Genomic DNA, 71,831 nt, shown 5'->3' on the forward strand with positions numbered 1-71,831 from the left:
CCCTCGCCCCGAAAGGTTGTGAGTTCAATTCCCAGTCAAGGCACATACCTGGGTTGCAGGTTTGATCCCGGGCCCCCCAGTCAGGGCCTGTATGGGAGGCAACCAATCGAGGTGTCTCTCTCACATTAATGTCTCTCTCTCTCTCTCTCTCTCTCTCTCTCTCTCTCTCTCTCTTTCTCCCCCGCCACCCTTTCTCCCTTCCTCCCTTCCTTCCTTCCACTTTCTCTAAAAAAATCAATGGGAAAAATATCCTTGGGTGAGGATTAAAAAAAAGAGAAAGAAATGAATAAAAATTTTCTCTAAAAGTTTTCCCCCAAAAAAGTAGCATGCTCTTTGAAGAGATCAGTCATTCTGCTACACTGACCTGCAGAAACCATTGAAGACAAATGAGCGGAAGGTATGGAGGCACCTGCCCGTGGAAGGGGAGGAGCCTGAGAAGCCTGCAGGGACTTCGTTACCAAGGGGAACACAGAACAGCCAAACGCTTCCACACAATTTTAACTTCGGTGACCGCAGACAAGAGGAAATGGAAGGCCGCTCCCTCTGTCCATTTACCATTTCACACCTGGGCCGGCCCCCTGGCTCCCATGTGCGGGTGATAATTTACACTTCTGTACTTAAACACCTGTTGTACTTGTTACGTGTTTCTTCCCCAACAAGTACAACAGGTGGCTAAGTTGTACGGAAGTATCAATAGTCGTTTCTCCCAGTGCAAGGCTATTTATGTGTGATTTTGTTTGTCTCACTCTCCCATCAGTACAGTCTGATTTGATTAGCTGGTTTCTCTACAGTCCATGTAGGAGGGAAATTACACCGATGTTTGTTCGTTTTTTAAAAATATATGTATATTTTTATTGATTCAGAGAGGAAGGGAGAGGGAGAGAGAGATAGAAACATCAATGATGGGAGAGAATCATTGACCGGCTGCCTCCTGCACGCCCCCTACTAGGGATCAAGCCTGCAACCAGAGTACATGCCCTTGACTGGAATCAAACCCATGACCCTTCAGTGTGCAGTCCGACGCTCTCTCCACTGAGCCAAACCAGCCAGGGCTACCCCGTGTTTTAAGAGCTCTGTGGGTACCATGCTTCCCCAGCGGCTCTGGAGAACGGCAGCTGAGAGGCCCTGAAAGTAAGGGGAGGGAAGTTAGCCGCCGGGGTCATCGGCACAGGCAGGCAGCCGTCCTGCTGTCACTCGCTCAGGTAATGGAGCCGGTTCCCTGGCGCCTTCTAATTCCCGTGCAGCACTTGTTTGGTTTTCTCAAACGCAAACGTCTGAGGCTGAAGACAGTGATGAAAGGCAAATGGCCACTTGGCCGGCGGCGGGGCCTCCAGCGTGGAGCTGCTCTGTGATGAGAACACGCTGGTGAGGAACGTATCAGGATGGGCTCCGGCTGTGGACGCAGCGGAGGGGGGGGGGGAGGAGACGTGAGCCCCCCTCACATCTGGGGACACCCGCTCCTTAGGAAGGTGGGACTGGGGAGGGCGGGGAGGCCAAGCACTGTTTATCTTACCTTCAGATTACGTACAAGAACGTCCACTTGCCTTGGCTCCAGGGTTAGGAGAAGTCATAAAAAACTCCAAAATTGCTGTGAAATGTGGTGAAACGAAACCTGAAGCAAAGAATCCGTTTTCTGGATCAGGAAATTCTTATTGTGCTTTTTTCCCACTGAAACAGGAAGCGGTGGGGAGGCAGCCCCTGTGGGGCCTGGGTGTCCTTTCTCGTGGCTGCCTCGTCCTGGCAGATTGGCGATGGGGTGGCCCTATAGGAGAGGGCTATGCACCCCGAAAGTAAGCATTGATTGGGGGCCTCACCTGCCCATTTCCCAGACTCCTGGGCAGAGTTCGGCCCCTCTGGCCTACGGACATAAGTAAATACTAACCTGATCAACACGGAAGCAGAGCGTGGTCAGAACACGTTATCCTCTGCAAGTTCGTGCAAAAGCAACCTCTGAAAACATTGAGATGAGCAGCTGCAGCTTTTGCATCAAATTCACGCCAAGATCACTTAGTCCTGGGGGTAAGCACTGCAGGGGCGCCCACTCCCGGCCCCGCGCACACATTCCGGCTGCTCAGTCTCCCACGCGGCTCCCAGGCCGCGCCCATAGCACAGCGCTGCTCAGACTAAGCCCACCGACGGCTCTGAGCCGGTGCTGTGAGTGTGACACTGAAATGGAATGACCCAGTGACTTCACTGAGTCGTTCAGTATCAAAGAACGTTGTAGGGCTGCCTGGGGTCACAGTGAAGCAGGCACTGTGGTCCATGGGGTGGAGACAGACAGACTGTCCTCGAGAGGCGGCAAGTGACAACTGAGCCAGGCGCCCAGATGTCTGTGCGGGTCTGGATGAGAGGAGGGGCAGCAGAGCGAGCGGCTGAGGACAGGAGAGCAGCCCTGCGAGCTGACGTGCGGAGGAGGAGAGGGGCAAGGAGGCCAGATGCAGAGCGGAGGTCGGGGAGCGCCTGGCCGGCTGCGGCTCCAGCTCAGGCTCCGGCTCAGGCTCCGGCTCAGGCTCCGGCTCCGGCTCAGGCTCAGGCTCCAGCTCAGGCTCAGGCTCCGGCTCCAGCTCAGGCTCAGGCTCCGGCTCCGGCTCAGGCTCAGGCTCAGGCTCAGGCTCCGGCTCAGGCTCAGGCTCAGGCTCAGGCACCGGCTCCAGCTCAGGCTCAGGCTCAGGCTCCGGCTCCGGCTCAGGCTCAGGTTCAGGCTCAGGCTCCGGCTCCGGCTCAGGCTCAGGTTCAGGCTCCGGCTCCGGCTCAGGCTCAGGCTCCGGCTCAGGCTCAGGCTCCGGCTCAGGCTCTGGCTCCAGCTCAGGCTCAGGCTCAGGCTCAGGCTCAGGCTCAGGCTCAGGCTCAGGCTGGGGACGTGGACCCCGAAGAGCAGGCATGTGCTGAGCTGCCCTGGGCACCGTCCATGCAGGAGGCACCCGGGTGCCAGGGCGGGCTGGTCGCAGCCTGTGCTCCCGGGGCTCTAGGCTGCCCGATCGCTCAGGAGGCTGGTGTGTGCTGTCCGCAGCTGTGTCTCTTTAGGAAGAAGGAGCAGTGAAATCAAATGTGTGCTTGGAGGTTCTGTTCCGTACGTTGGAGGAACACGCAGGCATTGCCGTAACACTGGCATGAGAGGGCCCCTTGGTAAACATGATCTTAACCGCTTGGTTAGTGGATAGCTGTTGTGTGAATGGTTTTACAGCCTAAACCAAAGGAATATTCCCGCTGTACTTCTGACAGGGGAAACGCATGGCTATTGCTGTGATTTGTGGAAATGGCTTCGGCTGTGGAACTCTTTGTGAGGTCGTGTTCTGAGTTTTTCCTGGCACGTCCTGCTTCCGGCAGCTGTGATCACAAATGCTCCATTTGACATCTCGGCCTCCGCAGCCTGATTCAGCTCTGCGGGTTGCGGGTACTGAAAGTAACGTTTTCATTCCGGAGGACTAAAATTGTCTAATGTTAGACCTGAAAAGATCTTCATCCCATGAACATAACAAAGTCAGTTTGTTGAACGTAACTTTTTAAAATTAAATATTTATTGTTCAAAGTATTACGAATGTCCCCCTTTTCCCTCCATTAACTCCTAGCCTGCCCCACCCCCTCTGGCCTCCCCTTGCCCCAGGCCTTCAGCACCCTATTGTCTGTGTCCATGGGGTATGCATATATGTAGACAAGATCTTTGGTTGATCTCGCCCCACCCACCCACCCTCCCCCGCATTCCCTCTGAGATTCCACAGTCTATTCCATGCTTCTAGGTCTCTGGACCTATTTTGTTTATCAGCTTATTTTGGACATAACTTCACACAGTCCCTGCTTACTGACTGATACCTCCAATTAAGCTCCTATGTTGTCCAGAAATGCACACAGTCACATTGCACTGAACTGGATATAACCTTTGCAAGTGCTCCCCTTGAAAAGGCCATTCCTCCCAATAAAGCCACAGTTTCCCTTTCACTTGGCTTTCTAATAGCTGAGAACAGAAAGCCCGGGTAACCTGAGAAAACAGGTTTGACCAGATTTCCAAAGGGATCTCGGAGCTTCAATACTGTGCCCAGGATTGCAGATGGTCAGCCTATCGAATTACTGGCTCTGCCTCGGACAGATGGCCGACAGGCTCGCTTTCAAGCTGGGTGTGTGTGTGCATGTGTGTGTGTATGTGTGTGTGTGTGTGTCTGTGACTGCAGAAGGACAAAGGCCTTTTACTCTGAGAGGCAGAAACAATTGTGTGTGTTCCCACGGCCATAGTTTTAGGAACAACCCTGAGGACTGACACTGGAGTTGGGAGCTATGCATGAAAGGTATGCTCACCTCACCAAAACAGAGCAAAACAGTGCAGGCTCCTGTTTCACCTAAACTGTCACCAAACATTCCTGTGAAAAGCAAAAATAACAGTAGCGAGCACCTGGAATAGCGGAAGGGATTCAGTTGGTAAGAAAATTTGGAATTTTATAATTATTTTTACTCTTGTTAATGTAAAAAACCATTGAAACCTGTAAAGAATTTTTGTGAGTTTATTTGAGCCAAACTGTCGACATATGCCGGGAAGCAGAACCTCAATGAATTGAGATAGTGCTCCAGAGAATGGCAGGGTTACATTCGTATTTATACATGAAATTCATTGGTGACAGATTTAAGGAGATGGGATTAAGCGAAGCAGGGAAACCTCTGTGATAGGATAAAAAGTAAAATGATGGACACATACTTAGGTGGGTGCAGGATCAATCAACATGATAATGAAGGAATTTGTAGTATCTGCCCTGGCGCCCAGAACATTGGTTGTGCCCCAGGGGCTCCAGAAAAAGGGAAGTTACAAGTTACCCAGACATTCAAAGGAATGTTATCTTAGAGGCAAAAAGGCAAATGGGCTCAGTCAGGATCAAAGTTGATCTTGTCAGTGAAGATACCGGCCTAGGATGTAACTGCCCACCATAACTGCTTTTAGTCAAAGTTTAATTTCAGACCATCCTTTGTGGTTATTTTAGGTCTCTGAGTCTGCTAGGCTGCCACGCAGGCCTTCCCTGAGCTTGTCAGGTCAGCGTGTGGCCCCTTTTGTCCACACTCTGAAAATTGGAAAACTGTATTCTTCATTAGTGAAAGATAGTTTAGAACAGGAGTGGGCAATCCCTGGCATGCGTTCCAAACATGGCACGCCAGTAACTTTTGCTGGCACGCGAAACCCTCTTATAATCTTCCATTTACAATTTTTTTCTTAATATCGACTTTTTTTTTCAGATAAAGTCAGTGTAGGTGCATCTTAGATAAATAAATAATTTTACATAACAACTTATCTTAAAGACCATAGGCATGGATTGATGAGAGAGGGGAAGAGCAATTTCTATGCTTCTGCCTTAACTCTCCCTGCCTTCCTAGATCCGACCAGTGTTTTGGTTTCATCCACATACGCTTGTGGATCTTTGTTCTCAGTGATGAATTTTGTTAAGTCTCATAATAGGAGTAGCCTGACGGATGAAAGTAGTAGCTCGTGCATATCTCTGAAGGTCACAAAATAGAAACCTTATGTAAAATCTCTGTCATCAGTGATGCAGCAGCAAAAGTCCCACTGATAATATCAAACGGAGTCATAAAGTTTTCTGTCGGACTATCAGTGTACATGTATACATTAAAAAATAAATGTATTTTTCATCATCATATATTGTGTTTTTGTTGCTCGAATGAATTTTATTATTTCTTCAAGGTTCTTCAAATATGTACACCTTAAGAGCTATCAAGTAGGCGTAACATGTTCTCAAAAAATTAGGGTTGGCACGCAGAAGAATTTTGAGTCAGAGATTTTGCTGGTTTTGGCACGCACTCACAAAAAGGTTGTCCACCCCTGGTTTAGAATTTAAAATGATAATGAAATATATCTTCCTATTTACATGAATCTGAAAAGCTCCTTTTTATAAGCTTTTGTTCTCTGTCTATAAAAAACCACACTTCTTGCCTGGAAACTAAGATGGCGGCATAGATAAACACCGGGAAATAGTCGCCTCCCACAGCAATTGAAAATTATCCCAAAGGACGGAGCAAACATCGTCCAGAAAAACAGGAAGGCTGGCTGAGTGTAATTTCTACAACTAGAAGAAAAGAAAACCACGCTGAGAGCTAGAGGAGCCTCGGAGACTGAGTGCAGAGGTATGGCAGCGGCTCGCACGCACGGAAAGGGGGTGGCACCTGAGGACGCGGCTGTCTTTTTGAATCACAAGCTCCCGACTGCTCTGATCTCTGGTTCTGGGAAGTCTCTGGGGACCCAGGACTCATACGGGGAGAGGCTGGTCTGTCAGGCGGCAGCGGGCGAACTTGAGGGCGGATTTCCCTCAGAGGTGCTTGCAGCCATTACCGGGACACTGAGACGCGCGACTCCGGGCGCGGAGAATCAGCCATTGTTTCTTTCTCCGCCCTTTGACTCCCTGAGACCCCGCCCCACCCAGGCTGCAGCAGAGGCTTTTGCATGTGAATGTACCTAACTATAGCCCAGCCAAGCAGACCCGGAACTTCCAAGAGAAGGCCCAAGGCCCCGCAGCGGCTTGCATTGCTTCACAGCTGAGCCTCCTCGTGGCCCCGGCTGTGAGGCCTCAGGCAGGGGCTGAATTAGCACCTCCTTAGATCCAGGAGCCACTGTACCCAGTGGTCAGAGGGGGACCATTCTCCCACTTCAGACACAGCTGATTCCCACAGCCAACTGGCCTGGAGGTCAATTCCTCCCAGTGATCCTACATCAACCAAGGCACCAAGAGTGCACCAAGAGTGTCCACCCCAGGTAACTGGGGAGGCTGAGCCACTGGGCCCTACAGGACACCTGGCGCGCAGGGCCACTCTATCAACACAGGGAAGCAGCCAAAATGCGGAGACAAAGAAACAGGTCACAATTGGCAGAAACGGAGGAGGACAGACGACTGGATATAGAGTTCAAGGCCACGTTTATAAGGTTTGTCAAGAATTTTATGGAAACCGCCGATAAATTTAATGAATCCCTCAAGGAGTATAGTGAGACCATGGAGGACATGAAAAAGGACCAACTAGAAATTAAGCATACACTGACTGAAATAAAGAATAATTTACAGAGATCCAACAGCAGACAAGAAGATCCCAAGAATCAAGTCAAAGATTTGAAATACAAAGAAACAAAAAATACCCAACCGAAAAAGAAAAAAGAAAAGAGATTCAAAAAATATGAAGATAGTGTAAGGAACCTCTGGGACAACTTCAAGCGTACCAACATCAGAATTATAGGGGTACCAGAAGGAGAGAGAGGGCAAGATATTGAAAACCTTTTTGAAGAAATAATGACAGAAAACTTCCCCCACCTGGTGAAAGAAATGGACCTACAAGTCCAGGAAGCGCAGAGAACCCCAAACAAAAGGAATCCAAAGAGGACCACACCAAGACACATCATAATTAAAATGGCAAGAGCAAAAGACAAAGAGAGAATCTTAAAAGCATCAAGAGAAAGACAGTCAGTTACCTACAAGTGAGTACCCATCCGACTGTCAGCTGATTTCTCAACAGAAACCATGCAGGCCAGAAGAGAGTGGCAAGAAATATTCAAAGAGATGAATAGCAAGAACCTGCAACCAAGATTACTTTATCCAGCAAAGCTATCATTCAGAATGGAAGGTCAGATAAAGAGCTTCACAGATAAGGAAAAGCTAAAGGAGTTCATCACCACCAAACCAGCATTATATGAAATGCTGAAAGGTATTCTTTAAGAAGAGGAAGAAGAAAAAGGAACTCTTACCATTTGCCACAGCATCGATGGAACTGGAGAGCGGATAAATACCACAAGATCTCACTTATTTGTGGAATATAATGAACAACATAAACTGATGAACAAGGACTGATCCAGAGACGGAGAGGCTTTGATTGGACTATCGGGCCTTGGAGGGAAGGTAGGGGAGGGTGGGGGCAAGGGGGAAGGATCAACCAAAGGACTTATATGCAACCATATAGGCCTAACCAATGGACACGGACAACGGGGGGGGGTGAGGGGATGAGCGGGAGGGGGGGGGGGGTTGAGGGTACACATATGTAATATCTTAATCAATAAAAAAACAAAACAAAAAAAAAAAAAAACACACTTCTTGCCTGGCCAGTGTGGTGCAGGGGTTGAGGGTTGACCTATGAACCAGGAGGTCACAGTTCGATTCCCGGTCAGGGCACATGCCCGGGTTGTAGGCTTGATCCCCAGTGTGGGGCGTGCAGGAGGCAGCCGATTGATGATTCTTTCTCATCATTGATGTTTCTATCTCTCTCTCCCTCTCCCTTCCTCTCTGAAATACACACACACACACACACACACACACACACACACACACACATATATACTAATAAAAGTGTACCATGCAAATTGGTTGGGATGCACTCACTCAACGACTGAACAGCAGGCTGCGTGTGGCAACCAGGCCAGTGGGGGTGGGGCAGTGAGGGGTGACCAGGCCAGCACGGGGAGGGGGGGACAGTTAGGGGCGATCAGGCCAGCAGGGGGGGGGGGCAGTTGGGGGCAACCAAGCTGGCAGGGAGGGCAGTTAGGAGCAATCAGGCTGGCAGGCAGAGGCTGTTGGGGCAATCAGGCAGGTGAGTGGTTAGGAGCCAGTAGTCCCAGATTGTGAGAGGGATCCCGGATTGGAGAGGATACAGGCCAGGCAGAGGGGATCCCCCCCCCCCCGTGCACGAATTTTATGCACCAGGCCTCTATTATATAATATATGCCACATTTCTTCATTGAACTTGAGCTCCCCTCTGCCTGGAGAGAATGGAAGAGAAAGGGCTGGTGCAGAGCCGCACTGACCGCTGGCTGCTTGCTGTGTCCGCACAGGACACCCCATGCCTTCTGCTCCTGGAGCAGGTGGCCTGCCAGAAAGAAGTTTTCTTCTTAGCATCATCCTGTCACCTGCCATCGCAGTCACCCCTCACGAGAGCAGTCAGAGGGAAGGGACTTCTTCTTCTGATGTTCGATGTGGGGAGTCAGCAGTACATTTCAAGTCTACCGCCTGGAGCAGCGCCCAGGGACCAGGGTGTTTTGGGGAGAGAGCGAGGAGCCCTCGCCTGGAGGCCGGTGTGCTGACCCGCGCCTCCTCCGCGGTGGGAGGTGGCGCACACGGCAGGGGTGCTGTGGGCTGAGGGGAAGTGCATCTGGCATGTTCTTAAATATCAGGGTGACAGACAGCGGTCTCATTCAGCTTGTGCTTAACAGCCCTTTGCCGCGCCTAACAGTAGCGAGGACTTTACAAAAGCGCCCTCCTGCTTTTTCCTCATCGTCCGCACAACGAAATGTACCGATGTCAGTCATCGCCAGGAACACTGAATCTCCTTCCCGTAGTTAAAACCTTCCCTCTAGTCTTCACGTTCAGTTCTTTATGCTTCCATCTTTAAAAATGACTTCAGTCACTCTTTGGAGACAATCACTATATAAGTCCTCCAATACAAATGAATAAATCAACCCAACTACAGATTGTAAAGCATTTACGTCATCTGTGCATGTGTATTCACAAAGAGCAAGACCATTTTTAGAGAGAGTTCATATACGTACTGTGCTTTGGTGGATAGAAGCACTAACATGACTGGCGCAATAGAAATGACATTTCGTGGTATTCTGTGAAATCTGTAGCATATCTTCAAATATCTTTGCATGAAGATTGAGTTATTTCTGTTAGCAGCACAAGAAGGGAAAGGATAATATGAGCACATAATTAGAAAGAATGTTTTACAAAACGAATGTGTCCTAATTTATAATAAAAAAGGGAGGGTAAGATTTGAGTCAAGGTTAAATAATGAGGAATTACCAAAATTAATTATTAATTTAAAAAAAAGTAATGAGGAATTACAATTTCACATTCAAGGGAAATAAAACATGTGAGTTTAATTAAACAAGAAACCAACACACATAGAAATATTGTAGCTGACTCCAGCCAGCGTACTCAGTGGTTGAGCGTCAACCTATGAACTAGGAGGTCATAGTTCGAATACCAGTCAGGGCATGTGCCGGGGTTGTGGGCTCGATCCCCAGTAGGGGGCGTGCAGGAGGCAGCAGATCCATGATTCTCTCTCATCATTGATATTTCTGTCTCTCTCTCTCCCTCTTCCTTCCTCTCTTAAATCAAAAAAAGTATATTCAAAAAAATATCGTAGCTGATTTTAATATGTTAATTAGTCCCTGGCCAAAGGAACAATAAAAAAACTGTCTGTGAGTGTCGCTGTATGTCACTTGGACGAGATTTTGGTCTGTGTGCACCAGGCAAGACAGGACGTTGGGCAGCAGGTGCATCGGGGTTGCGGACCTCACAGGCCTCAGCACCCAGCCGGCAAACAGACCCACAGGTGCTAGCGCTGTTATTCTTGCTACGGCTGTGGTTGCCATCATGTAGCTGAAACTCGGGTGTGACTGCTCCGTCCGCAGTAAGGTAGCTTTTGCCCTGGAACCGTGCCACTGAGTGAGGTGTGTGATGGAGAAGCTGGGGTAGAATCTCCCCGGACACTCCTAGTCCCGTGCAGGGAGGCCCAGTGCCGGGAGGAGCACGTGTGTGCCTCGCTGAGGTCCGTCTCCCGCCAGGTTCCCGGAGAGCGCTAGGAGGAAGGCATTGCCTGGACATGGACGGGGGAGTAGTGGCCATCATCTCCACTTCTCACTTCTCTGCTGCCTTTCATGTTAACACTAGCGGCCCAGCGTGGCTCAGTGGTTAAGCGTTGGTCTATGAACCAGGAGGTCAGGGTTCGATTCCGTCGGGACACATGCCCAGGTTGATCCCCAGTGTGGGGCATGCAGGAGGCAGCTGATCCATGATTCTCTCTCATCATTGATGTCTCTCTCTCCCTCTCCCTTCCTCTCTGAAATCATTAGAAATATGTATTTTTAAACAGGAGTTTGGGCCCTAGCCAGTTTGGCTCAGTGGATGGCATGTCTGCCTGTGGACTGACGGGTCCCAGGTTTGATTCCAGTCAAGGCCACATACCTCCGTTGCAGGCTCTGGCCCTGGCTGAGGCACGTGCAGGAGGCAACCAATCAGTGTGTCTCTCTCACATCAGTGCTTCTCTCTGTCTGTCCCCTCCCTTCCACTCTCTCTAAAAATCCATGGGAAAATATCCTCTGGTGAGGATTAATAAAGAAAAAAGGGCGGGGGGAGCTTGCTGTAAAGCAGCGTGCTGGGTTCGCCGGCAGCAGCCTCACACAGCTCCTGTGGACGGGGTCTCCCAGGGGCATCATTTTCTCTGGTGCTTGACTCAGCCTCGTGCTGCTTTGCACAGTAACATGCTGTCCAGGCGTGTGGCCTGGGAGCCATGCCGCCTGGGTGCGGGGCTGTGCTGCCAAGGTTTCCGTGGTGCCCCCTATGACCTTCACACAAAACCTTTCCCAACAACACGCTTCTCTGAACACACCTCGTCCTTAAGCACGCGGGACCCCCGAAGGCACCTTTCAGTAAAAGACAAAGACCCTCAAAGGCTATTCTGGATTTTAAGGATCTGGTTATAGTCTGTTTATAAGAGAGATACCTAAATCATAAAACAGAACGACACCAAAAAGTCTAAAGAAAAGAGAAAATAGTGATACCAACGAAAAGGGAGCTTATGTGGTTATATTAATCATGGGAAATATATATCTTAAGGTAGAATTTTTTAAAAAATAAAGAAGTGTAAGATTATATTATATACAGTATAACTAATATATAAACATAATATATTAATTATATAAAATAATATATACTGTATATATTATATTATATGTTTAATTATATATAAATATATAAATATATAGTCTAATATATAATCTAATACATAATATATATCTACTATCATTAGATCTTAAACTTCAGTATTCAGAAAAAATTCCAATAAAGTCTATATATTAAATTATAGATATATATAATCTAATGTATAATAGAACATACACATATTATACATATTTTATATCATTTAATTAATATACTATATATTTTACATACTAAAATATATACATATATCATATGTAATATTTGTGTATGTTGGATATATGATTAGACCATAAACTTCTTTATTCAGAAAAAATTCTACCTTAGGTTTATTTTGCCTGATATTAATATAGCAAATATTAATATTCATTATATTATATATTAATATATTGTATATTAGGTATATATATAATATAGTGAAAAATAAACTGAATGAGAGAATATATTAAATAAAATATGACAATATTAATACTATCAATAATATAATATTAAGGTATTAATATATTACATATCAGATATATAGCTAATAATGTATATGTATATATACAGATAAAGTATACATATATAGAGAGTATTAAACCTCTATGAACCTAAGTATCTAATATAAGAAACTAAAAAAAAGTAACAGAGTGTACATAAAGAAAGGAGAATGAATGAAATTATAGAATCAAGAACAGCAATTAATTAATATAGGCCAATGTCCCTTATAAGCATTAGAAGCAAAAATGCTAAATAAAATGTCAAACCGAGTCAAGCAATGTGTGTGTGTGCATAGAACTAAGTAAATCTGAGGTGAGAATATCAGCGCTGTGAGGAATGGGGCAACTGGAACTCTCACACACCACGCTTGGAATAGAAACTGGCAAAACTTCTTGGAAAACTCTTAGCAAACTCATAAAATCATAACTTAAAAATATAGCTCCACCGTAAAAGACTACAATACTCTAAGAATATTCTAAAATGTTCAAACTCATCATTCGAAGACCATCCCCAATTTTCCTCCCATTTTTCTGACCTGAAATTTTAGTTTCCAAAAACAAATATGTACTGAATGTCAATTCTCAACGGGAAACTGTCTGATGTGCTGGAGAATGCGCCCACGGTTATAAACAAGACGTAGCCCTTGACATGGAGGACGTCCTGGGATGACTCCTAGGACAGGCGTGGCGGCTCGAGGTGTGTGCGGAGGGCGGAGGCGAGAACTGACGTGGAAGGAGAGGCTGGCTCTGCTCAGGGAGTGTGGGCAGAGGCGCAGGGGACACTGCAGAGAGGAGAGGCCTCGGCAAGGCCTGCGGTGGGCGCGGACGTTCCCTGCAGGTTCGCTTTAGGGGAGGGTGGAGAGAGACTTTTTTAAAAAAATTCTCACCCAAGGATATTTTTCCATTAATTTTTTTAGAGAGAGTAGAGAGGAGGGAGGAGAAGAGAGGGGGGAGAGAGATAGAGATAGATAGATAGATAGAGAGAGAGAGAGAGAGAGAGAGAGAGAGAGAGAGAAAAACATATCAATTGGTTGGCTCCCACACGCACCCTGACCGGCGCCAGGAATCGAGCCTGCAACTGAGATACTTGCCCTTGACTGAGAATCAAACCCAAGACCCTTCAGTCCACCGGCCAGTGCTCTAACCACTGAGCGGCCGGCCAGGGCTAAACTTTTAAATAGCATCAACAATTAAAAAAAAAAGGTGCAGGGGTAAGGAAGTGCACGGTATGTTGGAAAGGTATGTGTAAGAGTCAAAGAGACAGTGTCATGGAGACAGTGTAAATGTCACAACACAGATGCTGCAAAAAGAAGTAAGACGGCTGCTGTGATTCCCCAGCATATCGCACGGCTTCCCGTCTGTTGCTAAAGGAAATGGTACCCATCTGTAAAAGCACATCGTAGCACCGCTAACCGCCTGACTATCACAAGAAGCTCCTATCATTTCTATGCAAAAGATGCCGGGCATTGTGATAAGGTCACGTTGGCGAAGGTAAAATGAAGGAATCTGAAAGGCCGTGCGTGTGCTCAATCGGCCGCGTCACTTTGAGAAACTCGCTGTGCAAGTGTTTCTCTCTCCTGATTCCTGAGGGAGGTCGTCAGTCCTACCTGCTGGCCGTGGAAGCAGGCAACTTCATAGTGAAAAGTCACTGTCCTCCTAATCCTGGATTTAATGTGGTTAAAGCCATAAGAGGCCTGACATATGGCTGACAAATTTTGTGTCCTTAATATCTTGACATTTAAGTCATAAATTAGGGTTCTTTCGGTTGCATGCAACAGAGACCCCCGTGCTTGCTCCGGCCGGCGGCGGGAACTGGCGCTAAGGGCCCTCGGGTACGCGGCGTGTCCAGGAGATTTGAACACGCAGCCTGGGGAGGACCAAATCGGGGCCTCCCGGCACCGGGGGCAGACCTGGTCTCCGTCCCGCGGCCCTCGGGGCTCCGCCTGCGTGTCCCGGGGTCTGTCCGCTCTGGGCAGCCTGGAGGGCGTAGAACAGAGGGTCTGTGAATGATCCCATGTCCCGCGTGGTTCAGGGCTCGGGATCTGGAGAAGGGGCCGCAAGCAAATGACAGAGAGGAAACAAGAAATAATAATTTGGAAATTGGGGGGCCGGTGGAAGCCCATCTCAGGAGGAAGGACTCCGCTTGTGCTCAGGCCTCGCCATCCTTCATTCAGTTTGGGACCCACCCATGGCCCTTAGGCAGGAAAGTTCCAGTAACAGGCAGACTATCTTATCAGTGAGGATTTACATGACTATCTATCTGGTGGGGAAGTTGCTTCTGCTACCATTGTCTCTACTAAACACTGGTGCATGGCCCTGACCTTTGCCAGGGCTCAGGGGTCACCAGCCTCCCGGGCTCCTCATCCACACCTCTCTGCTGGAGAAGACAACAGGCGGCTTCCCACAAGGGACAGACAGCGGCCCCCTCCACACCCGGCCAGTGTCCACCGGCAAACGTGGAAGATTCGTGAACATTCTCCCTCCACGTAGATGTTCCAGAGAAGTAAAACCCGCTGCTGTACGCCCAGGTGCCGAGGGTCTCACACTCTGGTTGATGGCACTGAGCTTGCTCCCCCTCCTCCTCCCGGTGCGGGCTGAGGGGAGAAGGGATGCCAAGCTACCTCGGGCTGAGCCGGGCACCTTCCTTACGTTCCGTGTAGACAGGGAAACGTCTAACATGACGAGTGTCAGGGGCACAGGGGAACGTTTGCAGGGGCTGTGCACAGCCAGTGGCTCTAAAAGGGGGAGCCGCGCAGAGTACTAAGTCCGCTGGCCACAGGTCTTGCTACAGAGAAGGGGCAGGAGAGGGGTGCCAGCCTCACTCTGCCCAGAAGAGGACGGGGGAGCCCCCCCCCCCCCGCCCCATTTGGAGGAACTGAAAGTCCCTGTTGAGCTGGAAGGCAGCCTTTCTCTTTGGCTGTAGGCGCAGAGGGAAAGGGACGGTTGGAGGGAGGTGTGAGCTCCAGGCTGGCTAGGCGGGGAGGGAGGGCGAGGGGACCGAGCAGGAGCTGGGGACGCAGAGGACGCGGTGCAGAGTCCATCACGGAGCACAGGGGAAGCAGGAGAGGGTCAAGGCGGAAGCCCCTGTTCCTGTGGGGTCTGGAGCAGCCCGGAGAGAACGCTGGGCTGGGGGACGGGCTGAGAGCAGCTGATGAGAATGGGGTGGGGTGTGCTGCCGCCCTGGGCATCCTCTGGCTTCAGCTCACTTCACCCTCAAGGCGACCCGCTGACACAGCGTTATCTTTCCTCGGGTCACGGTCACGGTTGAAGACACTGAGATGGAGAGAAAGGAAGCAACTTGCTCAGATGAGTGAGAGTCGGGACCTGAAGGGAGAGATGGAGCGGGGCCCCTGTTTCCCTGTTTCCATGACGAGGCCAGAGGCCCTCCACTGCCTGGCCCTCCCTCCGTGGCCTGGCCCTCCCTCTGTGGCCTGGCCCTCCCTCCGTGGCCTGGCCCTCCCTCCGTGGCCTGGCCCTCCCTCCGTGGCCTGGCCCTCCCTCTGTGGCCTGGCCCTCCCTCCGTGGCCTGGCCTGGGACAGGGCGGTGAGCGTGGCCTGCGGACCTCGAGGCTTTACTCTGATCCTCCCCACAAACATGTCAGCAAAGAGCGGAGAGGAAAGCAGCCCCCTCCCCGTGGGCGGGACTCTACCCTCAGGCCCCCTAAGGGGGACACCACAGGCTCGGGGCCCTCCAAGGCTGCGGACTTTAGCATTTGTATAGCTGGCTCTCTGGCAGCCACGGCTGCTAAGCCCTCGGGCTTCTCTTGCAATGATGCCTGTAACTTAGAATTAGCAGGATACTTACTGTTATTTAGAGTGTGTGTGACAAGAGTATTCATTATAATGAAGTGACTGCATTGATAATATTTTCATGACTTGTGTATTATAATTTAAAACCAAACGTACAATGACTATAGTTAATTATAACGGACACATTTCCTCACAGCAGGACTGTGGGTTTCCACATCACATGCACTTTTCCTTCTCGGGTGCTTCTATTTCCTGGCTTGTACTTTGGTTTTGTCTCTCCCCCGCCCCCATTTCAGGCACCCCAGTCGGGGCGGTAACAGAACCCAAGCCCAGCGCTTGCCTTGGCAGCATTTCCGGTTACTCCGACGCTGGCTGCCTTCACTTTGGTCCCTCGGGCGCACCACTCTGAAAGCAGTTTGGGGACCACTGTGTCTGTTCCCCCAAAACAGCAAGGCCTGATACAGCTCATTTCTCTCCGGGGCCTTGTCAGTCGCCTCAGGGCAGGGGTTTTGGAAACCAGATATTGTGCACCATCGCCACAATTTTTGCCAAATATGTCATCTGTACTGTTACCTAATTACAGTGGGGCCTTGACTTACGAGTGTCCCAACTAACGAGTTTTTTGAGATACCAGCTGTCTCTCCCGATTTTTATCATTGAGTTGATAGAGTAATTTGAGTTAACGAGCTCCTTAACAAGCTCCTTAACCAGCGCGGTCTTGGAACGAATTAAACTCGTATATCAAGGCCCCACTGTATTATTTTCCTTAAATAAATTTAGGGCTTTTATCTAAAATTTTACTTATGAAAGAACTATACAACTATAGTTTCAGATGGGAAACCAGAATGATTTTCCTTAAACCAGTTGTGATAAGAACTGAATCACTGCCCGGGCAGCATGGCTCAGTGGGTGGGTGTCGACCTATGAACCCAGAAGTCACAGTTCGATTCCCAGTCAGGGCACATGTCCGGGTTGGGGGCTCCATTCCCAGTGGGGGACGTGCAGGAGGCAGCCCATCAATGATTCTCTGTCATCACTGATGTTTTTCTTTCTCTCTTTCTCTCTCTCTTCATCTCTGAAGTCAATAGAAATCTATTTTTAAAAAAAGAAAGAATTGAGTCACTGAAAGCAGAACTCTGGCTTCGTGTTCTTGCTGCCCATCACGGGAACATGGACAGAGAGAGCGGCAGTTACCAGGGCGGCATTAGGTCGCCCCAGTGCCTACCTGAGGCTCCGAGGCCCATCGTAGGGAACCACCATCTTATGATCTAATGCTGTGTTACCTGACGCCACTCTGTGCCCACAGTCACCTTGCTCACAGCTCTGGGAAGCATCTCACACCCGCCCTACCTCTCTCCCTTCATCTGGCCCCCGACAGAACGCTCACCAGCCCTAAGTTCACATCCCTCTTCTTAATCGCTCCGTGTTTGACAATCCCCTAGTTCCTTGACTCTCGCTGTGACAGAGGGGCAGTAATATCCACATTTCAAGGTCACCCTGGGGATTATATGCGGTCGTGTTCACCACGTGTCTAGTCCTGTGCCTGGAGTGTATCGGACACCATTGTCGAGTAAGACTCCCTCCACGTTCTGCGTGGAGTAGGGTTCGGTATCTGAAAGAGGAGCTGCACAACAAATGAGAGAAAAAGACACGAGATAATTTTGCAACATTGGGGAACCAGGCGGGCAAGTCCCGAAGGACTTCCACCACTGCTCAGGCTGCTCCAATCTTTTATTGATCTGGAGTAGCCCTTAGGGTAAGGAGGTTTCAATGGCACACAGATCAGCAAACAATTTCCAGGAATAGACAAAGTATCTGATTAGCTCATCAATAGATTTCCAGGAGTAGGCAGAGTATCTGATTAACAATAATCAACAAGGATCTACATACGTATCTAAGGAATTAAGGGAACTAAGGGGGGGATGCTTCAACTATTATTACCTAAATTAACTGGGTGGTGCACAGTTCTAACCTTTGCTAGAACTTCAAAGGTTACTAGCTTTTAGGGGGTCTCTGTCTAAACTCAGCTAGTGAAGACAATGAATGGACTCCGGCACACCATGAGCACCTCCTGTGTGCCCAGCGTGCTCCGTGCCACCCGGGATCTAGACAAGCACACACACAGGACGGAGAAGCGCTCTGCTTCCAGGGGCTTGATTCTCGAGAGGAAACTCGCCTGGAACCACTCCACGGCCAGAAGGTCATTCCGGGCAGCACACAGTTCCAAGGGGGAGGCCTCAGGGAGGTGCCCCAAGCGCCCCGAGAGGAGGGCTGGGTCCAGGGGGCTCCCTGCCTCCTGCCTCCCGCCCCACGTGCTTGGTGCTTAATACACGTGGGAAAAGAGGAAGACTGCTGAGAACACGCTTGTCAGCCGCGGGGGCAAAGGGCCATAGCGGTGCAAGGGCCACAGTTGTGGTTAAAGCAGAATGGATGCGGGACCCGGTTGTAAACTGTCCAGCTCGAAGACCTGCTTCTGAAGTTAGTTCCTACAGAACAGACACTTTCTCTTAGGAACAGGTCACTTCATTTCCGCTTCGTGCAGATCAAAGGGGCTGGGGCTGTGTCACCGACTAGTCCTGGCTTTGCTGTTTCCCTTAAGTATCCAGAACTTACTTCATGATGCTTGAAGGGTTTGAGTGCAAGAAGCTTGAGGACATGTTTCCACGTAATTGAAGCTCCTACATATACTTTTGGGGAAAATTCAGTAATTTTGTTTGAGTTATCCATGTTATATTTCTACACAGATTAATATTATTAAGTAGTTTCTCAGGACCAATGTTGTTGTTGTTATTAATCTTTACCTGAGGGTATTTTTTCCATTGATTTTTAGAGAGAGTGGAAGGGAGGAAAGGAGGAAGGGAGGGAAGGAGGGAGGGAGGATAGGAGGGACAGACAGAGAGAGAGAGAAGAACATCGATGTGAGGGACATCAATTGTTGTCCTCCAGAATGTGCCCCTACCTGGGCTGGGGAACCTGCAACCCAGGTACGTTCCCTTGAACAGGAATCAAACTTGCACCTGCAACTGTTTGGTCCACGGGCTGATGCTCTAACCACTGAGCACCTGGCCAGGGCTGTGGTTACAATGTTGAAGAATCCATAAAAAGAGAATCAGTTGGAGACGGGTGCTCAGGCAGGAAGTTGGCAGAGGCAGCCACTCTGCTCCCATGGTCTGTCATACTCCTGAGCAAACACAGCTTCCCCCTCAGGGAACCAGGACGCTGAGCTCTGAGAGAAGGAACATGGGGCTGAGCCACCACCTCCACGGAGGAGTCTCCCCATCACAGACCCAGGGAACAGGAGTCACCGTTACGCTTTCAGTGCAATGACTGGGCAGCACGGAAAATGACTTCCTTTCTTTTCATGACCAAAAAACACCATTTCTTTCTCCTTCCAGCTTTTTATGTAATGCTAGAGGCCTGGTGCATGAAATTCGTGCACTGGGGGGGGGGGTGTCCCTCAGCCCAGCCTGCACCCTCTCCAATCTGGAACATCCCTTTCACAATCCGGGACTGCTAGCTCCCAACTGCCCACCTGCCTGCCTGCCCGATTGCCCCTAACTGCTTTTGCCTGCCAGATTGATCGCCCCCTAACCGCTCCCCTGCCAGACTGACTGATGCCTACCTGGTCCCCTGCCAGCCTGATCGCCCCCTACTGCCCTCCCCTGCCAGCCAAGTCGCCCCCTACTGCCCTCCCCTACTGACCTGGTTGCCCCTAACTGCCCTCCCCTGCTGGCCTGGTCCCCCCCAACTGCCCTCCCCTGCAGGCCATCTTGTGGAGCTCATCTTTGACTACATAGGGTGGCCATCTTGTGCGAGGGTGTGATGGTCAATTTGCATATTACCACTTTATTATATAGGAATTTTACATGGATGGGATTCATGTAAATTTTTCTTTCCCCTGGCAACTGACAATAGGAGGCTCTCCAAGCAACGCCACAGCGGCTGTGCTTCTGTCCGACCGAGTAGTTCAGTCCTTTAGAGCCTCATGACTTTTCCTCCCCAGGACAGCAGCTACGGCTTCCCGCAGGCCAGGTAAGGGGGAAGCTGGGAGCTGGGTCTGACCCCGACACTGACCATGTGCCCTGCAGAGAGGAATGAAGCCCAGTTTCACATCTCGGGGACAGTGTTCTGTCCACAGTGATATTCAGGAGGAGAGCGGGACGGGCGCTGCATGTCGCTGCTTCGAGGCCGGCGTGCGCTGCAGGGAAGGAAACCCCAGTGGTGCTGTTGTGTCGTAAATCGGTGAATGAGATACAAGACGCCTTAATGAGCCAATTCATTGGGAGTTGTTTATTGCGCGGCCCAGAGAGAGGTGTCTCTTCCAAATCTCTGAGCCACCCATACACGAAGTTTCCCGTATTTATATTTTCTGAGCTTCTTTGTTTGCAGATATTACAAAGGGCTCTGTGTGAGTTATTCTTACAGACAGTTGTACCCTTGAATACATACGGAGTTTGTACTTGGCATAAGAATATGGGAATTATCTATTACATTGGACGGCTAGCTTGCAAGGTCAGACCGTTAAGTTTATCTTTTTCTATTATTTGAACTAAAAGCAAAGTCATTTTATAGAATAAGAGACGGTCTTAAAGTGACAGAGTTTATAATGACAGAGTTTACAGGACTAGGGACTATCTAACAATAGCAGAGAGTTTCAAACAGCAGTTTTTATACAAGATGGAGGTTACTATGCTTCAGCAGAAGGGGCTCAGAGAGTGCACTCAGGGGGGCCATGAACAGAGGACATTGGAGAGCTCAGATTCTGCTGTTGATACTCAGGTTTGCTCTAAACACACCATGGAGATGACCACGGAGATGCAGGCTTGGAAGAAAGGAGCAGTGCGACTAACCCTGGTGACCAGTGGGCTGGACCCATGTGTCCGGCCAGGGCACTGCCTCAAAGGCAGTGGGAATATCCGCTGACAGCTGTAATGACTCAGATGACACCCCACGCATAATAATACCAATTCATCAACCAATCGGTGCTCATACTGGGATCACGCTGCCTCACGTCATCTACTTCTCTCACTCCTTTTCTTTACCTCCAAGCCCACCCACAAACCTGGGCTGCTGGGGACTTGGTCTGTGTGGCTGTGTCAGCCAGAGAGTTCCCCCAAATCCTGGTAATTCAGAGGTTCAGGTCTGTAGCACATTGGGAACCCTTCAAAGGCTGAAATTCTGTTGCATTTTGTTTGCTGGAGTAAGGTGAGATTGAGCAGAGCTGACGGAAGGAAGGTGTCAATAAACAGAGCCCAGCAGGTAACGAGACCCTGGGATGCTCACTTTTTATGTCGCCCTGGCTAGGCGATGGCCCCCAGTGGTCTGGCCCAACACCAACCAGATTAACTTTGAGCTCAGTAGGAGTTTACTGAAGCAGATTGCCCTTTCGGACGTGGGTGGGCCTTGTCTAATCAGTCGATGGCCTTAAGAGCAAAGGTTTCACAGAGAAGGAACAGAGCCTCAGAACTGCAAAGGAGAACCTCTGCCGAGTCCCTCCCTGTCTGACCCGCGTGCGAAATTCAGACTCAAGGCCAGACCACCAACTCCTGCCTGAACTCCAGCCTGCCAGCGTGCCCTGCAGACAGACACGCTGGCCTTGTGGTTGTATTGTATTGAAGCATCCATCTGATATAAAAACTGCTGTTTGAAATTTTAACCCTGCATTTTGGCTTCTGTAAATGCTTGCTGGCTTAAACAATAAGGAAAATAAAACTACTCCCGTTTCAGAGAGGCCATAAACCTTCCCCAGACGAAGATATCAGTGCTGGCACCAGGCCAAGCCTTTGGTTGAGGTCTCAAAGCCCCAGCACATAGGGGCTCTTTAAGAACTTGAAAGGGGACCGGAAAACCCCATATTTAGGAGACAAAGCAGGTAAAAAGGTATAAATACAGGAAACTTCCTGTGTGACTTCGCCCAGAATCCTAGAGACAGTTTTAAATGTAACTCCATCTCTCTAAGTGCTGCTTGGTTCTTCTCTGGTTTTCTGTAACAGTATGAGCCAATTCCCTGCCATAAAGTGCTCCCTCCCTCCCTCCCTCCTTCCCCCTCCCCTAACTCTCCCTCTCCCACATTTAGTACAACAAGCGAAACCACGGGGCACGTGGGCAGCAGTTTTGGGTGCACCTGCACTCACTAATGGCCTTCTGGGACCCCATCTGCCTCCGTGTTTCCAGCATCACTTCCCACATCCACTCAGTGTGCACCTGCACTTTGCCGCAGTGGGATTCTGTGTTCAGGACACCAAATCTCTAGATAAAAGTTTCTTTTTTTTTTTTCCTGCCAAATTCAAATTTTATCTCAAGGATAATACCCTCTGATCTTAACTTGTAGCCATTTACAGCTCTCCTTAAAACCTGTGTGTGTGTGTGTGTGTGTGTGTGTGTGTGTGCTTTGGAAAGAAGCCTAATCTTGCTCTCTATAGAGACAGAATGTGTGGCCGGAGGGGGCTGGTGGGAGTGGGCCTCTGCGGGCATTGCTTGGGTAAGCATTTCTGGGGGCCCGATGGGAGGGTGAGATGCGGTAGAGGCTGCTTTTTCTGTGAAATGACACCCCTGGGTCTCAGAGTCCCATTCCCTCAGGCCATGCCTAGAAGGGCGGCTGGGGCTCCCGTGGGCTGAGATGGGACCTGGTGTCCAGCGTTTCCCTTCCATGCTGGGCCGGGGCCAGGTCAGCATCGGCTGGCTGCAGTCCCTCAGCCCATTGTGCGCGGGGTCCCCATGGCCGTGGGCCACAAGGGTGAACACAAGCACCCCCAAAGCACGGGAGGGTGAGCTCCTTGCTTCCGGGGATTGTATGTTCCACATCTTCAGGCACTTGGGGTGGCCACGCCCATTCTGGCCCCCCATCTCTGTGCCCAGGTGTGACTGACAGGTAAGTATCTTCCCTAGCCACCCTGACTTTCCTGCGCATGCGCCTACCTTCCTGTGTGGGGCCCTCCCCCAGTGTTTGGCAGGGAACAGGCCCTTGCTGCCTGGCCTCCCTGGGCCCCTTCCTATTATTAATAGCTGGTTAATTATCACAGTATGGAAAGGAGCTGTCACTCACACTTATTCTGGGAGGCCCAAGACACCCTTTTTAAAGAAAATGAGGACGCAGACAGGAACTGACATTTAGGAGGCGCGCAGAGCTGTGTGAGAAGATGAAGGGAATTGATGGCTGCGGACACAGCGTGCGTGTTCGCACAAAACCCGTCTGCAAGGAGCTGACCCAGTTCCCCGGCCCAAACTGGGCCAGGCCCCCTGGGGGCGGGAGCCTGGGGTCTAAGGAGACAAAGGGACACAGCGAAGTCATCCATTGACATCGGTCTTCCCAGGGTCGGAAAACCTTTAGTGCAGGTCCATCGATGAGGCAATAAAGCAAAAATTACAGAAGGAAAAAACAGAGCTGAGCTGCTCGCTCAGGGTATAGGGTGGCCAGCAGGCTCACTGTTCACCTCACTTCCCACAGCCTCGCCCGGCTGCCGGCAGATCCTGGGGGACCCAGGGGGGCTGTCTGAGAGCCTCACACTCAGAATCCCTGGGTTACATGCCTGCCCCTCTAAGTGGCAGGGGGAGTGACAGACCAGGCCAGGCTTCACAGGGAATCGGAGACTGAGTGGTCGGGTGAGGGCGGGGCAGCTGTGAAACGTCACATGAGAATGACAAGGGCAGAGAGAGAGCTTTAAATCCTCACCCCTATTCAAGATGAGCCGTCAAACTAAAATAAAATAAATACGGGAGAGATAGGAAGACAGACAAAAAGAAACGGGTCAGGAGATGAATTAATTCTAGATAAAATGAAAAAAGTGAGCCCTCTTTCTTTGTTGTTGTTAATCCTCATTCAAGGATATTTTTCCATTGATTTTAGAGGGTGGAAGAGAGAGGGAAAGACAGAAAGAAACATCGATGTGGGAGAAACACATCCATGGGTTGCCTCCTGCACATGCCCCTGACCAGGGCCCGGGCCAGGGAGGAGCCTGCAACCAAGGTACGTGCCCTTGACCAGAATCAAACCCTGGACCCTTTGGTCCGACGCTCTATCCACTGAGCCAAACCGGCTAGGCAGGGCAAAAAGTTAGCAATCTCAAAGTTTAAAATAAACCTGTTTAAAAATGTGTCTTAGTGTGCTAGGGTTGCCATAACAAGACACCACACACTGGGGGCTTAAGCAGCAGGCATTTACTTCTCACAGCTCTGGAGGCTCAGGTCCAGGCTCCCGGTGCCGGTCGGGTTGGTTTCTGGTGAGGGCCCTCTTCTCTTCCCAGCTGGCGGATGGCTGCCTCTCACCGCGTCCGCCCCTGGCAGAGAGGGAGGAAGGGAGAGGAAGGCGGGCAGCTGCCGTCTCCTCCTCAGGACACCAGCTCTGACGCATCCGCGTACCATGGGCCGCGCATCACCGCCATAAAGGCTGACGGCCCATGCAATCACATGGGGATTAGGACTTCAACCTATAAATCTGGGGCCACACAATTCATTCCAAAGCCGTCTGCTCCTAGCCCCCAAACTCATGTCCTTATTACGGGCAAGGTGCATCTATTCTACCCCAGCAGCCCCCGAAGTCTCCATCCTGCCGGAAGCGGCTCCGGGTCTGACGTCACAGTCTCGCCCGAGTGGCATGAGTGGCATGGGAGCCACGTGTGGGCGGGACTGGAGCTGTGGCTCATCCTGGGGCGACTCCTCTGCAGCCCTGAGCTGGGAAGGGACATGCTGGTATTCTCCCGTTGGTGGGCCAGGCACCGACATTTCCATCCCGAGAGGGGGAAGGAAGGAATGAAGGAAGGAAGGGGGAGAGGGAGGAAGGAAGGGTGAGCATCCTAAGCAAGTCCAACATGTTGCAAGGCCGATTCCACGGGGTCCTAAGGTTAGGGAAGAATGCTCTGGCTCAATGCCCCACATTCTGGGCCTACCCGGTGGCCGTCCTGTGTGGAGGGGTCACCTCAAGCCTCAGTGGGAAGCCGTCTGGCGTGGGAAGCTGAGGAGCTGGCCCCGCCTTTTCACACAGAATCTGGGAGTCAGGCTCCCTCTTCCTAAAGAGCAGCCCACGCCTCCGGCAGAGCCACGGCCCCTCCACCAGCACCAGGAGCCCAGTCACCCTGTCCTGCCTCTGCCCCCGTTCAAACCCCGCCTTTCTGCTGCTGGGACCCCACCTCTGCTCCTGGCACCGGGCCACTGGGACTGCTCACCTGCTGGCTCCTGGGACAGGCCCTCAGCCACGCCCACTGTCCCTCCAAGACCAGCTTCTAGTGTTTGTGAAATGGATAGACTGAGAACTCTCCAAATACTCAAGTTTTGGTTCCTTTTTGCTTTGCTACAAGAACTAAATGAGGTAACGCTAGAGAAAACCTAGTGTGGTACCTGCCCCCGCCCCTCGGTGGATGGTGGCCGTGCTTATGGGCACATGATGTGCACCCAGAGGCACAGGAGGTCCTGGAGGGAGGGGGCTGCAGGGTGTCAGTGCAGGAAGCGCATGGCCGAGCCATCCCCAGGCAGCTCATGCCCCTCGGCTCATCTCCCGGCAGAGGGTCTAGGACAGCCATGGGCAAACTACTGATCCGGCCAGTTTGAAATGAATAAAACTAAAAAAAAAAAGACTGTACCCTTTTATGGAATGATGTTTACTTTGAATTTATATTATTTCACACAAACACTCCATCCATGCTTTTGTTCCAGCCCTCCGATCCAGTTTAAGAACCCATTGTGGCCCTCGAGTCAAAAAGTTTGCCCACCCCTGGTCTAGGAGGTAGGCATCCAAGTTCCACTCTTAAGGGAGAAACTGGGGCTCAGTACAGTGACCGGGAGCCAAGACCTTACAGGTCTTGAGTTGTGTTTGTCTACTTCAAAGCCATGTGCAGTTTCCACACTTGTAGGGAGTGGCTAAAGGGCCAAGCCTCGGACTGCAGGGCCACAAACAAGTCCCAGCTTGGAGGGCAGAGCCCTCCTACCATAATTAAGCTTAACCTTATAGTCCTCCCTAGTTCCTTCCTGGGTAGCTAATGGGCTGTGGGAGGTGCAGCAAGTGCTGCCAAAACAAGGCGAAACTCACAAGAACCTTGTAAACATGTTGACCACTTCCCTGTTTTACTTTGTGTGCTCTGACTATAAAATAAAGCTTTGGCTTGCAGGCTGGGTCTCTCTGTGTCCTCAACCAGGCTCGGGAGATCCACCTAGCCCCAGCTGTATTCTCTTATCTGTCTTCTTTAATCCTTTGCTGCCTCTCTTCAGGTTCACCCCTGGCCGTGCTGGACACAGTTCACACACTAAACCGTGTTTCTCCTCGGGAGAAAGAAGAACACCTCCTTCAGCCACATCGTGGTTAGGTTGGCTCCTGTGGTTTAACTGGCAAGTGTCTGGGGGTTTCATCAACATCTGCATTGGGTGCCCACACCCCAATCTCTCGTCCCTAGTGTGTGTGTGTGTGTGTCTGTAACACGTGGCCACTGCTGGTGCCTGTGCCACCCCCAGACATGAGGCCTAGCCAGTGGCCAGGGGACATGGGCACCATGACTTCCCAGAGCCAGGCCCTGGGGCCACACGCTGGGAGCAGCAGTCGGACCATGAAGTGCTGTCAGGGATTCTCTTGGGGTCTAGCTGGTCACGTCTCTATGACACTCTGGGCTGGGGTCCCCGCCTGCATCACTGTTGCTGGGAGCACTGTCCCTCCTGACACTGGCGCTCTGCACCCGCTTCTGCCACCTGAGACCTGGTCTCACCCCCACAGAGAGGCCAGGGGGCTGCAGGCCCCCGGGGCTCCCTGCACTGCCCTCCGCACTCTGCCGCCCCCACCTGAGGTCAGGTTAACCTTCGGGCGCTCTGCCCAGGTGAGGAGGGAGTGAAGTTGGCATCAGCAAATAAGGTAAAAAGTATTTGAATGCGATATTTTCCACAGTCAGATTTTTAAACACATGCAGATACTGTGTCCAGCTTGCTGTCTGCACTGAGCAGAACTGCCCCTCAGCAGCCACGCATGCCAGCCCTGATCTGTGCGCTCACTTCCCTGGTGTGCGTTATTCTCTCTTGTTGGTCATGCTGGTGGGGTCGCCCGCACACACCGCCTGCTTCCAGAGTGCATCGGAGGCTGGCTGCCAGCCCAGATGCTGGTCTCCATGCCTCCTTGGGTCTAGCGCCTGTCCCGTGGCACTTCCGGGCTTCAGGGCGGGCGTGCTCAGTCTCCACAAAACTCTCGTCCCCAGTCCCCCATGCGCGTGGTCTCCAGGCTCCCGTGAGCCCAGGAGCAGCGGGTAACCCCGGCCCCACCTCCCTTCGCAGTGCGTTCTGGCTTAGCAATACGCCACATGCCGCGTGTCCTGATCATGGCCACGGTCACTGTTCTCCTGCGGACGTGTCGTCCCCACCCCGGCAGGCTCCTGAGTCAAAATGAAAAACGGGAAGGTGAGTACCAGGATCCCATCAGCGCCAGCCTGGCGGGCAGAGAGCTGCCGAGCATCTTACAGGGGGTCCCGGGACCACAGATGGAAACAGTCAGAAGCTGGTGTTCTAAAAGGTGGGCCATTGACAAGAGGGAGCACAGCACAGACAAAAAGCACCCCGAAACCCTGGCTCCGGGGAGACGCTCCTGAGCGCCCTGAGCTCCTTCCCGCCCCTGGAGGGTCTGGCACCGCGTGGGGAGAGAGCAGGCGGCTGGGGCAGCGGGGCCACGAGCTGCAGCTGCAGAAGCGCGTTTTGTCTGCTTGGTTTTCACTTTTAACTTCTCAGTGTAAAAGGAACACACACACACACACGTTTTAAAAATCAAACAATACAGAGAAATGCCAAGGAAATTCTCCAGCTGATCTCGCTCCCCCCGACCCCGTTTCTAATCCGGCTCCGGCGTTCTAACTCATCTGTTCTGTGCTGGTGTCCCCCCGGGCCCTCCAACACTGTTACTGCTTCCATTTCTTATTTCCCAGTTCCAGTTCCTTTCCCCCGAGAGGAGAGAACTTCGTCACGTGTCTTCATCCGGCTCCGCCTAGGCCAGTGATGGCGAACCTATGACACGCGTGTCAGAGGTGACACGCGAACTCATCATTTTGGTTGATTTTTCTTTGTTAAATGGCATTTAAATATATAAAATAAATATCAAAAATATAAGTGTTTGTTTTACTATGGTTGCAAATATCAAAAAATTTCTCTATGTGACACGGCACCAGAGTTAAGTTAGGGTTTTTCAAAATGCTGACACGCCGAGCTCAAAAGGTTCGCCGTCGCTGGCCTAGGCCGTCCCGTTCTGTGACGGGGCTCCTCGGTGGTTTCCTGTGATGGGAGATTTGCGTAGACTCTCTGTTGTGCTACACCGTTTGGTAGGCTGTCTGCCTCACCGCTGTGTAAGGTGAGAAGCCTCGGTGTCTGATTCCACTGCCCACGCCGCTCGGGCCTTGGCGTGCGGGCTCCCGTCTTCATGGCCATTTTCTGTGTTCACGCTAGTCAGCGTTAGGCACAGTCACCATTGCCTTTCACATGTTGTTTGTATGTTGATTCGCTGCAAACTGAAAAAGCGTTGGCATTACTCCAACGGCGAGACCACTTCTGCCTGAAGGACAAACAGCGCTATCTACCCTGAGGAAAGGGCAGCCTTCCGTCCTGGAAATGGAAAGATGAGCGGTCCAAGTGTCAAGGTCAAACGTGATTCCGTAAGTTCAACCTCGAAGACTTCCGGTGGCAGCGTTCCCTTGGCGGTGACACGGTCCCTCCCAGGAAAGTTTCTCCTCTGATTGTTCTTCTTTTAGACCAGTGGTCGGCAAACGGCGGCTCACAAGCCACATGCGGCTCTTTGGCCCCTTGAGTGTGGCTCTTCCACAAAATACCACGTGCGGGCGCACATACTGTGCGATTGAAACTTCGTGGCCCATGCACAGAAGTTGGTTTTCAGCCTGGGTGAGTCTAGTTTGAAGAAGTGGCCTTAGAAAAAGTGGGGGGTGTCGGTCGGTTGGGAGACGGGAGACGCGGCGCAGGCGGGCCCACGGGCGCGTGCGATTCATGCACGAGTTGAGTGAGACTGGCTACAAGACGAGTGTGGATGGGAGAGTTGGAAGGGGTCGACCTCAGCGAACGTACCTCCATCAGATTGGGGACGTTTTTAGCAAAGGCCAGCTTAGGAGTCCCCTAATTAAGTTAATAACAATGTACCTACCTATATAGTTTAAGTTTAAAAAATTTGGCTCTCTTGCCGAAACCAGTTTGGCTCAGTGGATAGAGTGTCGGCCTGCGGACTGAAGGGTCCCAGGTTCGATTCCGGTCAGGGGCATGTACCTGGGTTGCGGGCACATCCCCAGTAGGGGATGTGCAGGAGGCAGCTGATCGATGTTTCTCTCTCGTCGATGTTTCTAACTCTCTATCTCTCTCCCTTCCTCTCTGTAAAAAATCAATAAAATATATTTTTTTTAAAAAATTGGCTCTCAAAAGACATTTCAATCGTTGTCCTGTTGATATTTGGCTCTGTTGACTAAGGAGTTTGCCGACCACTGGTTTAGGCCCACCCATCCTTTGGCTTCTTGACTCTGAAGATGTGTTTGGCTTCTTCAGATCAATTTTTTTGTCTGTTCTCATACTTATCTGTTTCCTCCAGGAGTCAGCTGTTACATCTTTTCCACCGGGCCTTCTCTCAGGTTCCTGTTGGTTTCTTCTGAATTTTGAGTTGTTTTTGTAGGTACACATGAGCGATGGGAAAGGTGGATATCGGGGGCCTGGTTTTCCATGGGTTCAGGCACCGCTGCCTAGAATGAGGAGCTGGACAGCAGGGCCTGTCACAGACGCTAGGGGAGCTATTTCAGGTGCATGTATGTGTTTTGTTCGTCATTCTCTCCTTCCAGCATCGCGGCTCTGTAATCAGTTCCGATACTCATCTGAGTCATGGGGGAGCTTTCAAGGCTTTCCTCCAGGGTTCTGATTCCCAGATCTGGAAAAACTATGTTTATTGCTAAAAATGCACTGTGATTCTTTAAATATATATATTTGTATAGATGTCAGAGAGCAAGGGAGAGGGAGAGAGAGATAGAAACAACAATGAGAGAGAATCATGGATCGGCTGCCTCATACACGCCCCCCACTAGGGATTGAGCCCACAACCCGGCATGTGCCCTGACCCGGAATCGAACCGTGACCTCCTGGTTCATAGGTCCACGCTCACCCACGGAGCCACGCCGCTGGGGCATGAGTGATACTTACCTGCAGCCAGGGTTGTGAGTGACTGGCCCTTAGGGGTCTCTTGGGAAGGATGTGGTCTGCTTCTGAGACCATCTCCTCCTGGGAGTGAAGCAAAGGGCACAGGAGAGAAAACGTCCTGGGAAGATCAGGGCGTGTTGCTGAGTCGGGGATTGCAGACCCCTGTACGTGCGGCAGCCAAAGCTTTGCCACTGTAATTCTTTTAACTCCACGAAAGAGCTCTAAACGGAGTAACTGAGAGCGGCTGCCGTCGTGCAGTTCATCGGACATTTCATTTGGGGACCATCGTTCTGCTTTTGCCGTTTGTGGTCGCTGAGCCCTTGGAGAGCAGAGCTGGTTGGCATGAACGTTGAAGAGGCTGAGGAAGCCCCGCCCACTCCTGTGAGGGACAGGCGGGGACCAGCTGCAGCCCCGGAACCCTGGCTGAGCCAGACCCTCCGCTGAGCCGGGCCAGCTGTACAAATTGGGAACAGAGGCCTTGACTTTCATTTCTGTGGCTTTTATTTGCACATGCAGTTAGTTTGAGGGGAGGTTGGATAATGAGGAGTTTCTTTCATATTGTCCAAATTTGGCACATTTTTATGTTGTTGATTAAGCCTTTGTGTTGTTTGAAACGGTCTGGTGAGCTATTCTGGACATCGTGACTGGGCATCGTCAGCGGTAAGAAATAGACCAGGGAGTGGATTTTCGGTTCAGGGTGCTGCCTGGCGTCCTGTGTGACTCTTTGGGCACAAGGCCGACTGCCCACCAGCAGCTGCAGAGGGACTGTGTGGAAGGAAGTTGGGGGGCGGGGGGTCAGGATGGTGAGAGCAGGAGCCTGTGAGCATGCGGGCTGCCTGCTGGGGCCCAGGTGCAACGGGCCTTCCTTCTATGCCAGCGGTGGGGAACCTTTTTTTCCGCAAAGGGCCATTTGGATAGTCATAACATCATTGAGGGCCATAAAAAATTATCCACTTCAAAGTTAGCCTGCAAATATAATGAAACACACTCACACACAAAATTAACCTGCTATATTTGGTCAAACCTTTAATGAACCCACCCCAGTGCCTTGGCAGGGCCACACCAAGCAATTCCTCGGGCCTCCTATGGCCCTCATCGTCATCATTTCCCTACGTTTGCGTCTCTCCCATACTTCTAGTGATATTTCTCTCTTTAAATATCCAATGTGTACCTTAAAAAATCTTTGCTTGTAATAACATTATCTTTTACTGAATACAGATTAAAATACATAATTACTTAATTGCATTACATAAATACACAAATAATTAGAGAAATACATTACATAATGACTTAACCACATTATATAATTGCATAGAAATGTTTAAAGCTCCCTGACCACATGCTATCTAGGTCAAGTCACATGACACCACTGGGCCCTGCCTCGTTCTCTGGTCTCTCAGAGGCGCTGGGCGAGACAGTGGAGAAAAAGGTGGCCTGGAGCTGGGCTGGGCATGGGCTCTGGGGGTTTGAAATTGTGCGGATTCCCTGACCTCCCTGAACGTCAGTGTCCATGTGTAGGACGGGGAAGATAACCTCTGGGGCTGTTGTGGACTGAGATCAGCATGTCAGGAACTAACTGGAGGCCTGAGCCCCGCCCTGCCGCGAATCAAGCTGAAGATATTCCAGGAAGGACGGTCTCCCCGGTAAACGTTTCCTCATCATGGCTGTCCTCTGGGACTCGTGAGGCAGCAGCCGACCTCTGAACCCTCATTTTGGATGGAGGCCTTTTTCTCCCTCCACGGCCCTGGATTGAGGTTCTGGGCTGTTCCTTCCTCCGGGGATTCCTCACTGGGACTCAGACTTCCTCCTCCTTTCTGCCTGGCTCTCCCCAGTCCCATCACTGGCTTCTGGGAACACAGGCTGTGGCCCATCTTCCTCTTCCCACCAACCCAGCCCCACTCCCTGGGAGGCAGGCTGGGCAGGTGTGAAGCACCCACAGGAGACGCCCATGGACTCGGGAGCTCTGAGCCACCCCCACCGAGCTCTCCTGGCTGCCCTGGCTGCACACAGTGCTCCCAGACTGTGGTTTAGATGCCACAACCCAGCCTTTCCAGCCACTGAGCCCACGTCTCTGTGTGGGCCAGGGGGGCTGCCGCTCGGAAAGAACCTGGACGTGTCCCTCCCGGGACGGTTGTTTGAGACGGTTGAGCTTTTTCCTTGCAGGGAAATGCAGTCCGGGAGGCCCTGCTGCCTCTGAGCCCTTTCCAGCAGATAAGACTCCAAGACAATAAAGACTGTGATCTGATGACGTTCCTTTGTGCAAGCGAGCTGGCCTAGCAAAACGGGGCAGATGCATGTGGATGAGAATGGACTTGATACAAATAAATGGACATATTATGTTTCTCCAGCATAAAAATAGATCAAATGGCAAGAGGACAGAAATAGGCGAAATGGTCACATAAACTGTCCGAGGTCAGCTGACATTCTTCTCGCCAGGCCTTTTCTAATAGTTTTGTTGCCAGGGCTACAGTGTTTTTGCCAGATTGGAGCAGGATTGTCAACTCTAATGGAGATTAAGTAGCGTTCCCAACTGGATTTTTAAAAACAAGCGTCGGCTAATACTGCTGGCTTGCGGAGCCATGTTCATGAAGAACGGAAAGATCTCGAAAGATGTTTTTAGATCAGAGAACTAATAGAATATTTAGTTCAGTAGACAAGTTCTGTCCCATAGGCATTACAGCACAAGCTTGTATCATGGTTACATCGAACAAAATAACTTGAAATGTGATTTTGTACATTTAATAAAAAAGAAATATAAATTGTTTACTCATTAAGCCAGAACATTAATTCCCCAAAGAGTAACTGCGGTTACTTAATGAACAATTCTTCCGATTAGTTGGGAAACTGTCACAACTGCTCACAAACTCACGCGTGGTTTGTTCGGAAACACGCAGATAAGGTACAGGATTAAGTCTCGTACCTTAGGCCCTTCCCATGCATGGGCCAGTCACCTGGGGAAAGTGTAAGAAGTCAGGCTCCGTAAAGGACAGTAAAGAAAAACCAATTTGTTTTGGACACACGAAAGCATGAGAATTGAGTGAAATAATTCATGTGGAAGTGCTTGGCAAAGAACAGATGCTGTATTTCCCCTCTGACGTTTTTATATTTTTGTAGCCGGAAATCTCAATGTCAACTTCTAATAAGAAAAGCTGATTATAGTCTTTAGCATCAAAGGAAATTCATCCTAATATGAATATTACATTAGTGACATCTGGTGGAAAATACAGGTTTTTACAGTGTAGAGTTATATAGCTATTCTGATCTTGAGGGTATAATAAAATTAAGATACATTTTTAGAGTAAGCAACATAATGAAGAGAAAGTAAAATAAATTTTAATGTCTAGGTCAGCTGTGGGCAAACTACAGCCCGCGGGCCGGATCCGGCCCGTTTGAAATAAAACTAAAAAAAAAAAAAAAGACCGTACCCTTTTATGTAATGATGTTTACTTTGAATTTATATTAGTTCACACAAACACTCCATCCATGCTTTTGTTCCGGCCCTCCGGTCCAGTTTAAGAACCCATTGTGGCCCTCGAGTCAAAAAGTTTGCCCACCCCTGGTCTAGGTGGACACCAACATTATTAAGCTAATCATTTTTGAGTCTATATTCGAAAATGTATAGAAGGGTAATGAACCTAAGAAACTCAAAGGCATTCTAATAATGTTAACTCGGCCTCCGTGTTTATAGTGATTGAGAGTGGAGGTATAGAGCCTTTATGCTGGTTCGTCTCTCCATGCACCACGTCCCCAAAAACCTCCCTTTGAGGTCTGCAGATGGGAACCACTATGGGGTGTCCTCGAATAGCCAGCAAGGTGTCAGGGAGGACATCCAATCTGAGACATGGATGGAGGCAACAGGTGATGTTTGAAATGATGAGCCTTAAATATCAGAAATCAAATGCTCTGTGGGGGTTGAACACTTGGGACCCAAAGAGCCAGTGTGATGGTCACAGGTCGGCCGCCACAGCCCATGGGCCAGGACAGCCCCAAGTCTGCGCGTCACTGCACGAAGCCGTGTTCATCGGTTCCGGTGTCTGAGGCTGCTGCCGGCCTCCCAGGACCGGCTGGGGCGGCTACGAGCCCACATGCCTGGCCCTTTACAGAAACAGTGCACAGCCCAGGTCTGAGATCCCGTCCATCAGGTGTCCCTGCCCCTCTCCCGGGGAGAGCACTTCCTGTCCCCTGAAACGGGCTCCGCCGTGAGCAGGGCCCCGCTCCGTGGACTGTGGGAAGTTTCAGGGTCTGGACAGCCACCATGCCTCAGTGGGAGATGAGGCACGTGACTGCCCACACGATGGGAAGGACACAGGCCACAGTCCCCTGCAGACCCACAGGGAAAAGTCTTGACCTTCTACACAGCAAAAGCCAGCTGGTCCAGATGGGCGTGTCTCCGTGGAAACGTTCCCAGAGGCCCGACTTCTCCATCTCACTGGTGGCCTGGGCAGAGGGTCCTTCAGGGGCTGTCAGACCTGCGTGAGCTCATCCGGAATGTTTTCATGCCTCCAGTCAGCCCCATCCAAGGCCAGGCCGAGGCATCACCCTCGTGTGGAACCTGGTCTTTAAGACTCACTCGCATCCTGAGGCCTACACCCCCAGGTGGCACAAGAAAGCACTCGCTGTACAGCAGCCAGCCCTGATCGTGGGGCAATACGCTAGTTTCCAGGTCACCTGTGGACCCCTGAAACGGTAGTACCACAGCCCATGTACACTGGTTTTGCCTACACCTACACACGCGAGCGCTTTAAGGAAGCCCTTTATGGTTTCTCTGGCATTTCTGAATTGGCAGCCTCACTGCCCTGGCACTTTGGGGCAATGATGAAGTAACTAAGGGTGACCTGAACACAGGTACTGTGGTCCCTCCATAGTTGATCTGAGAACTAAGATAGCTACCAGGTGACTGATGGGCTGGGAGAACTACTGTGTGGAAACACTGGACAAAGCGGTGACACATGTCCCCAGGGAGGCGGAGCTAGACAGCACAAGGTCTCGTCACACTACACACAGTCTGAAACCTCAGTGCGAGATGGACTACCTTGGGAACTGCCCATTTCATATTTCCAGATTGTGGTTAGCTGTGGGTAACTGAAACCATGGAACCAAACCCGACAGGGGGAACTACTGTACTGAGTCCACCTTAATCACTGTTTAACTGGAGTAACCCCACACCATGTAAAGATATTTTAGGACAAATTTAAAACATGCAGTCATTTACCAGTCATTTAAAGCTTGATTTTATAAAACACAAAAAGACATTAAGAGTTCTGTATCAGCGGAATTGAAACAGGAGAAATAGCGACAGATTTGTAAGTGTAAATTATATACATTAAAGTCAAGTAATTGAGGGTTTTCAATATGGAAACTATACAAATGAAATAGATGGCAAAAGGACCTGCTAGGAATACTGTGACAGTGGCTGATCAGTTACTTTAGAACTAAACAAAGATTCTGATATTCGGACTTCTTTTGCTGTTCCACATTCACGTAGACTCAGAGTCAGGCTACTTGACTGACAGTTCTGATTTAGGAAGGCATTTAGCTGAATAGCAAAAGTTTCCCATCTCCAGTTTCCACCTTCAAAGGAGGTGACATTCCAGTGCTGACGTGACCTGCTGGTTCCCTTCCACGAACAGTGTCAACCCTACGGAAATCATGTCAACCCCATGGAAAGTCAAACAGGCACAAACAAATGGACAACACGCACAGTGCAGTGAAGTACAAGGCTAAGTTTCCCCACCTCAAAAGTATCAATGAAACAAAACAAGAACTACGTTGACTTGGCCTCAGGACACATGTGTGGGATTCCATTGCGCCCGGCTCCTTCAGTCGCTGACGGGGATCTTGTAGGCCACCATGCTGTTCACCTTGTGGATGGTCGTCGTGAAGGATCGCAGGCGGACCTGCTCAGAATTGGCAATGAACTGCGGTCCGGACTCTTCCCACTTCTCGGGCACCACCAAGTCTTTGTCTGTGTAGATCAGCAGGTCAAATGAACCTAAATTGGGGATAAGATCATTGAAGCACATTGTGTTCTCGAAACACTGGCCTCCCTGTCTCCATGGTGAATGATGGGTAGTGAGAGCAGACAGTTTGGCCTGGTCTCTAAGCACTGGGTTATCACTCGTCCGCAATGGAACCTATTTTAGTGCGGAAAATACTGCACTCCTTTTACGTTATCTTATGAAAAACTCAAGTTTTGTTTTTATAACAAGAAAACCATCATAAACTATTTGCCGAGTGTCTCATCACGTGAAATGGCGTGTGAGCTGCGGAGCGCGTGCTGTGCAGGCGTCGGGAGCTGTCAGGTGTGTGAAGGAGCTGCCCGGAAGAGGAGGCGTCATCACAGCCGTGGTCTTAGTTATGCACACGGAACATGCAGAAAGTGAGAACGTGACAGGAATGACACCAGATTGCTGAATGCTGTCAGCCCTCTCCTCAGCATTCCCGTATTTCCTGGAATACTGCGTTACTTTTGCCTTAGAATGCCTTCTTCCCCACTCACAGCACGTGTGGCTAGCTAAGAGGACATTAATAAAGGGGCCATTCTTAAAGCCGCAGATTGTCTTCTGAAGCCCGTGAGAGACACTAACTACTCACAGGAAGCCTCCAGCAGTGGCAGGAAGGTCACCGTGGCGGTGATCTGTCTGATGACCGAGCGGATCTCGTCCTGGATGGCTTTCTGAGACTTCTCCCTGGGTGCACTGCCAAGGAGACCAGGACAATCCATTCACTTTTAGTTACATTATTTCAAACACTGACAGCATTATTTACCTGGTGAAATGCTTCCAAGTCAATCAAGTAAACTTTAAGGAGTTCGTTTTCCTTTAAATGAGTCTCAGAACATCCTTAGGACCTGTGCTAGGGGCACCATCTGTGCCGTTATCTCATTTCCTCCACCCACTCATCTCCTAGGATCAGATGCGCAGCGTATCTGTCAGGTGTTCCAGTTAGGAATCCACCACCTCTGAAAAGCAGAACGGGCAGCAGCATGGAAAACGTGCTGGGCATAGTCACTCGGCACTTGTAGTGATGCCCAATGCTGACTTCCCCGCTGCCTCAATAGTCCTCACAGGCCACACGCTTCCTGTGCAGCCCAACGGCTGCAGAAGCAAACGTGACTTCCCTCACAGCGGAGCCGCCCCGGACAGTGCCTGACGCCAGCACCTCACGGTGGGCGCTTCCCCTCGGGGGTCTGGACAGGAAGGACTAGAGCTGCACCGGAGCCTGGGAGAGCCTAGGATTATCCCTTCGGCTAAAAGTACCTTCAAACACGTCCCTGAGTGGCCCACCTAGCAAACGTGTGCAGCTCTGCACACTCCCCAGACACTAACTCTGGGCCCCTCCTACGGAGACGGAAGGGAGCGGGTAACGGACACTAACTGTACAGACCAGTGACATGCTCCCCTCAGCAAGTCTCTTCCCCAGGGACCGACACAAATTAACGTATGTTAGCAACAAAGTCTACCTTAAGGAACGAGCTCAATATAACAGGACTCATTTCAGTACAGAAAACAAGTTTTGGAAAAAATACACGCAAGTGGAAATAACTTAATTCACACTCACCTGTCATCTCTGGCCGTCTTGTCACACTCGATGTCAAACTGCCACCTCTCCAGGACCTCCCCGTCTTCAATATTCGAGATGACCACCACCAGCTTCTGCACGGAGCACTTGTACAGCCAATCTGCGGCACAGGCAGGGGGCGCTCTGCTGGTCAGAGATGCTCCTCGGGCACCTCAGCACACCCACCTCCTCCCCACTCCTCCCGCCGCACACCCACCTCCTCCCCACTCCTCCCGCCGCACACCTACCCTCCTCCACACTCCTCCCGCCGCACACCTACCCTCCTCCACACTCCTCCCGCCGCACACCCACCCCCTCCCCACTCCTCCCGCCGCACACCCACCCCCTCCCCACTCCTCCCGCCGCACACCCACCCCCTCCCCACTCCTCCCGCCGCACACCTACCCTCCTCCACACTCCTCCCGCCGCACACCCACCCCCTCCCCACTCCTCCCGCCGCACACCCACCCCCTCCCCACTCCTCCCGCCGCACACCCACCCCCTCCCCACTCCTCCCGCCGCACACCTACCCCCTCCCCACTCCTCCCGCCGCACACAAACGCTGCCCTGCCACAGCCTAGCCCGTTCCCTCGGCCTGTTACTGGGGACAGCACTGGGTGCAGGGGGCAGTGACCAGGCGGCCTCCCTCTCCCGTTCCCGGCGGGGACGCAGGAAGCTGGCGCTGGTCTAACCATCGCACCAACAGATGTCAACCCATCGCTGTGATGACTGCCTGGAAGGTGAGCTCCACGGTGCAATGAGTGCAAAGTGGGAAAACGGACCCCCCAGCAGTTCTCACTCGGGGAGGCGGGAGTCTGGCTCTAAGAACCCACAGCACTAACCAGCACAAGAACGGGAAGGAGGCACCGAGTCCTACACTCCAAAGGGAGGACAGGGAGGACGGCAGGCCAATCCGCCGCGGTGAGGAGGGAGAGCACAAATTCAAGACAGGCCACCTCCAGAGCCCAGGGAGGCACGGCTGCCTAAAGCAGCACGATGTACCAGTCTTGCATTTCAAACTGTCGTCTGGCTGCACCGTGGGGCAGGGACTGGAGGCAAGAAGGGGCACTGGCTAGTGACACAGGCAGGAGGTGGGCAAGGCCTGCAGGGGAACTGGGAGACGGGGGAGTAGAGAGGCCAGGGCGATGTCGTGGTTATACCATGAAGGGTAGCTGGACTGCCTGTGAGCGTAAGCAAGAGGCGCGATCAGGGCAATGCCCGTTTCTGGCCTGTCACTGGCTGCATGGCTGATGCGGTCCCTGAGGCCAGAGGACTGGAAGGGGGATGCCCCGCTCAGCTCTGTGTGTGACTCTGAAGCACCTGAGACCGGCCGCACCCCATGGGGGCCGGAGCTGGGGAGGCCCGGCCGCGGGAGTCTGCGTGGCACACGGCGGCGCACAGCGCCATCTAGCGCCTGGTGAGAAGGGGCCTGAGCCCTGGAGAAATGGGGAGTATATCAGGACTCAGCAGCGTGCTTTTTAAAGACAGAAAACAATTTAGTAATATTTCAGGCTGTGGGCCACCTAGATCTCTGCTGCACATTCTTTTAAATTTGTAAAAAATATTCTTAGCTTGCGGACAGTACAAAACACAGGCCATGCCCTAACCGGTTTGGCTCAGTGGATAGGGCGTCGGCCTGCAGACTGAAAGGTCCCAGGTTCGATTCTGGTCAAGGGCATGTACCTTGGTTGTGGGCACATCCCCAGTGGGGGGTGTGCAGGAGGCAGCTGATGGATGTTTCTCTCTCATCGATGTTTCTAACTCTCCCCTCCTCTCTGTAAAAATCAAAAAACCCCCCAAAAAACAAAAAAAAAAAACACAGGCCATATGCTCGAACTGGCATCCTGGCCTTGCCCACCTGGCACAGACCCACAACTCTGTATCATTTTAGCTCTGAACAGGAGAGGTTGGGTGGTAATGTGAAGATTTTGGGGTAGGCGGTAATTTTTTTTCTTTAAAATTGTAAATCATCCAAATCGAAGCAGAGAAGTCAGAAACACAAGTGAGAACAAAGAGGGTGGAGGCTGGTTTCGAACAGACTGAACAATTCACCCCTAAAAGAGTAAGTCCTCAGTTTTAACAAAAACAAAGACAGACGTTACACAGCAAGGTCTAGAAAGACGTGAGATGAAATGTCACAGCGCAGCTTAGCCATGTCTCACTTCCCATCAAATCAAGGTGAAGACTTAGATCCGCAGCTGCCACAGGCTTCCAGGCCAAACCATCTGAGTGCAGCCCTGTGACAGGCTATGGGTGATTTAGCCCTGAAGTTAACAAAAATACCATGAAATTTAAAAAATAAAGATACTTGAAACAAGCAAACAAAAATAGGATTCGTGGATTAAAAATTTAGACAAAATGACCACTGTAGCCCTTTTTGGACACCAATGGGAAGATGGGTAGAAACATCCCACAGCTCAGAACAAGGGGAAGTGAGAATCTCGAGTGGAAAGAAACATGGAAGGGAAACTAATGGAAATATAAAGGAAGGAAAGACAGATGGGAAGTGGGACTGCTCCCACCACACAGGAACTTCTGGGAAAAATGAAATGTTTAAACTCAGGCTGGATTCTTTGAAAAAGACAAATGGAAACAGGTGAAAATGAGAACACTCTACTATCTGTTCTATTATTTAGTTCTTTTTCTTCTTACTTCTTTGAAGTTTTAGTTCTCACATTGAATACAATTTTATTTACTTGAACTTAATAATGATGGCTTTAGACTTCATGCAAGTACAGGAAATATATCGTTAAGAATAGTGATTTTTTTCCATCGATAATAAAAACCATCATAATTATGTAAAACTGGAGGCCCAGTGCATGAAATTCGTGCATGGGTAGGATCCCTACTGGCTACTGGCTACTGGCTGTGAGCTGGGGTGCCTTCCTTCCCCTGGCCGCCTGCAGCCACCACCACCAGCTCGGCCCTCTGGCTGAACTCCCGGCCATACTCCTGGTTGAGGGGACAATTTGTATATTAGGCTTTTATTATACAGGATTCAACTGGTTCCATTGGGCCACCCAAACTGCAAAAGTCCCTTTGTAAGGGAGAGGATGTTAGGCCGTCTATCAGATCCCCAGTATCAACGATGCTATGTGCTTCCTCCCACCAGGAGAGACGCTGTATTTGAGAGGGTCGCTTGTGTTACACCTTTGTGTGCACAGCTGACAAACGACCACCCAGACGCTGGAGCACGTGGGTTCTGGAAGCCCTGCCGAGCCCCACCTGCTCCCAGGGGTCCTACCTTTCAGCTGCTCCACCACGTTGCTCAGGTACTTCATGAGCGCGGGGTCCGTGGTGACCAGCAAGGTGAGCCCGTACTTCTGCACGCGAGTGAAGGTTTCGGACGGGTAAATGCCGCGCTGATACAGAATGCTGTTGATGCCAAATGCTGCGAGCGAAAGAGAGGTGACGTTATACGTTACCGATTTCTAACACCGTACAATGGGGCAGATGCAGAGGCGGCTGCGGGCTCGGGTTTCGCGAGTGGTGCTGGGCTGTCAATGCCTGAGCACACGTGTTTCTGCGTCTTGCTGAGAGCAGCGTGGGATAAAGTGCCACTAAACATCCGCAAAATCTGGCTTCCAAGGAAGAGAGAGAGATACCTGCGTCTCTATGGCAACAGAAGAAACATGCCAAAGGCGCAGGTTACCGCTGCCAATGTCATCCCATTGCAATCCGCGCCCCAAAGCCCACCACGTGGTTAGCAGCTGTCACCCCGGGCGCGCCGAAAGCCCCCCCCCCCCCGACCCTTCCCCTCCCCTGCCCTCCCCCTCCCCCCCGTCCTTCTCCCCACAAGTCCCGCCAGGCTCCGCTGGAAGGCAGGACCTACCCGGCTCTAAAGGGCGCCTCTCGAAGTGCCGGCTCCCCACCGGCCCGAGCCACCCGGCGGGCGCCGAGGCCTGAGCCCCGCCCGGCCGCCTCCGTCGCTGGGGAGGCGGGACCGCCCGGGCGTCCGGGACGGGGCCACACCGCCTGCGGGCCTCGGCGGCACCCGGCCGCCCTCTGCACCGCCCCAGCGAGCCCACCGCCGCCTCTCCCCCGACCCCCGTCCCGCTAGCGGGGCCGCCATCCCCGCCCGGGCCTGGCTCCCGCCCCGCCGAGGCCCGGCTTCCGCCCGCCGCCCTCCCGCTCGCCGCGCGGGCGACTCACAGAAGAACTCGGCCACGATGTCGGCGCTGCCGCGCAGGGTGATGCCCTGCTCCCGGGACAGCTGCCGCGCCATGGCCAGGCCCGCCGCCGGCGCGCGCCCCCCGCACAGGCCTCCGCGCAGCCCCAGCCGCTCCCGCCACTCGGTTCAAATGTAACGACGCAGCACGCCGCCGCCTCTGCGCAGGCGCACTGGGCCCGCCCCGCCCTCGCCCCGCCCCGCCCTCGCGGAGTCGGCGCGTCGCGCAGGCGCAGGGGACGTGGCCGGCAGTTCCGGGTTGTCCGCCGAGGGGAGGAGTCACAGGCTCCTCCGGTCCCCGCCCCATTGGTGGGGCGAGGGAAGGGGCGGGGCCGCGGGAAGGGGGCCGCTCGCCTGGCCGGCGGCCCTGGCTGCGGGCGGCACCGGGGGTGGCAGGTGTTCTCCCGGGGACCCAGCTGCGCCCCGGTGCCCCCGGTGTTACCTGGTGGACGGGCAGGTGCGTGCGGCCGCGGGGCCACGCCTCGGGCCGCTGACCGCGGGCCGCTTTCCCGGGGTAGAGAAGCGGGCCGGGCAGGGGGACCCCAGCCTCGCGGAGAGGCTGCCGCCGCCCCCCCCCCCCCCGACTCCCCCAGAAGGCTACGCGGCCACAGAGGAACTTTCTGGGGTGATCCAGGGTCAGGGACTCCGCGCGCACAGCTCACTGTTTAACAGGTGTACCCTGGAAGCGGCTGCGCGCGCTGTTTGCAAAGGGGTCTGAGCTGTGCTGCTGAATCCCGGGAGCTGCAGATGGGGAGGCGTCCTGCAGGCCAAGGGTCTCCTGCAGGTTCGACCTGGGGTCTCATCCGAGCCCCGCCCCCTCTCCGTGGGTGGCAGAATTCGAGATGTGGTTCTTGCACAGAGGCCCTTGCTGTTGGCTGGAGGCCAGCCTGGCGCCTTGGCCAGGTGGCCGCCCTTCTGCAGGCCTTGTCATCTGGGAGTCCCCCGCTCACCTGGTGAGGTCAGCCCCCGTCAGGTCTCCCCTTGCTGACCCTGGTCCTGGAGGGCGCCTGGTGTGCACAGGCTCTGGAGGCTCAAGGGGAGGGTTACCCGGGACCTGCTCTCTGAGTCCAGACGCCACCCGTTTGGTGCCGTCTTAGGATTCTGTCTGAAACGGTGGTAGATGCCAGACTTTGGTCAGTTCCAGAGTAAAATAGCATAAGGGGTGATAAGGCTCAGGGACCCAGTAAAATGTTTCTTACATCCTCCAGTCTCAGCACTTCCAGGAGACTTCCTGGGTTTCATAGTAACACTAGAGGCCCGATGCACAGGTGAGATCCCCCGGCCTGGCCTGTAGGGACCAAAACCAGCTCTCCCACATCCCCTGAGGGGTCCTGGATTGCCAGAGGCTGCAGGCCAGGCCGAGGGACCCCACAGGTGCACGATTGGAGTGCATGATCAGGACCATGGGAGGGCTCCAGGGCATGTCCAGCCCATCTCACCCAGTCCTGATGGGTGGGACCCCAGCAGCAAGCTAACCTACCAGTCAGAGCGTCTGCTTCCTGGTGGTCAGTGTGTGTTATAGCGCCTGGTAGATCAGTGGAACCAAGGGTTGGACACTTAAGCATATTAGGCTTTTATTATATAGCAGTGGTTCTCAACCTTTGCTGCACATTACAATCACCTGGGAATCTTTTTAAAATCCTGATTTCTGGGCCTCATTTTCTGGAAATTCTGTTTCTTTGTTACTAATGTTGTGGCCCCACCCCATAACAAGAAAACAGACTTTCCAGAGGATGAGGCCCAGAAATCAGGATTTTAAGAAGATTCCCAGGTGATTCTAATGTGCAGCCAAGGTTGAGAACCACTTTATACAGGATAGTTTGTGAATGATCTGAAAATTCAAGTAATTGTTAGTGCAGCTTGCAGATTCTAGAATTTAAAATCCTAGCAAAATACACGTGCTTTTTATATAGAGAGGGAGTAGGTATTAAGTATTACTTGCTTTATGAGATGGTGAAAGAGATAAATAAGGTTTGGAAGACATGCACTTTTTCAGGAGTGTATAAATGTTCACACCTAAACAAAAAGGAAAAATGGAGGGCTCACAGATTTGGGCCTGTCTCCCACCTTCCCAGGCAGCCTCCTTACAGATACTCTGCTACCGGCATGCTCCTGTCCTTACTTTTCCACCTCACCGCTTTTCATAACGTGCCGCCCTCTGCCTAGAAATTTCGTTTTATCTGCTCTAATTCCTACTTCATTTATACTCTTTTTTTTTTTTTTAGCTTAAATGTTAGTGCATAAGAGAATTTTTCTTTGACCCCTTCAGACTATAAGGTCCCTTTCTTCCATGTTCTCAAAGCATCTCACGGTGCTATTTCAGAGCATTGCTGTCATGCTCACAGTTGCATTGTTCCCATCACGCGATGACTTGCGTCATATCGTCCCTGTTTTGGTGGAGGGTCCATGGTGACACGTAGTGGGTGCCCCACAAATATTTGTTGAACGAATGAGCATTTGAATGTTTGCCTAAGAAAGCTTTATGGAGGAACCCAAACATTCTCCAGTTGGCCAGCAGGCTGGATGGGTAAGTGTGGCCACTTTTAAGGAGATTTGAACACCCATCTGAGTGGATCGAACTGGGGGTACCAAGGACTTCTAGGTTCTGAGGGTTGACATAATTAAAGTGGTGGTTTTTTTCCCCCCCAAATGTAAATTCAGTAGCAGTTGCAGAATGAATTGCGTATAGAACAGTCTAGATGGGTGTTTTGCTAAGTATATAGATTCTTGGCTTCTGTTCCCCTTTCTCCCAGTCTGGTGCAGCCAGGATGGTAGGCACTGGTCACAGGGGCCCCTGAGGCACTGGAATGTGCTGGTCTGCATTGAGATACGCTACACGCATAAAACACCAGGTTTTGAAGACTTCGTATAAAAAATAAAGCACCACAGATGTGTCTTTTAAATACTTCCTTATTGAGATTACATTTCCCATACATTGTAGTAAATAGAAATATATTGTTCAAATAATTTCGCTTGCTTCTGCTCTGTTTTTAAGCAGACTACCAGAACACTTACAATTACGTATGTGGCGCATAGTGCATTTCTGTTTGACAGTGCCGGTCTCCTTCATGGGCACTCGGGGAAGGCGTTCTCACCAGCATCCCCGAGGAGTCCGAGGCAAGTCCTTCACTCGCCCTGTGAGGAGAAGACTGACGGATATTTTAGGAAGGCAGGCCTAGGAGGCCGAGAGCCTGGACTAGCTGGATGCCGGAGTTTGGGTAAGGAGGTACATCAGAGCAAGACCCCGGAAACAAGAGGTGAGTTGATGACTGCTATGGGGAAGGATGAAGTGCAGGGCAGAGAAGTCCAAGGTGGCAGGTCTGCACTACAGCGCATCGTTGGCCAAGGCTGTGGGATCTGAGGGAAGCTGCCCAGGCTGAGCCTGTCCTGTTTCTTACGCAGTAACGCTAGATTCTAGAAGCTCTGGAGGGAGCTCCTTCGCATTAACTTTTGGGTGCTTGGTTTGATATTGGCCCCATCTTATCCACAGTGTGCACAATTAACCTTTACACAAAGGTTTGTGTGCTGTGTTTTTTTAACATTGTTTTCAGTTCTTTGACTTACTTTTATGCATAACTAGAGGCCCGGTGCACAAAATTCATGCACGGGTAGGGTGCTTAGGCCTGGCTGGAGATCAGGGCCAATGGGCTGATTGGCTGGGGCCTTCTTTTCTCTGTGCAGCCCCCTGGTGGTCACATCATAGCGAGCAGTCAAACTCCCAGTTGGTCGAACTCCCGAGGGGATAATTTGCATATTAACCTTTTATTATATAGGATTCTATCCATTCTTTCTAACATATATTGTTTAGGGGAACACTATTTGGACAGGAAGAAGTATAAATTAAAATTTAGTTTTTAAAATTTTTTATTTTTTGTTGTTAATCCTCAATCAAGCATATTTTCCAGTGATTTTTAGAGAGAGTGGAAGAGAGAAAGAGAGAGAGAGAGAGAGAGAGAGAGAGAGAGAGAGAGAGAGAGAGAGAAACATTGATGTGAGAGAGAGACACATTGATTGGTTGCCTCCTGCACATACCCCAACCAGGGCTGGGGAACTCACAACCAAGGTATGTGCCCTTGACCGGAATCGAACCCAGGACCCTTCAGTCCATGGGCCTATGCTCCATCTACTGAGCCAAACCAGCCAGGGCAAGATTTATTTTTGAGGAAAATTCAAGTGTAGTGCATAACCAAGCAGACCTGTAATAATGAAAGCGGTAACTATGGGAAAGTATGCCATAGACAGGCCTATATTCCACATTAAGATGCTAAAACCGGAAGTACTCATAAACATGCCTAAAGCTAGAACAATGTAATTCTAGACTGAAAGCAACTTAATGACTTAGTTAAACAATCTTATAGATGAGGAAACTGAAGTCCAGAGTGGCTATATACTTAGTCTGAGATTCAGTATCTGCTTAGATTTAGTAGCAGAATCCAGGGTTCCTGGCTGAATCTCTTTTTAAATGATATCTATCTGAAGACATGCTGGGAAATGCTCTTAATTTTTCAAGGTTACTTTTAAAAATTAACTGATTTTAGGCTAAGGGTTTTTTCCTCAATAACCTGTACACATAACTCATCAAGGGAACTACAATATCTCTATATAAAAGCCTAATATGCTAAGTGTCCGACCTATAGTTCAACCATTAGGTCAACTGCTTGACCAGTCGCTATGATGCACACTGACCACCAGGGTCAGATGCTTCAACTAGTAGGTTAGCTAGCTGGACTGGGCGAAATGGGCTGGACACACCCTGGAGCCCTCTGTGGTCCCTCCATAACCAGCCAGCCCCCATTGGCCCTGATCAGGACTGGGCAAGACGGCCCTGATCAGCCCTGATCGCCCCTGATTGCCGGCCAGGCCAAGGGACCCCACCTGTGCACGAATCTGTGCTCGGGGCCTCTAATCCATAATAAATTTCATTTTAATACATAAGCAGTTCCAAAGGCCAGATGATGGCACTATTTCCATATGAAATGAAACCTTTAGACATTCAGTCCCTGCCTGGGTGCTTCAGTTCAAAGCAAAATGAAGGGAAATGAATCTCGTGGTTTCCAAGGTATTCATATATGTGGGCTACATCAGAGTGAATTGTTGAATCATAATATATTACAGAACTTCCATCCTTTCAGACATATGTGCCCACATGCGCACACACCCATACCCCCAAAACACGTTTATATTTACATTTAATTTTAATATTAATTTGTTTTACATGGAAAGCATTTTAAGTACATGAGTCATTATTCTTATATAGACTTAGGAGAGTTTTTCTTCAAATTGTCAGGTGTTATTTTATTCTTGAGGCCAACGTCTTGAAATAGAGTAGTTTATTTCAAATCTGATAAAACAGATACGTTATGATAATTTTATTAAGACATTCATCTACTAAATTCTGGAAAACAATTCTTGTGCACATAGGCATTTAATTATGTAAGATTGGGGAATTTGCTTATTTTAAAAAAAGAATGCTGTCCTAAGTCTTGAAGTTTTTGTTGTGTGTTTTTTCTCATTTGATGTGAGGGGAAGAATTATAGTCAGAAATTTTCTATTTGATGACTTAAGGTTTATTTTGTAGATCTCATGAATGTTTATAGTTTCTCATGGACTTAAGAGTTGAATTGCATAATGTGAATCCCCTGAAGACTCACTTCCCCGCCCACTTTGCTCCTAAGGATTCTGGGCTTGTTGCTCCACGTGTTTATAAAGGAAGCACAACAAATTTGAATCATGGTATTTTATTAATAAGCAATGGCTTAATAAAGTCAACAAATATATCTCCTCACTGGCTTAATTCATAATTTTAAAGATCCAGTTGCAGACATAGGATATTAAATGTTATCTTTAGTAAAAAAAGTACTAAATATTATTGAGAACATTAATATCCATAGTTCTTGTAATGAAAAGGATGGGCTGCTTCTTATCGGTAAGAATTCCCATGTTTTATCGTGACTTTATTTTGATTATTTATTATATTTCTATTAAAATAGTATGTATAGTCACTCAGAAGTCTTTTGTAGCTCAACCACGGTTAGGTACCGAAAGGTATAATTTTCAAGATACGTGCTATGCTTTCTCATGCTTAATGCCCATAGACTAGTTAATGCAATAGGTGTGTGTGTGGGGGGCGGGGGGGGGGGGCGGCGGTGATATGTGAAGAATGGGCTCTGTAGTCAGTTGGATTAGACAGCACAGTGTATTTTAAAATATAATTGAAATTTAGAACAAATAAATACAGTTTAGAAATGGAAACTACCAACACAGTCTGTGTGAAAATTTAAAAGCCATGGTTGCTACTAAATTAATGAAAGAGATTTCATGTGTTAAATGATTTTAGAATTATATATTAAACTTGGCCAAACAATTTATGGCTTGTTGATTCTGAATATTTTGGATGTAGAGTTGTTTTTTTTATTACTGCTTAATATGTAAATATAGCTGATGTAGTTCTGTTAAACCTACCAATGAATTATAAAACTAATTCTTTGAGTAAGTTGGAAAATATCTTTTGAAGAGTTCATAGACAAAACAAAACAAACAAACCATAAATATGAGTCTTTCTCAAATATTTGTCAATACCACTTTATAAATATAGGAAGAAAAGTTTAGTGAAAACATGAAAAATCACTTTAAATTCATTTGTGTTTTTTTTCTGTTTAGATAAAGTTGGCCTTTTCAAGTGCTGGAACAGTGCTCTGGTAACCTGCCCTGTGTTTGCAGCTCTTTAAACGATACAGTAGTCACGCCATGTTTCTCTGGCTGCAGGTCAGTCATGCACATTCGTTTGTTATTTGTGGTTTATTATTTGGGGTTTCCCCTTATACATTGAATATGACAGCATCTTTAATTCTTGAATAATGCACATAACCCACTTAACACCAGCTATCAACAAAATGGCTTACTCCTCTCTGGACTTTTTTTCTTTTTAAATATATTTTATTGATTTTTTTACAGAGAGGAAGGGAGAGGGATAGAAAGTTAGAAACATCGATGAGAGAGAAACATCGATCAGCTGCCTCCTGCACACCCGCTACTGGGGATGTGCCCACAACCAAGGTACATGCCCTTGACCGGAATCGAACCTGGGACCCTTGAGTCCGCAGGCCAACGCTCTATCCACTGAGCCAAACTGGTCAGGGCTGCACTCTGGACTTTTTGGTGTAATATTGGAGATCAAGTGGATTAAAATTAAGTGACAATTCTTTATGATTGCTTAGTCTCAATGTGGTTGCAAATACAAATGCTGACTTTCACACCGAAATAGATGGCAAGTCACTGTTTTAAGGTATCCTTTCAGGTGGTCCAGACTAATCTGTTATGTTATCATGAAAAATAAAGCTTGAAATCGAGTTTTATTTAATTCTTGTATCACTAAGAATATTCTTGCAGGCCTTAGAATGAGAAACAGCAGACTGTAACATTTAGGTATTTTAAATATATTCACAGATTTTTGTTATTCTTAAAAATAAGGTATAGTTAGGAGTTTGTAAAAGTAAGAGATTGTTAATGAAACTAGAGGCCCGATGCATGAAGAGATTCGTGCAATTGGCCTTCCCTTCCCTGGCTGCAGGCACTGGTTTTCCTCCGGCACCCAGGACCCAGGCCTTCTCTCCGGCCGGAGCCTTCAGTCTTTGCTCTGCCGCTTCGCGGCTATGTATGCAAATTAACCGCCATCTTTGTTGGGTTAATTTGCATACTCTTCTGATTGGCTGGTGAGTGTAGTGGAGAGTTGGTCAATTTACATGTTTGTCTATTATTAGGTAAGATAGGCTCCTTTTTGTTTTTGAAATTTTATATTAAGTCCTATTGATTTGAGTTTCTTTAGCCTCCATTGAATGAATAAAAAATTATAATATTTAACTTCCAAGAGAGCTAAGTATACTGCTATAACATGGAGGCAGGACCTGTTAGGGACTCAGGGGGTTACAGGTTGCTGTCCCAGGTGCTGCCTGCTGGGGAAGGAGGGTGGGCCGGCAGCCATTACTTGTGCCCCTGGGCAGGGCCTGTGTGTCCTGGAGACCCGACTTCCCTGTCCCTTCCTCTTCTCCTTCTCCATGATCTGGTTGTTTCACGTGGCGAATCCCATCAGTAACAGGAAAGTAACGACCACCCTCCAATATAGTTTATCTCTAAATTATAAACATTTCCCACAGTATTAGGTATAATGTATATATATGTGTATGTGTACATATACATACATAAATATTTACAGCACGCACAGATGTTAGAAATTAAGAAAGATGAAATAAAGATTTATTTTAAAACATTCTCATATCACTAAACATGAACTATTTTTGCTTTCACTAAACATATTAATGACAATATTAAGACTTACGTGGTTAATATGCTTTATTTTTTTTAAAAAAATCTTGGTTTAATTATTTGTGAAGAGTGATTTAAAATCTGATACTTTAGCTTATTTTAAAATACTTGGGTTCTTTGTTGTTTTTTTTTGAGTTTTTGTTTTTGTTCTTTTTGACCATGAGAACTAAAAAAAGATATATCACAAAGATAAGAAGATCCAAATAGCCCTGGCTGGTGTGGCTCAGTGGATAGAGCGTAGGCCTGAGGACTGAAGGGTCTGGGGTTTGATTCCGGTCAAGGGCACAAGTCTGGGTTGCGGGCTCGGTCCCCAGAGGGGGGCGTACAGGAGGCAACTGATCAATGATTCTCACCACTCATGTTTCAATCTCTCTCTCCCTCTTCCTTCTTCTCTGAAATCAATACAAATATCTTTAAAAAAAGATCCAAATAGAATAAGTGCACCTGTCAGACAACTTAGATGTTGGTAAATGCATGAGATTACACTACTTATTAAAGTAAGGGTTTAAGGCTAAATTGGTAGATGTGGTAGATCCAAGTGAGACGAGATTTTTAAAATACAGGAATTCTTAATACACCAAATATCAAAGCAGCACAGTGACAATTCACTTGTGCTTATTCTAACACAGAGCAGTGTTTTAGTGTGATTAGCGGGATGGCTTCTGTATAGCAAGAACCATAGCATTTTTAACAGGAAAGCAGGTTAATGCCCCGATCTGTTACTCAGCCACATTTTAGATTTAAAACTTAATTGAATTATTACAGCATGTGAGGCAGTTATCATTTGATGGAATGAAATTAACCCTCAGTTTTATACAAAAGCTTCCTTCCTGGGCTCCCAGTGATTCCCAGAGATTTCCAGGCGGAAATTGTCTTCACCCTGGAGGTCCGGCAGCTACGTGCAGGCGTGGGTGGTCCCCTCGTTTGACAGGCACATTCATGTGACACTCGGAGGGCGGGACCGGCTTCCTTCCTGACCTTGTTCGCCCCTGGGACACGCCCCCTTGAATCTGACCTTGAGGTGCTTGGCCTGGCCAGGTGGTTTCCTCCAACACAGGCCGTGCCCAGTGCTCCGCGAAAGCCCCAGCAAACTCCTGCAGGTCGCGAGCTCTCTCTGCAGAGTGTGTCCCTCCCAGTTCTCTGAGGCAGGCTCTGGCCACCTTCAAGTTCCGGGACCCCAGCTCCTCTCCCAGCTCTGCCTGACTCTTGTGCCCTGCGCCCATCCGACACTTCTGCAGGCAGCAAGCCAGCGGCAGAGGGCGCACCTCTGCATTTCTGTCCCTAGAAGTCACCGTCCTTCTGTCCTTCTGTGCCCAGAGCGGCGTTGAGCGCTGCTGCTGCCTACGCGTTGTCTGCGTTCTCCGTGGTTGGAAGAGGGAGTGGAAGCCTGGCCTCTCATGGGATCTTGCGTGGACGGGGGAGTCCCGCCGGGTGATGTCAGAGCTGTGAGCCCCTCTAGGCCCTGCTGTGCCCTCCCCTCGACGCACTGAAGCACGTGGTCTGTGTTCACAGGGCAGTTGACCTGCACTTTCCTCTGTGTGATGGCCTCCCCTGGTCTGGTTCCCGCGTCACTAGGCGCCGATCACAGGCATGGACATCAGGACGTCTCTCAGGTCACCTGTCCCATCCTGACCCTCCCTGCCCACGCCCTGACCATGGCGGCTCGGCCTCTCACGTGCTCACAGCTCCACGGGACCTTGTGAAAATCAGAGCCCGACTCGGAGGCCTGGGGAGCCGGGTCTGCCTGTCTCATGACTCCCAGGGAGGCGGCGCGCTCTGGACCACACTCTGAGCACTAGACGCCCGGTCCCCGCAGGTCACCTCGTCCTCAGAGCCGTGGCTCTCCTCCTCTCTGCTCTCACCGTCCTGAGTGACCCTTCACTTCTCTGCTTCCTGACATTGTCCTTATCCCCAAGGCCTGCCTGGCTCCCAGGTCAACTTCTCTATGAGATGCGCTCTCCCACCCCTGTCCTCACCCCCAGCTGCCCGGAGCTGCATTTGCTCCCTCCCTGTGTGTGGGAGAGGCGGGGGGGGGGGGGGGGGGAGGGGGGGGGCTTTGAGAGCAGCCCTCAGGGCAGCCTGCACGTGGGCCTGCAGCCACATCTGGGTCGCGGGCTCCCTGTTGAGCTGGGCTCCTGGCCACAGGCGCCTGTCTTCCAGGTCGCTCGGCTCCTGCATGAAGGCATGTTGCGGGCGGGGGGGGGGGGGGGGAGGGGGGGCGCTGGGGGAACATTTCCCAAGTCAGGGACATGGAGATGCGTGGGTCTGGAAAGTGGCGAGTCACTCTGTATAGCAAATATGACACCAAGTAAATACAAATGTTCCGTTTTAGCTTAAGTCATTGACTTTCCATTTTTATGCAAAACGCTCCTATTCCTTTTAAATATTCTCCAGTGTTCCCCCAAGCAATGAAACATCCCCAACACATGTCCATTAATTCCTAGCAGAGCAATGTCTTCTCTGGGCGCAGCCTCCGGCTTCCTCTTCACTAACACCAAGCTCAAATGTATAAAATATACACATTGTGACTAACGATTTCTTTTAACTCTGCTGCCAGAGGTTAAAACGTCTTTACCTAAATATGCGGATGCCGTATGTAGAATTTTACACTTGTAACCTGTATACTCATTTTTTTAAAATATTTTTTTATTGGTTAAGATATTACATATGTGTACCCTCTACCCTCCCCCCCCCGCCCCCCCGCCCATCCCCTCACCCCCCCCGTTGTCCGTGTCCATTGGTTAGGCCTATATGCTTGCATATAAGTCCTTTGGTTGATCCTTCCCCCTTGCCCCCACCCTCCCCTACCTTCCCTCCAAGGCCCGACAGTCCAATCAATGCCTCTCCGTCTCTGGATCAGTCCTTGTTCATCAGTTTATGTTGTTCATTATATTCCACAAATAAGTGAGATCTTGTGGTATTTATCCGCTCTCCAGTTCCATCGATGCTGTGGCAAATGGTAAGAGTTCCTTTTTCTTCTTCCTCTTCTTAAAGAATACCTTTCAGCATTTCATATAATGCTGGTTTGGTGGTGATGAACTCCTTTAGCTTTTTCTTATCCGTGAAGCTCTTTATCTGACCTTCAATTCTGAATGATAGCTTTGCTGGATAAAGTAATCTTGGTTGCAGGTTCTTGCTATTCATCTCTTTGAATATTTCTTGCCACTCTCTTCTGGCCTGCATGGTTTCTGTTGAGAAATCAGCTGACAGTCGGATGGGTACTCCCTTGTAGGTAACTGACTGTCTTTCTCTTGCTGCTTTTAAGATTCTCTCTTTATCTTTTGCTCTTGGCATTTTAATTATGATTTGTCTTGGTGTGGTCCTCTTTGGATTCCTTTTGTTTGGGGTTCTCTGTGCTTCCTGGACTTGTAAGTCCATTTCTTTCACCAGGTGGGGGAAGTTTTCTGTCATTATTTCTTCAAAAAGGTTTTCAATATCTTGCCCTCTCTCTCCTTCTGGTACCCCTATAATTCTGATGTTGGTACGCTTGAAGTTGTCCCAGAGGTTCCTTACACTATCTTCATATTTTTTGAATCTTTTTTCTTTTTTCTTTTTCGGTTGGGTATTTCTTGTTTCTTTGTATTTCAAATCTTTGACTTGATTCTTGGGATCCTCTTGTCTGCTGTTGGATCTCTGTAAAATATTCTTTATTTCAGTCAGTGTATGCTTAATTTCTAGTTGGTCCTTTTTCATGTCCTCCATGGTCTCACTATACTCCTTGAGGGATTTATTAAATTTATCGGCGGTTTCCATAAAATTCTTGACAAACCTTATAAACGTGGCCTTGAACTCTATATCCAGTCATCTGTCCTCCTCCGTTTCTGCCAATTGTGACCTGTTTCTTTGTCTCCGCATTTTGGCTGCTTCCCTGTGTTGATAGAGTGGCCCTGCGTGCCAGGTGTCCTGTAGGCCCCAGTGGCTCAGCCTCCCCAGTTACCTGGGGTGGACACTCTTGGTGCACTCTTGGTGCCTTGGTTGTTGTAGGATCACTGGGAGGAATTGACCTCCAGGCCAATTGGCTGTGGGAAGCAGCTGTGTCTGAAGTGGGAGAATGGTCCCCCTCTGACCACTGGGTACAGTGGCTCCTGGATCTAAGGAGGTGCTAATTCAGCCCCTGCCTGAGGCCACACAGCCGGAGCCACGAAGAGGCTCAGCTGTGAAGCAATGCAAGCCGCTGCGGGGCCTTGGGCCTTCTCTTGGAAGTTCCGGGTATGCTTGGCTGGGCTGTAGTTAGGTACATTCATATGCAAAAGCCTCTGCCGCAGCCTGGGTGGGGCGGGGTCTCAGGGAGTCAAAAGGCGGAGAAAGAAGCTATGGCTGATTCTCCGCGCCCGGAGTCGCGTGTCTCAGTGTCCCGGTAACGGCTGCAAGCACCTCTGAGGGAAAGCGGCCCTCAAGTTCGCCCGCTGCCGCCTGACAGAGCAGCCTCTGCCTGTATGAGTCCTGGGTCCCCAGAGACTTCCCAGAACCGGAGATCAGAGCAGTCGGGAGCTTGTGATTCAAAAAGACAGCCGCGTCCTCAGGTGCCACCCCCTTTCCACGCGCGCGAGCCGCCGCCGTACCTCTGCACTCAGCCTCCGCAGCTCCTCTGGCTCTCAGCGTGCTTTTCTTTTCTTCTAGTTGTAGAAATTACACTCAGCCAGCCTTCCTGTTGTTCTGGACGGTGTTTGCTCCGTCCTTTGGGATATTTCTCAATTGTTGTGGGAGGCGACTATTTCCCGGTGTTTATCTATGCCGCCATCTTAGTTTCTAACCTGTATACTCTTTTTAAAAAAATATATATTTTTATTGATTTCAGAGAGGAAGGGAGAGAAAGAGAGAGATGGAAACATCCTCGTGTGTGAGAGAGAAGCATTGATTGGCTGCCTCCTGCACACCCCCTACTGGGGATGGAGCCTGCAACCAGGGCATGTGCCCTAACCAGGAATTGAACTGTGAGCTCCTGGTTCATAGGTAGATGCTCAACCACTGAGCCACGCCGGCTGGACGAAACCTATGTACTCTTATTAACAGTGCCACCCCAATAAGGTCAAAATTATCAGATCTTGGGTTAAATATATTTAAGAACAACCATCATTTTTTATAATGATCTGTGAAATACATTCACTACATGTAAATTTTTTAAAAAAATGTTTTTGCCTAAAGCTGGTAAGGAATGAGAAAAAGATTGGGAATAAAACTGCCTTTTTTAACATTTAGATAAAGAGAAGTAGTAACCCTACTTATTTTATGTTTTATTATCTGTAACCACCACCCCCCCACCCCACACCCCACCCCCGCGACTTTCTTTTTAAAAATCCTATTTGCCTAACGGAGCAACTTAGGGCTCATACTGGGTGAAAAGTTTTTTAGGGGTTGTATGTGCACTTATCCCCATTTATCAAGGCTTCTGTAGCCTTTACAGCATCTTCTTAGGGAGAAAAACCAGGTGTGCCCACTGCTCTCACACCAGGTTCCCAGGCTCCCCGAGTCCCTGGGAACTCCTGCGTACATCGCGATATAAAATGCGAGCACGCGTGTAAGACGGCTGTGTCCTCCGATGAACTGTGGTTTCCATGCCAAGGCTCTGGGCTTTGCTGACTTCAGATTTCAATTTACATAACATTAGCACTTTTCCCTGAGAAGGGAGAGGGTTAGGAGACATTTCCTCCCTCTTCCCATGCAATTAAAAAGAACCCATGGGGCACTCATTCACAGCTCTCCAGGTGAGAGGCCTGTTTTCATGCCGCTTTTACTGTCACTGCTGACCTCCCACCACTAATTAGAGAGGGAATTCGTGGCAACAGAAACAAGGCTCCTGGCTGTACTAGACGCTGCTCTCCCCCCTCTTCCCCCGGGTAAAGGGTCAAGTATGCCAGGGCTCCCCGACCCGGAAGGCCCTGCCCGTCACGGGCTGGTTTCTCATTGTTGCCCTAACATCCAGATGGGCTGAGGTTTCCCCAGAGCTCCCGCGTCTGGTTCCTTTTTCCTTAACAATGGCGTCCTCCATGGACCCCCTTCTTCGGCGTCTTACTAGGGAAGAAATCAAGCCGGTCCTAGGACTGTGCTCAGAAAGCTCCTCAGCTGAATATTCCGTTTCGTCGCTGGCAAGTTTCACCTTCTACAAAGCACGGGACCATCAACACAGTTGACCCACGGCCACGGCCACGGCCACGTTGGGACCAGCACCGCATTTCCTCCCGAGACCTCGCAGAATGGCCTTTCCCATCCGTACTCCCACCCAGATCCTGCTCACGCGCACTTACGTGTTCTCCACGCACGTGGAGGATTTTTTTAAAAAAAAACAAACCTCAAAGCTGCTCTGAGCCATTATGCTACGGAATCTGAAAAGCTGCCGTTTCATTGTGTGCAATTATTCAGGCCTCATGTTTTCTCAGGTCCGCCTTGCAGCCGATGTGCTCCGGCTTAGCGCTCACCTTCCCAAGGTGCACACAGCGGTGCCTTCAGCACCCTGCCCGCTGGTCTGACTCCTCTGGTTCCCTCAACACTGTGTGCTTGACACGGAGTTACAGCTTCAGAGAACGAACCTCATCTCCAGAAATCAGTGGACATAAGACACTGGGGGGTAGGGGAGGCCGGGGGAATGTCAAGGGGTGGGGGGGGGGGGGAAGGAGATATATGTAATACTCTTTGTACTTTAAGCAAAAAAACAAAATAAAAAAATAAAAAAATAAAAATAAAACTATGACAGTAAAAAAAAAGAGAAACATGCAAATTAACCATGCCTCCGCTAGGCACAAGCCACACCCACAAGCCAATCAGGAGCGAGTATGCAAATTAACCCAACTAAGATGGCGGCAGCCATGGAGCTGGAGCAAGCAGGAGGCTTGGGTTGCGCCCCCACCCCCCCCCCTCCCCCCCCCCCCCCCCCTGCGATGGAGGAAGCCAAGCTTCCCGCCTGCCCTGGACTGCCCTCGGCTTCACTCAAGGCTACAAAGCTTTAATTATAGAAGATAAATAAATCGCAGGGAAAAAAAGGAGAGGCTGGGAGCTTAGGTTGCCGGTAGGTGTGGCCAGCCTTAAAACAGCCCTCAGCCCCTCACCTAGGCTGGCCACACCCCCATGGGGTGAGGGTCCCCGCTGAGGGGCTTGGCCAGCCTGCAAACAGCCATCAGCCCCTCATCCAGGCTGGCCAGGCACCCCAGTGGGAACCCCCACCCTGAAGGTGGTGTGACCAGCTGCAAACAGCCATCAGCCCCTCACCCAGGCTGGCCAGGTACCCCAGCGGGACCCCCATCCTGATCCGGGACACCCTTCAGGGCAAACCAGCCAGCCCCCACCCGTGCACCACGCCTCTCTCCTATATAATAAAAGGGTAATATGCAAACTGACTCTAATAGCAGAACGACTGGGAATGATTGGTCACTATGACACACACTGACCACAAGGGGCATACGCTCAATGCAGGAGCTTCCCCCTGGTGGTCAGTGTGCTCCCACATGGGAGGAGCTCTGCTCAGCCACAAGCCAGGCTGATGGCTGCCAGTACAGTGGTGGTGGGAGCCTCTCCTGCCTCCACAGCAGCGCTAAGGATGTCCGACTGCAGGTTAGGCCTGCTTACCGCTAGCAAGTGGACATCCCCCGAGGGCTCCCTGGCTGCCAGAGGGATGTCTGACTGCCAGCTTAAGCCCAATCCCCCGGGGAGTGGGCCTAAGCCAGCAGGTGATCATACCCTGAGGGGTCCCAGACTGTGAGAGGGCACAGGCCGGTCTGAGGGATCCCCCCGAGTGCACAAATTTTTGTGTACTGGGCCTCTAATATTGTGTATATTTAGTTAAGTATTTTTATGCATGTAGCAAGTACAAGTAAATCCACTAGACCTGTGGTCGGCAAACTGTGGCTCTTTGGTCCCTTGAATGTGGCTCTTCCACAAAATACCACGTGCGGGTGCGCACGTACAGTGTGATTGAAACTTCATGGCCCATGCGCAGAAGTCGGTTTCGGCCTAGGCGAGTCTATTTTGAAGAAGTACTGTTGATATTTGGCTCTGTTGACTAATGAGTTTGCCAACCACTGCACTAGACATTCTAATCCACATCTAAACATATGTTCTTGTCTATCTTTCCCATTGCCATGTTTTCTCTTGATATATTCTTATCTTTCTAAAGTCAGTGTTCATCATTCAGGCTTTCCTCTTTATATTGTTTTATACATTTGAAGATTTCCCAAGAACTATGTAATTATTAACTGTTGTATAAAATGCAACTGATTTTTTTCAATTTCAGTTATGTTCATTTTATTAAAAACACCGTGTTTTATATAGTGTTGGAGCTGTGGGGGGGGGGGGGGGTTCATTAAATATTATTCCGCTGAGCTTCATCCATATTGGGCTTGTTACCATAGTTAGTTTTTTTTTTACCACTTTATGATAATCCATTATGTGATTACCCCATAGTTTATTTGTGTTCTCATTATGAACACTTGGAGTGTTTCCCATTTGTTTTTCTATTGTGAACAAAATTGCTATGAACATTGTTGCACATGGCTTCTAATGTACACAGACAAGAGTTTCTTGTATAATTTTAATTATATATTTTAGGAGTAGAAATATTTCCTTATAATATATGCAGTGTTCAGCCTTAGGAGGTAATGCTAAACTATCTTGAATATATTTGCATCTGAATAAGAGATTCTGTTTGGCCATATATACTCTAACATTTCATATTGTCACATAGTTTTTATTACTTGAATAATGTAAAAGGGCATTTCAGTATGATACTGATTTAAATTTCCCTGATTTCTAATAATTTTGTTTCTTATATTTCTTCTTCAGCAAAATTCCTATTCATGTACTTCGCCTTTTTTTGTTTAAGTACTTTTTTTTTTCTTACCAATTTGTACCTATTTTTAAAATATGCTTGACACTATTCTTTTTGGTTGTGAAAATTGTAAATATATTCCCCCCATTTATAATTTGTCCTTTTACTCTTTTTTTTTTCTGGTGAAAAAAAGGTAGTAAACTAATGAAGAATGCAAATACCATCTTTATCAATCATTTCAATTTTATTTCAAGGATTAATGGTAACCTGGTGAGACTTTGAAAAGCATCTTGATTATACTGTGCTTTACCCATCTTGCATCACCATTTCTGTTCACTCCAATTTTACTTTTACTTTCTAGTAGAAACATTAAGATGGCGTCATAGGTATGATCAAATGTCCCTAGTGGCATCCAATGGGGCAAGTTCCAGCCTCTCCAATAATGGTTTATTCCGATTAGAAGGTTTCTAACCAACATTATACATCAATCCATATATCCTTAATATTCAGGTAAGTCTATTGCTACTATGTGGAAACTGAATAGAGGGCATAACAAACTAAAATGAAATGAATCACAAAACCGTCCAGAATATTATCAGAGCACTAACAGCCCATATTGTCAAACCTCTTTACCTGTTTGTCTTCCTCATCAAAATAAACTCCTTGAAAGTAGAGGTTGCATCATTTCAAGAGCATCAGCAATTCCTAGTGAGTTCCTGGCACTCTGCAGAGATCTTTTCAATAAATAAATTAATTAATGCTATTATCATATGTGATGTTATATATATCTTTAAATGTAAGAAATTGGTTTGAAAGTTATAAAAACAGTAATTTTGAAGGAGTAACAAAATACGATGCTTCCTCAAAGTGAAACTGAAAGCAATGTTTCTGGTGAGAGAGTATGTATTTATATGCAATGTAAATACAGTGTTCGCACAAAGATTTGAGGATGTAATATGCTACTATTTGTGAAGAGTAGCTTTGAGAATCATTTCTTCCTCCAGATTCTTTAGTAGAGCTCTCCTTAATTAACCTGGTTATTGTTCCCATTCCATTTCAGAAGTGCATTCTCTGTCTCTCAAACACAGGAGTTATCACAACACCCTGAATAGTTCCCAGCTTGGCCACTCTGCTTTGGCAACACTGTCTCCTACAAGAAGTGAGGATTTAGGTAGAGATAATTCAGCCCAACAGCGCAAGAGTGGATGGTCACATACATGTACACACTGAAGAGGAGGAGGGAGGAATGGGATGGATTGGTTAAAAGGCACCAAGGAGCCTCAGATAAAATGATTGGACGGTAGAGCCAAAAACTGATGAACGTAAATACCACCTCCAACTTCACAAGAACAATATAATAGTTAATGACAATGGAAGCTACAAGACCCAGGCAATATCAGGTCTTTGGATCATTTGTTTCTCTGCAAGGAGATCATTTGTTCCTCTAGCTTTAAAATGTTTTGTATAGTACTAGAGGCCTGATGAATGAAATTCATGCAGAGTAGGCCTTCCTTCCTGCGGCTTCCTTCCCCCGGCTTCCCTCTGGCACCTGGAACCTGGGCTTCCCTTCAGCCATGAGCAGGCACCTGGGATCTGGTCTTCCCTGGCAGCCCCAGCTTCATCCGGAAGGTTGTCTGGAAGGACTTCCAGTCTAATTAGCATATTATGCTTTTATTATTATATTTTATATAGTATTAATATTTTGCCCTATTAATTCTTATGTCCTCCTTAATGAAATCTAATAATGGATTTAATGAGGGTGTCTATCTTAGCCATATCATTAGTAGTAAAAGATGATCCAAAAGTTTTTCTTAGATTATATATAGGGATGACTATAGCAATTAAGTTATTATGGAAATCTCAAGAATCATGTGGAAAGACAAAATATTGTAACCATACACCAGATGACCAGGGTTTACACTCATTGATCCTGCTCACTCCTTCTTTATTTATTAAGCACATCACTAAATTCTCTAGGATTATAAACTCTACATTTATAATTTAGGTCAAGAAACTTTGAAGGAAAAGACAAATGGGAAGCAAAAAGCACAAAATAAAAATAATAGTTCAGGTGATAGAGAGTTATTCACACATGAAGGTAAAAATCCCTCTCAAAGAAACCTAGTGCCAAGATAAAACTGAAGAGACACTTGAAAAAGTCCAGTGTTAAGTTATAGATAAATAACACTGAGAAAAGTAGAAGAGCCTGGAAGTAACAAAATTCTTTGAAAATGTAATTTTTTTAATGACATCTATTGTTTTGTAGTTTCTTTTATTTTTATTGAGATTACTGGAGTTATATTGGTTTAAAAATATGTTTTAAGGATACAATTCTATAATACATCATCTCCATTGTTTTCACCACCGCAAGTGCAGTCTCTTTCCACCACTGTTTATAATAGTGTGCTGGTGATAGCACTGGAAAATACTGCCCATGATTACATGGGGTAAGACCCAGAGGCAGGGCCTCCTGGGCATAAGGAAGACTGGGAAGGCTAAGTCAGCCAAGTTCTAATGTAACTGCTAAGTAAATACATATTGCTCTTAAGGGATGAGGCGTATTCTGTGGTGGGTGGGATGTAAAATGGACTCTATAGAGTTCAAACCCTGTTTAGAGCCCAACCGTTTCCAGAAGATCTAGATGGGGACCTAGAACAGAGCCTGGAAAATGAGACCTTCTAGCTTGACAAGAACAGGATTCATGACAAGGGCCAGAGGCTCCCGCTTTCCCCAAGCCTCTGGGGACATGATAAGGACAAGCATAGCCAAAGAGAAAATGGCTTGTTGCAAAAATGCATGAGACTATTCCCCATAGTGGGCGATACTCGATAAATGATAGAGTTGTATGGAATTTTGAAATCCACACATACTAGTATACACCAATACACACCTCACATATAACTCATGTTTATACATTAGTTAAATAGAACTGCCAATAGCATATACTACATAAAAATACCACTGTCTGTGAGACAGGCATGGTTCTCAGCCTACTTTTCTCAGGTATTGGTTAGCCTCACCACTGGGGAGAATTAGTAATGTGGTTATCCTAGACATATAAAATCATTTCCTTTGTTTCAAGTCACCTATCCTCTCGTTTTGATATGAAGTAAACAATAAAAAATTCAAGTTCATGGTAGTGTTTCCACTGGATATAAGGATCACTCTGGCCAGTGGGTGTGGCAGCCTTGTAGTTCCGTGAAGGCTGGTTGGGTGGCTGGGGTGCACTGATGTCATGCACAGGTCATAGAACACCACTGAAACCATGGTGACGACGTGCATCATAACTGCCCTGGTCAGAGTAGTGATTTGGTGAGAGGAGAGGTCTCTCAAGTGTCTTATTATTGATAGTAATTTGTTTATATTGATTGTATTTGTTAATTTTCTTCTTTGTCATCAACAACTGACACTCTCCCCCAAACTCTGCTCTCAGAGTTTGGGGGAGAACCCCAAAAGAGTTTGGGGGAGAAAGGTATCTGATTTGAGTGACTCTTTAAAGAGTTCAACCATGAAGCATAAAGAAAAACAGAAACATCTGGAAGGCAGGCATTTCATCAAAACTGCCAGGATGTCAAGAGGTATGTGTTATGCACGTTCTCGGGGCATAGGGTAACCAGGTGCTGTTTTCTAAAGAAAGAGAGAGAGAATTCCTAGTTTTGATGGTGGAGGGAGAGAGGAGAGAGTGAGGAAAGAAGCGGGAAGATGAGAGAGGAGAGAGGAAAGGGAGCGAGTTGTGGGTGGGAGAGAGAAGAGAGAGAATGAAGAGAAGAGGAGAAAGAAGATAAACCAGGGGAAGAGGGAGAGGGTGGTGCGAGGGAGGGAGAGAGAGAAGCCTTGAGAGACTGAGATGGATGTGTGCCTGCTGATCTTTTTAGGGCCCAGGGAGTCTGAGAGTAAACTTAGATGTCCAGGGCCTCGTCACTGTGGGTTAGGACATGTGCTACCTGCAGCATATTACTCTGGGTTGCTCTGTTAGCGACATAGTGGTTGATTAGTATACTATTTCTTAGGAAATGTATTTCCCTGTATTTGATTTCTGCCTAAGGGCATTGGTAAAGTAAATGTTGTTGTTACTAGTTTTTTAATAGTATATTCTCCTATTAATCAAGAAGAAAGTCTGGCTTCTAGAGGTGAGCAATAAATTGGGGGTGGGGGGAGAAGGACTTTGAACACTGAAACTTATTGTGCAAGAATGAGTGTTTAATGTCAGATAGAATTTATTTACTCAGGGGTAAAAATAAATTGTTATGTTTTAGATTATGAAGATGTAAATGAGGGCCTACTATGTGAAATGTAAGAAAAAATGGGTTACACACACACACACACAAAACAAAAAACCCATTAACAATGATGGTTAAATTAAGGAGAAAGTTTGGCTCTTTCTGAAAACTGGAAAACTGGAATACTTTGGTTACTATGGAGATTAAAAGTAAACAAGCAACCAGTATCTGGAGGAACTGTTGGTCAGGGGTGGGAGGGAGACAGATTGGAGCCAACCCCAAAGTTCTAATGGTAGCTCACATTCCTCAAGGGAACTGGTATTTCCAACTTGTTTGGGATTTCTGCGTCTTCCAGGGGACCTTTGGCAACATCATATTTTAACTTTATTTTTATCATTGGTACTATTACTACAAGTGTTGTCATTGCCCAACCGCCCTAAGTCTGGCCCACCTCCCCCGCACCCACTCCCCCTTTCTGTGGCCATCACAACACTGTTGTCTGTGTCTATCAATTATGCATATGTGCTCTTTGGCTAATCCCTTTACCTTCTCTCATCCCGTCTCCTCTCTCCTCCTCTGTGAGAGGGGTCAGTCTATTCCATGTGTCCATGCCTCTGTTTCTGTTTTGTGAGATTGGTATTCTTGCTTTTGAATTTTAGGTAAACAGAAGTGCAAAATACATACTTTGTGTCTGGTTCCTTTCTGTCTTCGTTATATTTGTGATATTCATTCATGTAGCATTTAACTTTAGCTTTTTCATTCTTGGTATCTGTATGGCATTGCATGAATATAATTTCTCCATTGATTATACTTTTCTGAGCAGTTCGGTTGCTTTGTGTGTGAACTACATGAAAAGGTGATGTTCTGGGCATTCTACTACAAGTATTTTTCAGTATGGACACATTTCTACTTGGTGAATGCTGAAGAGCTAGACTGCTGGGCCTAAGGTGCCATATTCTATCTTAACCCCTTGAGAACTCAATCTTTCATGCTTTTAACTTCTAAGGCAATTACATGTTACTGGCCTCCTAATTTACACACTCTTTTTTGTACTCTTTGCATCTTTTTTAAAGCAAAGGTATTCTTTCTCTTATACACCTTCATTTTTACATCTTCACATTCTTTAATTATGCCCTCACACATTTTGCAACTTCACTAGTCTCAAAGAGAATATTCTCAGTAATAAAATTCCCTTTCTAAACTGCATGATATGAAAAACACACAAATCCTTCATTATAGGAAATTCAATCCACACACATAAATATGTGCTGAACTACCGCACAAAGAGCACATATACCCTCCTCAGTCACACAAAGCCCAACCCATATTCAGATTTGCAAACACCAAATCAATCACACATTAAACCTTAATCTAGTTTTAACCAAAACTAGATTATAAACTAGTTTAAACTTAAATACCACGCACATTACCTTCACTATAGCATTTTGCTACAAATATGAATAATATACATAGCGTACACATTCATGAGACATGATGATACTAATGAGCATTGAGCTTGGCTAACATTGAAACTGGGACAGTGACATAATCATATAATTTCTTCAAAAATAAAAATTCATCTTTTTGTATCTCTGTCTGTATATCAATATCACTATAGGTAGCAATATAAATATATGGATACATGCAGGATGCTTCATGAAACTCACACCACATACTTCCAAATTGTACACTTTTTCATGAGGAAATTGGGTTGATATCCAACTTTTGTTCCTGCACACTGTCTTTCACACAAGGCATTAAGTTGTTGATAATCTATGTAGATCTTCAGAAATACCACATGCAGAAATACCCAATGCCACTGACATCCACAAACATACCATTTAATAAGTGCTTGCTTAGAGTTTGGAGTAAATGGAATTTTAAGTGTGATAGTCACCTTAATTTCTGTGAGACCAAGTGTCATTTGAAGTGAGGATGTCTGACATGTAATATCCACTCAACATGTAGTTTTTGAATTGACACGGACCTCAGAAAGTGCCTCACATCAATGTTCTTTTTTATTCTATTGCCCAGGGCCATGCAACATCCAAAAGGACACATCTCAGTGTCAGACATCTGTGGAGGCCCCAGCCCGTAAGCAGGCAGTAGGAGAAAGGCCTGACTTCTCTAAATCTTTCACCTGTGTCTTCTCCCCACCAAAGCATCCCCGTCTTGATAAGGATCTGAGTTTGGTCATGAGATGAAGCTTAATTCTTCAGGCTATTCTCTACGTAGCTCACTTTCCTCTCAAAAACAGGAAAGGGCTTCGGGGTAGAAGAACGAGCACTAATGCTTCTGCAGAGGGACAAGTAGGGAGTGTACCTTCTAGAACTGGGCAAAGTCCTTCAGCACAAATCCCCAACATAGCAGCACTGGGGCAGCTGTGGCTGAGGTAGAGGACCATGCCAATCGGTGGAAGAAAGTTTAATTAGAACCTAAGACTCAAATGAGTACAAACAAAGATTCTCGCAGACTCACACTTCTGTCCTCTTTCATACCCAGTAAGGCTCCATTTCTCCTTCTTTTCCCTAGTTCTCTCATTTACAGAGGCCTTCACCACGCACCTATCTTTCCCACTCTCTAGCAGCATTGCCTAGGTGCACTCTTGTCTTCATTCCTTCACACAATCATTTTCAGACTCACCCACTTACACACTAATTCCATATATAATCCATACAGATAACCTAACATGCCCTGAAGGAAATGAAATTTCACCTGTTGTGTGTCTAACCTATGGCTCTTCAGCAACCAGGCCTTCAGTCCTTCATGGAGTGAACATTCTGAGAATGCACGCACATGTTCTCCAACAGGCTCCCTCTCAAAATCTCAAGTTGAACAGGTACCACTCCTGCAGTTGTTCACATGTGCTGTCACACTACATAGCAAAGATGCACACCCTCAGTCACCATCCCTTTTCACAGACGTGGAAAACACACCCAGGTAAGTCCCGGAATATGCATACCACTCAGCAAAAACTTGCACACAAAGTACATCCTCATTCCCACAGTGTTAGACCATGTAATAACATCAAACAAAGTAACCCACACACAGAATTCTGAAATACCATATGTACATGAACTTTCACTCCACATGCTCATGTAGGTCATGGCCATCTTAACTCCTACCACCTTCACACACATCTTTTACTTTTCTTACATTTGAAAATTTCTTTCCTGGGATTCCATCAATCACATCGAAATGTTTCCTGTCCTGGAACCTTTAACATGCCTGTATCCCAGTCAGTTAGGAAACAGAAGAGCCCGCAGGAGCACAAAGGAGGTTTGTATGGCGATGCCCGGAAGTAGCACCTATCATTTCCCTTCATTTCCTGTTGTAGAAATGTAACCTCATGGTCAGAACTACCTGCAAGGGAAGCTAATAAACATAACATAGCAGTATGTCCAGGTTGAAAGGAGACAGCAGTCTCTGTCCATTTTCAAAGAATATTCTTTGTGCAAACCCAGTCACCCAGGACATATATTGACACAATAAATATTTCTGTGCATGAGAACCGTATTACACTATCAGTGAAGATGAAGGCCATGTGTGCTCACTGAACATGGCACATAGTAGACTCTTCTTGTTTGTTAAATGGACAGATATACTAGTATACACAAATAACAACGTCAACTACATCTCTATTACTTTTATTGAATTTCTCAGCAAAGCTGAACATACATATGAGAAGGTGCTTTGAGGCACGGAACAAGGCAGTGGCCCTAACTCAAGGCTGGAAAGCATGCAAGGCTGCTTCTTCAGACAGTTTATCTTGCATCTCCTCTAAAGACAAGCTAAATGGTGCTGCTAAGGAGGGACTATTGAATAGGCTGCAAAGGGAGGTTGGGATCTAAACAGAACTCAGGGTTGAGCTGAATAGTTCTGCCTAATAGTCAACACAAGGATGCCAAGGACAAAAACAGGAATGCTGCTGCATCATCTTTAATAGGATAAACAGTGGAAGCAATATATTCCAAGGGAAAAACAAGTAATAGGACTGGAGAAAGCCCAAGGAGATCAGTGGAAAACAGCATTCTATTTGAGGAAAGAATAGGAGAGGGCCTATCAGAGAAACATGGAAGAATATTTTTATATGATCTGGACAAGGGCATGTTGTATTTACCAGAAACATCTGAAGCACTAATAACTTAACACAGGCCCAAAGTGGTAGGATCCTCAAGAAATGAACTTGAGGTAGAGTGCAGAGATACCCAAGTGAAGATCCCATAACATTCCATATACTTTCATAGCCAATGTTTCCCATTCCCATTCATTACATATGAAATTCCTATGAACTCATTTCCCTATCATCTATTTCATTATTCCACATAGATTAAAATTCCATACCACCCAAAGAGTTATAATTTCTCTGACTCCTAGGACCCTGGGTTAGTATCCCTGTTTTTAAATTTTATTGAAAAGGAGAGGCGCGATAATACTTTGTGTCTAGTTCCTTTCACTCATTAGTACATTTATGTAATTCATCCATGTTGTACGTGATGTTAATTTTGTTTCTTTTTGATATATGTATATCATTTCACGAATATTACTTCTTCATTGATTATACTCTTCTGATCATTCAGGTTGCTTTGACTTCAAACTACTTGAAAATGTGATGTTCTGAGCAATCTATTACATATGTTTTTCAATATGACCATAAATCTATGTGGTGAATGCTGAAGAATTAGAATGCTAGTCCATAGGGGCCATATTCTATTTTAACCCCCTCAAAAGCCAATATTTCACATTTTACTTTCTAATGCAATTTCTTGTTAGGGCATATCTAATATTACAAAATATTCTCTGCATTCTCTGCCATTATTTTCAAAGCACAGGCATTCTTTCTCTTATAAACCTTCATTTTCACATCTCCAGATTCTATAACTATTGTCCCACATTTTGGAAATATACTAACTGCTCTAGACTCAAAGACAATATTCTTAGTGATAACATTCCTCATCTAAACAACATAATATATAAAGCACATAAGTCCATTATTATTGATAATGCAATCTACACATTATGCAATAACTATGTGCTGAACTAACACAGTGACAAAAAGCACACATACCCTCCTTGTCACACAAAGCTCATTCCACATTTACATTTGCAAACACCAAATCAATAACACATTCTACCTCCACCCAGTTTTAACCAACGCATTAGATAGAAATGTAAACACTAAGTACATTATATTCCCCATGGCATTTTGCTATAAATAGGAATAATACTATAGTACACACATTCAAGAGACATGAAGATAATCTTAAACGGTGAATTAAGCAGCAGTGAGCTTGCTAAGATTGAAACAGGGACAGTGACAAAATAGTGTATAATTTCTTCAAAAGTAAAAATTTATCCTTATACAGCTCTGTCTGTATATATATCAGTATAACAACCAAAGTAAATACATTGATATTCATTAAGAACTTCATAAAAGTCACACCATATATCTGCTAAATGCACATTTTTTCCTGAGGAATTTGAGTTGATATCCACCTTTTGATCCCTGCATACTGTCTTTCAGGCATGATTCGCAGTTGTTGATAATGTGTATAGATAGATCTCCAGAAATATCACAAGCAAGAGACCCAATCCAACTGACATCCACCAAACACACCATTTAATAAGAGTTTACTTATAGTTTGGAATAAATGTAATTTTAAATGGGAAAGTCACCTTAATTTCTGTGAGAGCAAGTGCCAAGCGAAATGATGATGCCTGACCTGTAATGTCCCCTGAACATGCAGTTTCTGAATTGACAAAGACCCAGCAAATGCCTCAGCTCAGCGTTCTTTTTATTCCATTGCCCAGGACCCTGCCATACCCAAGACGAGGCGCCTCTACCCAAGTCACCATTGGAGGCCCCCGCCTCTGGTCAAGCAGCAGGGAAACAGTCTGCCTTCTGTAAACCTCCCACCTGTGTGTTCTCACCACCTAAGCCGTGTAGGGAGATACACGTGCACGGAAAAACAGGTCTGGATGAGGATGGTAAGGAATAAGCAAAGGAGGGATCTGAACTTGATCAAGAGATGTAGCTCACTTGCTCAGCCTACTCTCTACTTAGTTCATTTTCGTCTCAAAAGCAGAAAAGGGCTTCAGGAAAGAGGCACTAGGACTGAGGCTCCTGCAGAGGGACAAACAGGCAGTGTGCCTTCAAGGACAGGGCAAGGTCGCTCAGCACAAATTTCCAACATAGCGCCAGCTGACACTGAGGCAATAGACAGTGCTGATGTGTGTGTATGACATTTTACTCAGACCTTACTCTCTGAGAAGCACAAACTGAGATCCTCACACACGCACTCACACATCTGTCATCCTCCATACCAGGTAAGGCTCTGTATGTCCTCCTTTTCCCTTGTTCTCTCATATACACAGGCTTTCCCTCTTCATCTCTCTTTCCCATTCTCCATTCCCATTACGGAGATACACTCTTACCTTCACTTCCTCACATAATCATTATCAGATTCACTAATTCCATAATATGCACACACTAATCCCATCAATAAGCCACATCCCCTCACACAGAAAACCTCTTTAGGTCAAAGTCTAATAAAATTATATGCCCTGAAGGAAATTTACTTTCATCTGTTTCCTTTCTCATCTATATGGCACTTCAGCTACGAGGCCTTCAGATCTTCACTGAACTGAACATTCTGAGATCTCATACACCCTTCCCCTAATACTCTCAGTCTCACTGCCTTACAGTAAGAACAAGTACCAGTCCTGCACCCTTCACATGTGCTGCCATACCACATTGCAAACGTGCACACACTCATCCCCATCCTCTTTACCAACATGGAAAACACTCACCAGAAATATTCTAATACATGCATACAATTCCAAAAATACTTGCACACAAAACTACATCCTCATTCCCACATCGTTATACGATGCTAACACCTCAAAGTATCCCACACAAAGAATTCTGAAATATAATATGTATATGGACTTTCACTCCAAATTCTCGTGTGGGTCATGGACATCTTAACCCCTATAGACTTCACACACATCTTCTAGCTTGCTTATGTTAAAAATTTTCTTTCCCAGAATTCCATCAACCACATCAAAGAGTTTCCTGGACTGGAGCCTCTGAGATGCCAGCCTTCCAGCCAGTCAGGGAACGGAAGAGCACAGAGAGGCACATTCACGGTTTGTGTGGCGAAGCCTGAAATGGCACATGTCGTTTCCATTGCAGTAATGTCCTCTCAGGGTCATAACTACCTTCAAGGGAAGCTAACACAGATAACATAGTTTTCTGTCCAGGTTGAAAGAAGACAGCAATCTCGGTTCCATTTTCAAAGAAGCCGCTTTGAAGAAGCCCAGTCACCCAGGACATATATTAGCACAGAAACTACTCCCTGCATTTAATATTATCATAGGATTCACATAACACTACCCATCCAAGGCTGTGTGTGCTCACTGAATGTGGTACACTCTTTGTTTAATGGACAGGTAAATACACAAATTACAAAAATGGGCTGCATATCTATTATTTTTATTTAATTTCTCAGCAAAGCTGAATTCAGGAGATGCTTTGCAGCGCAGGCACAAGGCAGTGGTCCCAACTCAACGCCAGAAAGCATGGAAGGCCTCTTCCTCAGAGATTTTACCCTGCATCTCTTCTAAAGACAGGCAAAATGATGCTGGTAAGGAGGGAGTATTGAGTAGGATGCAAAGGGAGGTGGGATCTAGACAGAACCCATGGTTGAGCTGAGTGTTTCTGCCCATTAACTGACAACAAGCTGACCAGTACAAACAGATATTCCAATGATTCTGCATCTTCTTAGTACAGTGATGGCGAACCTATGACACCGCGTGTCAGAGATAACAAGCGAACTCATTTTTTGGTTGGTTTCTCTTTGTTAAATGGCATTTAAATATATAAAATAAATATCAAAAATATAAATCTTTGTTTTACTATGGTTGCAAATATCAGAAAATTTCTATACGTGATACGGCACCAGAGTTAAGTTAGGGTTTTTCAAAATGCTGACAGGCCCAGCTCCAAAGGTTCGCCATCACTGTCTCAGTAGGTTCAGCAGTGGAAGCAAGGGAAAACACTGAAAACAGCTGGAGGGAGCCCAAGGACATCAGTGGAAAACAGTGTTCTATTTGAGGAAATAATGGGAGAGAGCCTAGGGGATGAGAGTTTTATCAGAGAAACATGGAAGCATATGTTCCTATGAGCTGGCCAAGCACAGGTCACATTACCAGGATCCTGTGAAGCACTAATAACTTAACAGAGGCCCAACGTGGTGGAATCCTCAAGAACTGAACTTGAGGCAGAGTGCAGAGATACCATCATGTCCATATATTTACATAGCCAGTGTTTCCCATTCACATTCATCTCATATAAGACCCCTTTGCTGTCACTGTCCCTATCATTCATTTCCCTACAACATTCCACATGCATCTAAATTCTCCATGTTGGATTTTTGTCCATGCCATGCACACCTTTATAATTTCTCTGACTCCTGAAATGCTAGATTAGTATCCTTGTTTTTAAATTTTATGGAAATAAAAGGGCACAGTATATACTTTGTGTCTAGCTCCTTTCACTAATCAATATATTTGTGGAATTTATCCATGTTGTGTATGACATTAATTTTGTTCCTTTTTGGTACATGTATATCATTGCATGAATATGATATTTTCATTGACTATCATTGTCTGGTCATTATGGTTGCTTCCAGTCTGAGCTGCTTGAAAAGTGATATCGTGGGTAATATATTGCATGTATTTTTCACTATGGAT

The 71,831-nt window shown here is 48.1% G+C and overlaps 1 protein-coding gene and 1 long non-coding RNA gene across 2 annotated transcripts; one reads left to right on the forward strand and one right to left on the reverse strand.

The window, feature by feature from the left end:
• Positions 1 to 35,259: 35,259 nt before the first annotated feature.
• On the reverse strand, positions 35,260 to 41,949 carry MAD2L1 (mitotic arrest deficient 2 like 1). Its single transcript, XM_081090676.1, has 5 exons — positions 41,762 to 41,949; positions 40,854 to 41,000; positions 37,610 to 37,730; positions 36,644 to 36,747; positions 35,260 to 36,041 (listed from the first exon to the last, which is right to left on the reverse strand). The coding sequence occupies exons 1-5, from the start codon at positions 41,832 to 41,834 to the stop codon at positions 35,869 to 35,871; spliced, it is 618 nt and encodes a 205-aa protein (XP_080946802.1). The 5' UTR covers positions 41,835 to 41,949; the 3' UTR covers positions 35,260 to 35,868.
• A 3,062-nt stretch (positions 41,950 to 45,011) lies between these two features.
• Positions 45,012 to 51,753, forward strand: LOC308518885. Its single transcript, XR_013995963.1, has 3 exons — positions 45,012 to 45,034; positions 48,438 to 48,542; positions 51,612 to 51,753. It is a non-coding gene; the product is annotated as an uncharacterized lncRNA (long non-coding RNA).
• The last annotated feature ends 20,078 nt before the right edge of the window (positions 51,754 to 71,831 follow it).

The sequence above is a fragment of the Myotis nattereri genome (assembly GCF_964212035.1).
Source record: "Myotis nattereri genome assembly, chromosome: 5".
NCBI classification, from domain to species: Eukaryota; Metazoa; Chordata; class Mammalia; order Chiroptera; family Vespertilionidae; genus Myotis; species Myotis nattereri.

Excerpts from the sequence above, each read along its gene's own strand:
- MAD2L1 (XM_081090676.1), bottom strand. The coding sequence starts at position 41,834 with ATGGCGCGGCAGCTGTCCCGGGAGCAGGGCATCACCCTGCGCGGCAGC. Across the intron at positions 37,731-40,853 it reads CGTGGTGGAGCAGCTGAAAG|ATTGGCTGTACAAGTGCTCC; the intron begins GTAGGACCCCTG and ends CCTGTGCCGCAG. Across the intron at positions 36,042-36,643 it reads GCCACTGCTGGAGGCTTCCT|GTTCATTTGACCTGCTGATC; the intron begins GTGAGTAGTTAG and ends TCCCCAATTTAG.